Raw genomic sequence first — 65,014 nt, forward strand, 5'->3', positions numbered from 1 at the left:
GTGTTCCTGTGTGTGTGTGTTCAGGCATGTGTGAGTGTCCCTGTGTATATCTGTGTGTGTTCCTGTGTGAGTGTCCCTGTGTGTATGTGTGTGTATATGTATGTGTATGTGTGTGTTCCTGCGTGTGTGTGTTCCTGTGTGTATGTGTGTGTATCCGTGTGTGTGTGTATCCGTGTGTGTGTTCCTGCGTGTGTGTGTATCTGTGTGTGTGTGTATCTGTGTGTGTGTGTATCTGTGTGTGTGTGCTCCTGTGTGTGTGTGTGTATCTGTGTGTGTGTGTGTGTATCTGTGTGTGTGTGTTCCGGTGTGTATGTGTGTGTGTGTATGTGTGTGTGTGTTCCTGTGTGTGTGTATCTGTGTGTGTATCTGTGTGTGTGTGCCCCTGTGTGTATGTGTGTGTGTCTGTGTGTGTGTGTGTTCCGGTGTGTATGTGTGTGTGTGTATCTGTGTGTGTGTGTGTCTATCTGTGTGTGTGTGTTCCGGTGTGTATGTGTGTGTGTGTATCTGTGTGTGTGTGTGGATCTGTGTGTGTGTGTCTATATGTGTGTGTGTGTATGTGTGTGTGTGCCTATCTGTGTGAGCGCGCGAGGCGTGTGACGCGCTGCTGACAACTGAGGCGTGGCGGAATGCGCGATTGTGACACGGAGCGAGAGAGCGAGCGAGAGAGAGAATCACAAACACTGCTAATTGCCTGCGAACAGCAAGGGTCACTGATAACTGGGGCAGGGATAGGGGGGGGCTGCGGGGAGATGAGGGACGGGGCTGGGAGGGGGGCACTGGCAATGGCCCAAGGAGAATTCCACTACACACACGTGTACAGGTGTGTGTACACACACCTGTACAGGTGTGTGTACACACACCTGTACAGGTGTACACACACACATACAGGTGTGTGTAGACACATACAGGTGTGTGTACACACACACGTACAGGTGTGTACACACACACGTACAGATGTACACACACGTACAGGTGTGTGTACACACACGTACAGGTGTGTACACACACACGTACAGGTGTGTACACACACATACAGGTGTGTACACACACATACAGGTGTACACACACATACAGGTGTGTACACACACGTACAGGTGTGTACACACACATACAGGTGTACACACACATACAGGTGTGTACACACACATACAGGTGTGTACACACACATACAGGTGTGTACACACACGTACAGGTGTGTACACACACATACAGGTGTGTGCACACACGTACAGGTGTGTACACACACGTACAGGTGTACACACACGTACAGGTGTACACACACACATACAGGTGTGTACACACACATACAGGTGTGTACACACACATACAGGTGTGTATACACACGTACAGGTGTGTACACACACGTACAGGTGTACACACACATACGGGTATGTACACACATACAGGTGTGTACACACACACATACAGGTGTGTACACATACGTACAGGTGTGCACACACATACAGGTGTGCACACACACGTACAAGTGTGCACACACATACAGGTGTGTACACACACGTATAGGTGTGCACACACATACAGGTGTGCACACACGTACAGGTGTACACACACGTACAGGTGTGTACACACACGTACACGTGTGCACACACGTAACAGGTGTGCACACACGTACAGGTGTGTGCACACACGTACAGGTGTGTACACACACGTATAGGTGTACACACACGTACAGGTGTGTACACACACGTACAGGTGTACACACACATACAGGTGTGTGCACACACGTACAGGTGTACACACACGTACAGGTGTGTACACACACATACAGGTGTACACACACGTACAGGTGTACACACACAATCAGGTGTGTATACACACGTACAGGTGTGTACACACACGTACAGGTGTACACACACGTACAGGTGTGCACACACGTAACAGGTGTGTAAGTTTGTGTACATGCAGGTTTACACCTGGAGGCGATGTGAAGTTACGAACACCCGCTGGCAGGAGGTCACGGGACAGACCCAGGTGCTATATGGGTTGACTGCCTAATATGACTGTCCGATGCACCACCTGTGTCCACTCGATGGAATTTAGCTTCCCGGCGCTCCACTCGTTGTTGTGAGCGTCGCTCATTTGACCTCCACTGTTGCTGGAGGGTGACTGCTTCCCAGTGCCCAGTGGCAGCGTCCTCCACGTACCACGTCCTCCATAGAGGACGAATTTGACACTGCTCAGCAGCAAGTCCTCTCACCTCCACATCATCTTGTACCGCATCAGCTCCATCTCCTCTCCGTGTCGTGCCCGTTTAGCCCCCTCTATCCGGTCAAACAAAAGTTGCTTGAGCATGTGGTGGCTGGGCATGCGAGTTACACGACTCAATCAATGCAGCCTTCCCTGCCGGAGAAGCTCATTGATTGTGGGAACTGCGTTCAGATCTCTGAACGATCTGTGAACTCTTCACATCGTTATCCAGTCTGGTTCAACCCAGGATGGATCGTAGGCAGAGCCAGCCTGAAAGTTTTAGAGGGGTCCATGTTTCATAAGCATATAGAAGGCAGGGCGTTACAGGGGTCGAGAATACCCGGAGCTCTGTGTGGAGCGACAGACCAGGGAGCTTCCGCACAGCGTTACGCAGCTGATGAAAACATAATGCTGCTTAGCAGACTTTTGTGGCAAACATCGCCACTGGGGAGACAAAGGCTGCCTGCCATGGTGCTGGCCATCCAACTTCTCGTGTGTCACAATGCTGACTTTCATAGGTGCTGCGATTCGCTAACAGGACTTTTCCTGACAGTCCGTTACAGGCTATTTGGGGTATCTTTGTATTTGTACAAATGTGTGTACGCATGTGTGTGTGGACGTGGTGACGTCACCGCCACTTAGTGGCGAATGGCGGTTGTTGTTGTGGACGCGTATTAAATTAAATATGTATCTAACTAAGCTTGTGATGGAGGCCCCGGGGGGACAGGCGTCTATGACGTCTCTTGGCCAAACTCCATTTGGCGGAGCCAGGAGACTGAATCCTCACCCTCGGGGTTCCTCCAGAAACAGAAAAAAATCCACTGCGAGTGGCCACGTTGAAATGTTCGAACGCTCACTGCGGAGGAGAGGCTGCCACTCCTCTGTCGGGAGCTGGACCGATACCGCCTGGATCTCTGTGAGATTCTGGAAGTCCGGTGGACTGGCTCTTGATCCAGTCACCATGAGGAGTGGACAGTCTTCCACTCGGTGCAGGAGACTGTCAAACAACAAGGAATCGCTCTTCTTATGACCAAAATAATGAAGGGGGTGTGGGAGCGTGGCGTTGAGGGGTGGGAAGCCCCAGGCTACTGTGGGCTCGCCTCCCCATCAACCGGAGGCGAGGAGTGGTGGTGGTGGTTGCTTATGCCCCCACCGAAGATGAAAATCAGTGGAGGGATGCAGGGAAGGCCAATGAGTCAGATGCCTTCTATAACTTCCAATCAAAGAAGCTCGCTAAAGTGGCCCCTTAGGATAGAGTTATACTGTTGGGTGACTTTAATACCCGAGTGGGTCATGATGCTGGCACCTGGGCTGGAGTGATCAGAAGGCATTGACTATATCAGCTCAATAACAATGGTAGCAGGCTACTATACTTCTGTGCAGCCCATGGGCTTGTAATCACCAACACATTCCATCATCGGTGCATCCACACACCATCATAAATGCACGCTGGGTCAAGCAAGAACATCTGCTGGACAATATATTGACAGAACAGCGAATGTGGGCCCATGTCCCTGACACCAGGAACTACCGTGCAACTAATCTGCCCACTGAGCATCGGCTGGTCATCTAAGAAGCACCTACAATTCTTCCACTCCGGTGGTGGGTGCCCATTTAGGACCCCATTCAAACCCACAGTGGCCTGCTCACAGCTAGTTGATGAAAGTTGCGAGCGAGAATGTAATCACCGCTTGCAGCTGGGGTTGGAATCGTTGCGTGTGCCCCTCTTCCTGCTGCCGTGGGGAAAGGGGCGACGTTTAGGAATGTGGCTCATGCAGCTAATGAATGAGGTGTTTTGGCTGGTTGAGAAAAAAGCGACAGGCCCACTCCTGCCATCTACAGCATCACACATCGCTGAGAATAGGCTTGCGGATTCCGAATGTGGGTTCAGGCCAGGGCGGACCTGCACAGCGGTGTAGGGAATTCCAACGGAACCTACATCTCAGCTTGATTCACCTGGTCAAGGCCTATGATATCATCAATAAGCCTGGGCTCTGGGTAGTTCTTCGTGCTTTCGGAGTCCCTGACCCTCTGCTCACGATCATTAAGGACCTTCATGATGGTGAGCAGGCCCGGGTAAAACTACGTGGCCAGGAGTCGGAGCCTTTCCCTGTACACCTTGGGGTGCGACAGGGATGCCCTCTGCCTCCCACATTATTTAAAATATTTTTCGACCATGTCGTTTGAGAAACCTTACATGGCTGTTCCGAAGGAATCTTCATCTGGTACAGATACGATGGCAGGCTGATGGATGCTCAGGTGCGGCACACATAACATAAGCATGTTATGTATGCTGATTATCTGGTGATTTCTGCTCACTCAAAGGAGGAGTTGGAGGCACTACTGCTAAACCTCGAGCGTGCCACTAAGAGGTGAGGTCTCACCATCAGCCCAACTAAAACTAAGCACATGCCTGAGTATTTTGCGCTAACACACACTCCAGAACCTCAACTCCTTATTGGTGATGGGACAATTGTGGAGAGAGTGGAGAGTTTTCCATACCTGGGCAGTGTGCTTATGACCAAATTCGGTTTGACTACAGAAGTCTAACTCCGAATCAGTCGAGCGGCATTATCTTTTTATCGACTGCGTAATGCTGCGTGGAAGCTTTCTAGCAATAACGGAGGGCACGGGAGCGACGCTCACAACAACGAGCAGAGCGCCGGGCGGCTAAAACCCAGCAAGTTGGCATAGTAGGGGGCACAGGTGGTGCATCGGCCAGTCATGGGGAGCTGTGGTGTAGCGGTTAGCACGCTGCGCTACGAACCTGGCGACCCAGGTTCCATTCTGGATCATGTCCAACACCAGTGACGATTATCTGAACCGGTCCTGGGCCTCCCCTAGGTCGACTCAGCCTCAAATCAATACCTGGTGCGGTGCATAGTAAACATCGCCACTGGGGGAGACAAAGGCGGGCGTGGTTCTGACCACCCACCCCCTCCGTGCGGGCCTTCAAAGGTGCTCGCTAACAGCACTTGCCCCAACAGTCTGTTGCAGGCTGTACGGGGGATTTTTGTCTTTGTGGTCTTGGAGGAGTCTCACGTGACGGAAATTCGCCTCCAATGAAGCCGAGATCCGCTGACGGAGCATTGTCCACGCTCTCCAGGTTTGTGTCCTGTGTGCCAGCAAGAGGGGTGACGTCACCTGCGCAAGGTACGTCAGCTGACTCAGGCAGACAGACACGGTGATCGATGGATGCTGAACGAGGCCAACGTTAAATTTCGATTTAAAGCTTTCGTGACTGCAGGGATTCATCTTCTTGGTTCTTTCGGTAAAGTCACGTAGAAGGGAAATAATAAATATTAACATAAATAAATATTTATATTCAAAGCTTTCGTGACTGCAGGGATTCATCTTCTTGGTTTTTTGGGTAAAGTCACGTAGAAGGGAAATAATAAAATAATAAAAATAAAACATAATAAAATAATTATATTTAAAGCTTTCGTGACTGCAGGGATTCATCTTCTTGGTTCTTTCGGTAAAGTCACGTAGAAGGGAAATAATAAAATAATACAAATTAAACAAAATAAAATCAAATTATCACGACGTTCAGACGCTGTCTCCCCGACAGACCTGTTCTTCACCTGAGGACGGCTGCTTGCGTTGTGGCCGAAACGTCGTGAGAATTATTTTATTATGTTTTATTTGTATTATTTTATTACTTCCCTTCTACGTGACTTTACCGAAAGAACCAAGAAGAGGCCAACGTTTTTGCTGGACACGAGAAGTCATTGCTTGCTGCACGGCTGAAACGATCGACACGACACTGCTTCTTATTTTAACCAGGTATCTGGCTGTCGGTTTCATGAACTGCTATCACACCACTCGTAATCGGAAGTGCGGTGTGAAGGACAACAAACTAAACACAACAACAACAACAACAAGCAGTTCTCAAGAAATGGGTTTCTGTTTGAGTTTGTGGGTCTCGTTGTGAGTCTATGCGTCCCTGTGTGAGTCTATGGGTCTTTATGTGTGAGTCTATGGGTCTCGTTGTGAGTCTCTGTGTCTCTGTTTGAGTTTGTGGGTCTCGTTGTGAGTCTATGAGTCCCTGTGTGAGTCTATGGGTCTTTATGTGAGTCTGTGTCTCTGTGTGAGCCCATGGTTTTCTGTGTGAGTATATGGGTCTCTGTATGAGTCTATGGGTCTCTTTATGTGTATATGGGTCTCTGTGTAAGTTTGTGTCTCTGTGTGAGTATATGGGTCTCTGTGTGAGTATATGGGTCTTTATGTGAGTCTATGTGTCTCTGTGTGAGCCCATGGATCTCTGTGTGAGTCTATGGGTCTCTATATGAGTCTCTATATGAGTCCATGGGTCTCTATGCAAACCTATGGATCGACATGAGGGAGACAAAGGCGGCCGCGCGTGGTGTTGGCCACCCACCCCTTCGTTTGCCGTACCGGCCTTCATAAGTGCTCGCTAACAGCGCTTGCAGCAACGGTCTGTTACAGCCTACATGGGTGATCTTTGTCTATGTGTATTCGCGTGTGTGTACACGTGTTAATGCGTACGTACGTACGTGTGTGTGTGTCAGATTCCAATTCCGTGACTGGTGGGGCACCTTTAAGAAGAGGGCTTTGTGAGTTGCGCAGCGCTTTGTGCGAGACGCACTCCGAGCTCCCTGGGTCTGTCACGCGCACGCTTCCCTTGCATAGAGGGCGGCAGGAGTGAGCGTGCGTTTGTTGTGTGGAAGTGTGTGTGTGTGTTTGTGGGTGTGTGTGCACGTGTGTGTGGGTGTGTGTTTGTGGATATGTGTGTGTGTTTGTGGGTGTGTGTCCACGTGGGTGTGTGTGTGTGGGTGTGTGTTTGTGGATATGTGTGTGTGTGTGTGGGTGTGTGTCCACGTGGGTGTGTGTGTGTGGGTGGGTGTGTGGATGTGTGTGTGTGTGGATGTGTGTGCGGGTGGGTGTGTGTGGGTGTGTGTTTGTGGATATGTGTGTGTGTGTGTTTGTGGGTGTGTGTGCACGTGGGTGTGTGTGTGGGTGGGTGTGTGTGGCTCAGTGTCAGCGGGCGTCGTTGCTACATCATCATCATCTCAGGAGGTGGGGTAATCTGAAACAAAACTAAAGTTTTAATCTTGACTCGAAGCTTTCGTGACTGCAGCAATCCATACTCGTTTTGTTCTTTCGGTAAAGTCACGTGGGTAGAAATAAAATAAAATATTTCTACCGACAGAACCAAATAGTATAACGTTTTCCATTGTACCAGGTAAAGCCCCAATGAGCTATGCAGATATTTTTCAAAGCAACCTGGCTATCACAGATGGTATCCCAAATAATTGGCTTATCATCATCACGTGGGCATTCATAGCAATGACCACATACTCTAAACGCGTGTTTCTCAATGTGGAGGGGGAAAAACCCGGAGGACGCGGAGAAAAAACCACGGAGAGCGAAAGAGACGCAAATTCCAAGTATATAGCAGCAGGCATCGTCTGGGTCGGGATCGAACCCACGACCTCCTGCATACCGGGCGAGGTAGTTAACATCTCCTAGCCACAATCGGTCAGTCGAGTCCCCAATATTGTGATTTGTCTCTACGCACGGTCGCACCCTTAGAGGCTATTGTACTAGTAGGAACCCACTGGTTCCACCAGCCCACAGGGGATTATTGTGTCCGTCCGTCGTGCAGGGAGGGGATGGGTGTCGAGGGAGGGGCCTGGTGGGGAGGAAGGGAGGGGCCTGGTGGGGAGGGGAGGGTGGGGAGGGGCTGGGTGGGGAGGGTGGGGCTGGGTGGGAGGTGGGAGGGGTGAGGCTAGGTGGGGAGGGGCTGGTCACCCCGTAGTGCCCTTATAAAACTCAACGTTTCACCTACTCACGCCGGCTTGTGCCCGCCCTCACAGTCGGCCATATTTGCGGAAAACACCACGCCGCCGTTGACCCTGGCCATTGACCGAGCAACCCAACGTTCCTACCAGCTCCCTCGGCAGGAATGTGTTTGTGATGTAATAGCGGCCTCCTGTCGCAATAATTGACATCGTCCTTACCCGTGACACGGGCTCGCACATGTAACGCTGTAGGGGGGGGGGGGGGGGGGCTGGCGCTCTGCCCGTCTCCTGCAAAATGCAGCCCAGTAACAGCTCCCGTAGTGATCAATGAAAATCCTACGTCTTCTTGGTTCTTTCGGTAAAGTCACGTAGAAGGGAAATAATAAAATGATAAAAATAAAACATTATAAAATAATTCTCACGACGTTTCGGCCACAACGGAAGCAGCCGTCCTCAGGTGAAGAACAGGTCTGTCGGGAAGACTGAATGAAACACCCCAGGCTTGGAGCGTATATTTAAGCTGGGTTGGAGCGGAAAGAGCGCCTTGACAAAAGAATTTGCATATCAAGAGGAGTTTAGCATATTTATGGGAAATGCAGATATGGGATTAGTACTACTTGTGAAATGCGTAGGAGGTGGGCGGGGGGTTTCAAAGTCATATTATGCCCGTGCAAATAAAATGCGTGTCGTGAAACTCGCCATCACCCAACACAGACAATTTTAGTAAAGGGTTTATGTCACGTGAACGGAACGTGCTCTAATTAGTTTAGTTAGTTCAGTACCAAGACCGCTGTGGGGAGAGTGTGCACGTGTGTGTGAAAGTTAAACTGCACAGCGACATTTACAAATCTGGCTATCGCTGTAGTAGCGGGTTTACTCTCCAGCACACTCGTAACGAATTGTACACGTTCTGTTTGCGTGACAAACCCCTTACGAATTGGCATGTGTCGGGTGGTGGTGGCGGAGTTAACGACACGTTCATACTGACGCCACCTTACCCAAAATAACCTTTATCATGAATATTTAATTACTTGAATGCTTGTTATTGTTTGTGTATGCGGGTCTTTTCATTGGATAATATTGGTCGTGAAAGCCGCCGACTGCTGTTGCTACGTGATCAATTCCTTGTCATCTCTTCTTTGGCAAGATCACGTTACCACTCTAATTACAATTTTAAAGAAATTTGTTTTTATTTTAAACTAGATTCGAAGCTTTCGTGACTGCAGGAATGACTCTTTGGTTCTTTCGGCAAAGGTCACGTAGAAAACAAAATCGAATGATAATAATAGAATACGACGTTGCGATTGCAACACAAGCAACCATCATCAGGTAAGAATGAATGAGAGAAAAAAAACAAGCATAGTAAACTTAGAAATAGAATGCAATCAAACACCGAGAGTCGGCTAACACAACAGTCAATACCCCACCTGGTTAATTCACGTTCTTCCAAAGAATGACGAACAGAAAAACACCACCACTGTATCGGAGCCTTAAATAGAGAGAGGTGGGAGGCGTTGGGGCAGAGAGAGAGAGAGGGGGGGATTGTAGCAGATGACAATGGGAGAGTTGCGTGGAATTCCGGAGCATAGTGACCGGAGGAGAGACAATGAACTATAAACAAACCAGGACGGCATATTCACCAGGTGAGACCCCACTGAGACTGCTTTGTCGCTCTTCTTGAACAGCGACCTGGCAATCACGAGCAAAAGCTCAACAATTGAGCTCATCATCATCAAGTGGAAATTGATAGCGGTAGCCAAATATTATGAACGCGTGATATCGATTCTAAATGTGAGGGGTAAAAACTGGAGAACGCGAAGAAATATCCACGCGACCAGGGGGAAGAGAGAGACGCAGATTCCAAATCTACAGCAGCAGGTATCGTCAGGGTCGAGATCGAACCCACGACCTCCTGCACACCAGGCGAGGTAGTTGACATCTCCTAGCCACCGTGGAACGTAAATGGAAGGATTTTCACGTCAAAATAAATAAATTTAAACTCGGATTTTAAATGAGTGTTGATGTGTTTTTTTTACAATGTTGTTGACAACATAACAACCCGTAACTTTGGCTGCGTCAGTTTGTAACGTTAATACTGTACAGTATTAAATAAAATATAATTTTCTAAAGAATTTGTCTCTGTTTACAATGTGATTGGTAAGTTGTCAATTGTGTTTTTAGTGTTAATATCGTCATTTACCCAGGCTGGGAACGCATTCCCATAGTACAAATGTTATAAGTTACTCACTATACGAAGTTTCGATATAAGAAGGGAGTTCCAGCAACGCATCAGCATCGCATTTCGCAGTGTCACTGTTTTGGGAGAACTGATGCAAGCCGCTGTGCCTGGCTGCCTTGTTAATGTTCGGTGGCAGGGAAATGTCAACTACCCTCGCCTGGCCTAAAGGAGGTCGTGGGTTCGATTCCGGACCGTGACGATGCCTGCTTCTGAAAATTTGGAGTCTGCGTCTCTCTCTCATCATCATCACCACGGTGGCTAGGAGATGTTAACTACCTCGCCTGGTACGCAGGAGGGCGTGGGTTCGAACCCGACCCTGACGACGCCTGTTGCTGTATATTTGGAGTCTGCGTCTCTTTCTCTCTCTCTTCCCGTCGTCGCATGGATTTTTCTCCGGGTTCTCCGGGTTTTCCCTCCACAGTTTGGCTGCTATACGTCTCAACAAGTTGATGATGATAATGAGCTGCCGTTTCGTTGATCTATTTTTTTCATGGCCAGGTTGCTTCTGAAGAAAAACGTAGCTCAGTGAAACTTACCTGGAGAAAATAAAAAAAGTTTAGTTTTAGTGTGGGTCTCTGTGGGTTGCTGTGGGTCTATGGCTCTGTGTGGGTTTATGTGTCTCTATGAGTATGGGTCTCTGTGGGTCTCTATGAGTATGGGTCTCTGTGGGTCTCTATGAGTATGGGTCTCTGTGGGTCTCTATGAGTATGGGTCTCTGTGGGTCTCTATGAGTATGGGTCTCTGTGGGTCTCTATGAGTATGGGTCTCTGTGGGTCTCTATGAGTATGGGTCTCTGTGGGTCTCTATGAGTATGGGTCTCTGTGGGTCTCTATGAGTGTGGGTCTCTGTGGGTCTCTATGAGTATGGGTCTCTGTGGGTCTCTATGAGTATGGGTCTCTGTGGGTCTCTATGAGTATGGGTCTCTGTGGGTCTCTATGAGTATGGGTCTCTGTGGGTTTCTATGAGTGTGGGTCTCTGTGGGTCTCTATGAGTATGGGTCTCTGTGGGTCTCTATGAGTATGGGTCTCTGTGGGTCTCTATGAGTATGGGTCTCTGTGGGTCTCTATGAGTATGGGTCTCTGTGGGTCTCTATGAGTATGGGTCTCTGTGGGTCTCTATGAGTATGGGTCTCTGTGGGTCTCTATGAGTACGGGTCTCTGTGGGTCTCTATGAGTATGGGTCTCTGTGGGTCTCTGTGAGTATGGGTCTCTGTGGGTCTCTATGAGTATGGGTCTCTGTGGGTCTATGAGTCTCTATGAATCTTGGTAAAACACATACTGGAGTCGCGTTTTATTTTGCACGACTTTTTCCACGGGGGTGAAAAAAAGTGATTTCCTGCCAAAAATACTAGAAACGAAAATAATCCAAGGAGAGGGAGGAAATCGTTCAAACATTCCATCGCAGGAGCCCAGGCTGAGTCGTGACGGCTCCGCTGGGTGAACGCAGCGTCGCGTGGGACCGCGCTGGTGAGTAGTGGTGAGCAGTGGTGAGCAGTGGTGAGCAGTGGGTCACACACGAATCTCGCCACCCGGAGTTCGACTCACGTCCAACGGTGACACGTGAGTAGCGAACCAGATCTGACCCCCCCCCCACCACCAACCACCAACCACCACCTAGCACTCCGCCTACCTCGACTGATGAGTGTCAGGGTTGGTGTTGGGGGGGGTGGTGACGAAAAGAAGAGGCTGAGTTCGGGTCCCGACGACTCGATGGGGCAGGGGATTGGTGTGTTTTGTCTCTGCAATGCAGCGAGTGGCTGTGTGTGTGTGATCTTTGTCTTTGTGAGTGAGTGTCAGGGAGAGAGTGGGAAAGCGTGTGAGTTAGAGTGTGTGGGTCAGAGTGTGCGTGAGTGAGTGAGTGTGTGAGTGTGCGTGAGTGTGTGTGAGTGTGTGAGTAAGTGTGAGTGAGTGAGTGAGTGTGCGTGAGTGAGTGAGTGAGTGTGTGCGTGAGGGTGTGTGAGTGTGTGTGAGTGTGTGAGTAAGTGTGAGTGAGTGAGTGTGCGTGAGTGAGTGAGTGAGTGTGTGCGTGAGGGTGCGTGAGTGTGTGTGAGTGTGTGAGTAAGTGTGAGTGAGTGAGTGAGTGTGCGTGAGTGAGTGAGTGAGTGTGCGTGAGTGTGTGTGAGTGTGTGCGTGAGGGTGTGTGAGTGTGTGTGAGTGTGTGAGTAAGAGTGAGTGAGTGTGTGCGTGAGTGTGTGAGTGTGTGTGAGTAAGAGTGAGTATGTGTGTGAGTGAGGTGGGGCCTTACCATCAGCCCCACCAAAACTAAACACCTGCCTGGGTATTTTGTACCATCGGGCACTCCACCCCCACAACTCCCAATCGGTGATGGGGCAGTTGTGGAGAGAGTGGAGAGTTTCCCATACCTGGGCAGTGTGCTTATGACCGGCTCCAGTTTATCAGCAGAGGTCTCACTCCGAATCAGTCGAGCGGCAATATCTTTTCATCGGTTGCGTAACGCTGTGTGGAAGCTACCTGGTCTGTCGCTCCGCACGAAGCTTCAGGTCTTCTCGGCCACGGTCATTCCCTCCCTTCTCTACGCTTGCGAAACGTGGACCCCCCTAGTGGAGCATCTTCGCCGGTTGGAAAAATTTAGGCTGGCCTGCCTACGATCCATCCTGGGTTTAACCAGGCTGGATTGTGTGAGGAGCTCACAAGTCCTTGAAAGATCTGGGCAAAGTCCCATCAGTGAGCTCCTCCGGCAGGCAAGGCTGCGTTGGCTGGGTCATGTAGCCCGCATGCCCAGCCACCGCATGCCTAAACAGCTTTTGTTCGGCCGGATCGAGGGGGCTAAACGGGCGCGGCACGGGCTAGAGAAGAGATGGAGTGATGTGGTACAGGAGGATGTGGAGCTGAGTGGACTTGCCGATGACTGGTACCAGCGGTGTCAAGATCGGCCTCAGTGGAGGAGGCTCGTGAAGGACGCTACTGGGCAGTTGGAGGCAGTCGCCCTCCAACAACAACGGAGGGCGGAGGAGCGACGCTCACAACAACGAGCGGAGCGCCGGGTGGCTAAAGCACAGCAAGTTGGCACAGTAGGGGGCACAGGTGGTGCATCAGTCAGTCGTCTCGGTCATCTCGGTCAGTCGACCCGTGGCACCTGGGTCTGCCCCGTGACCTCCTGCCAGCGGGCGTTCGACACTTCACGTGGCCTCAGGGTGCACATGGCCTGGCACAAGCGTCGTGGTGACGTCACCGCCACTTAGTGGCGAATGGCGGTTGTTGTTGTTGTGAGTGAGAGCTCAACTCAGCATCAAACGAGTCCCTGGTGTGATGTGTAAGCATCGCTACGAGGGAGACAAAGGCGGGCAGGCGTGGTGCTGGCCACCCACCCCCTCGTGTGCCGTGCCGGCCTTCATAGGTGCTCGCTAACAGCACTTGCTCCAACGGTCTGTTAAGGCTATACGGGGGATCTTTGTCTTTGTATATGTCTGTGTGTGCTCTCTCTGTGTTCCGCATGAGATTTCTTCAAGGCACCTCCGATTTCTTCTCAGAGCTAGCAAAGCCTCGACCACCACAAAAACCACAACAACAATTAAATGCAACTGGTTATTGGCCCAAAACGTCGTCATTCGCAGTGCTGCAATTATTACCTGCGAACCGCTGAATTGACATGTACGGCTGCCAATCAGAGCAGGCAAGACCCTCCTAAGCAGGACTCCCCGAGACTCCACGGGGCCTTGCTGGGTCACACCTCAACCGTATCAACGGTAACATCAGCCCCTAATCAAATACAACGACACCCTCCTCCCATACAGCTTGTTGGTGCGCAAGTGGTGTTGTTGAGTTTAAATGTGGAGGGGAAAACAGGAGGACCCAGAGAAAAATCCACGCGACAACGGGGGGAAGAGAGAGAGAGACACGCAGACTCCAAATATACAGCAGCAGGCATCGGTCAGGGTCGGGATCGAACCCTCGACCTCCTGCGTACCAGGTGAGGGCGATAACATCTCCTAAGCCACCGCTGTTTGACTGGGATCAAGATGCGGATTCGATGTTCGCTGTGGATTCCTATAACTCACTGCAGCAGTGCGGGGGGGGAGGGGTCCGTACAGAACGCAGGCGGGGTTCATCCGTGTCGTGTTTGCACTCTCTGCTGTGCATTTCTCCGGCCGGGCAATTTGACAATGAATCAGTGACGTGGATCATTCCAAGGGACAAAGAGTACGGCTCCTATCCCCTCCCTTTGACGCTTCTAATCCTGCATAATGCACAGGCATAATATGACTTTGAAACCCCCCGCCCACCTCCTACGCATTTCACAAGTAGTACTAATCACATACCTGCATTTCCCATAAATATGCTAAATTCCTCTTGATATGCAAATTATTTTGTCAAGGCGACCTTCCACCCTTCCAACCCAGCTTAAATAGACGCTCCAAGCGTGGTGGTGTTTCATTCAGACGCTGTCTCCCCGACAGACCTGGTCTTCACCTGAGGACGGCTGCTTGCGTTGTGGCCGAAACGTCGTGAGAATTATTTTATTATGATTTATTTTTTATTATTTTATTACTTTCCTTCTACGTGACTTTACCGAAAGAACCAAGAAGACCCACCCACGTGTTAGAGAGGGGAGCGAGGTGGAACAGATGGAGATTAGTCCACACACACTCTAGCTGGCAGAGCCAATGGTACGGCTCCTCCTGGACACCCACCCACGTGTTAGAGAGGGGAGTGCGATGGAACAGATGGAGATTAGTCCACCCACACACTCTAGCTGGCAGAGCCGAGGGTACAACTTCTCCTGGACACCCACCCACGTGTTAGAGAGGGGAGTGCGATGGAACAGATGGAGATTAGTCCACCCACACACTCTAGCTGGCAGAGCCGAGGGTACAACTTCTCCTGAACACCCACCCACGTGTTAGAGAGGGGAGAGCGATGGAACAGATGGAGATTAGTCCACACACACACTCTAGCTGGCAGAGCCAATGGTACGGCTCCTCCTAGACACCCACCCACGTGTCAGAAGGGAGTTACGCAACTGATCTATGGATGACAGGTCACGTGCGCCAAAGACAAAGCTTCCCCGCATAGCCTCTAACGGAGTGTCGAGGCAAGTGCTGTGAGTAGCGAGTAGCAGCAGCGCCACCACCTGTGAAGGCTACGGGCACCGTGGCACGCGATGGGGGTGGGTGACCAACACCACTCCCGGCCGCCTTAGTCTCCCCCAAGCGACGATGCTTACTATACACACACTGCCATTCAACGCAGCGGGGGGGAGGCCCTGGACCGGTTTAGATCGATCGCTATCACTGGGTTGTTGTTGGTGGTGGTCGTGAGCTGGGAATCGAACTCATTTCCATTGGAACTTCCAGAGTAGTCATCCATACTGGTAGGAACCTCCTGGTTACACCAGCCCACAGGGGATTATTGTGTCCGTCCGTCCGTCGTGCAGGGAGGGGCTGGGTGGAAAGGGGAGGGTGGGGAGGGTGGGGCTGGGTGGGGTGGGGTGGGGAGGGGAGGGTGGGGAGGGGCTGGATGGGGAAGGAGGGGCTGGGTGGGGAGGGTGGGGCTGGGTGGGGGGTGGGAGGGGTGGGGCTGGGTGGGTAGAGAGGGGCTGGTCACCCCGTGGTGCCCTTATAAAACTCAACGTTTAACCTACTCACACCGGCTTGTGCCCGCCCTCACAGTCGGCCATATTTGCGGAATACACCACGCCGCCGTTGACCCTGGCCATTGACCGAGCAACCCAACGTGTTCCTACCAGCTCCCTCCGCAGGACAACGTGTTCATTGATTAGGTGTATAGCCCTGTGAGCCATACGGCTCTTGAGTCGGTTGCAACCGCCACAAACAAAAACATGAACAGAGCAACATCTTAAAGCGACGGCGCGCAACAGAAACATCCTGGGATAAACCAGCAAATCTTTGTGTAAGTGTCTCTTGATGGAGACGATCGAGGTGGTGCTGCGAATGTGCAGGGGGGGGGGGGACGGCGTTCCAGACTGTTGGGGGCAGCCACCGAGAAAGGGGGGCACAGCCGTGTCCGTGAGTCGCGCTTGGAAGGCATCTGCCGTGCGCTGTGCTGAAAGTCGTCAAAAGTGAAGAGAGCTAAGGGGGGAGGTTCTCTCACTTGATACAGCTATCGTGCTGTGACGGTTCCACCTGAAGACGGGAGCTTTAGTTGCCTCCGAAACGTCGTGATTTTTATTTTATTTTTTATTTTACTTTTATTAATTTTAAAATTTTTTACCTACGTGACTTTACCGAAAAAAACTAAGAATATGAATCCTTGCAGTCACGAAAGCTTCAAATCTAGAACTAAGGGGGGAGGTCAGATGTGAAGGCGGCGGTGGCAGAGGCAGGCGATGTTGCATGTGACCCTGATGGCGATGGGGGGAGCCCAGTGGAGGGCACGGACAGAGAGAGGCGAGAGTGAATCGAGACGGGGATGAGTGCGAGGTCGTTTTGATGTCTTAGGGGCCGTCCATAAATGACGTCACGCACCTAGGGGGGGGGGTGGGTCAGACATTTGTGACGATGTGTGACGAGGGGGGGGGGGGTTGAGAAATGTGACGTCACATCAAAATGCGCAACTTTAAATAAATATAGACAACACGTTCTACTTAATTGAATAGACTTTTTAATAAATGTTTTCTCCTACAACATCAGAGTGCAGCGCCACATTAAATACGCACTACAATGACAATAGTTTAAAGCGATTTGAAGCATGTTTTATTTTTTGGTTGGGGGGAAGGGGCAGAGCTTTGTGACGTCATATTTGAGGGGGGAGGGGTCTGACTTTTTGTGACGTCGTGTGACGAAGGGGGGGGGGGGGGTCAAAAATCGTCCAAAATCGCGTGACGTCATTTATGGACGGTCCCTTTGACGTCTGTTGAGGTTTGCCAGAGGAGGAGCTGACTAGGGCAAAGTCGCGATATTCGAGGCGAGACGCAGCGATGCAACATGCCAATGCCTTGGCAGTTTCAGTGGCAACGAGAGGACTTGCGTGTGTGTAGTGTAGTGTGTAGTGTAGTGTGTAGTGTAGTGTGTAGTGTAGCCACAACACGAGCCTGGGCTGGCTCGCTAATCCGTTCCTCGGCAGGCATGAGGTGGATTAACAATTTCGCTGTCAAGGGATGGGCGGTTGCTTTTTGTGTGTGTGTGTGGTGTTTGTGGTTTGTGTTATGTGTGTGCTTGGTATGTGTGTGTGTGGTGGGTGTAGTGTGTGTGGTGTGTGTGGTGTGTGTGTGGTGTGTGTGGTGTGTGTAGTGTGTGTGTGGTGTGTGGGTGTAGTGAGTGTGTGGTGTGTGTGGTTTGTGTAGTTTGTGTTATGTGTGTAGTGTGTGTGTGTGGAGTGTGTGTGTAGTGTGTGTGTGGTGTGTGTGTGGTGTGTGTAGTTTGTGTTATGTGTGTGGTTTGTGTGTGATGTGTGTAGTTTGTGTTATGTGTGTAGTGTGTGTGTGTGTGTAGTGAGTGTGTGGTGTGTGTGGTTTGTGTGTGTGTGGTGTGTGTGGTGTGTGTAGTGTGTGGTGTGTGTGTGGTGTGTGTGGTGTTTGTGGTTTGTATTATGTGTGTGCTTGGTATGTGTGTGTGGTGTGTGTGTGGTGGGTGTAGTGTGTGTGTGGTGTGTGTAGTGTGTGTGTGGTGTGTGTGTGGTGTGTGTAGTTTGTGTTATGTGTGTGGTTTGTGTGTGATGTGTGTGTGTGTGGTGTGTGGGTGGAGCGTGTGTGGTGTGTGTAGTGTGTTATTTGTCTTATGTGCGTGGTGTGTGTGGTGTTTGTGGTTTGTGTTATGTGTGTTCTTGGTATGTGTGTGTGGTGGGTGTAGTGTGTGCGTGTGGTGTGTGTGGTGTGTGTGTAATTTGTGTTATGTGTGTAGTGTGTGTGTGGTGTGTGGTGTATGTGTGGTGTGTGGTGTGTGTGGTGGGTGTAGTGTGAGTGTGTGGGGAGCTTGTGGTGTGTGTGTGTGGTGTTTGTGTTTGTGTTACGTGTGTGGGGAGTGTGTGTGTGGTGTGTAGTGTGTGTGTGGTGTGTGTGTGGTGTGTGTGGTGTGTGTGTGTGGTGTGTGTAGTGTGTGTGTGGTGTGTGGTGTATGTGTGGTGTGTGGTGTGTGTGGTGGGTGTAGTGTGAGTGTGTGGGGAGCTTGTGGTGTGTGTAGTGTGCGTGTGGTGTGTGTGGTGTGTGTGTGTGGTGTGTGGTGGGTGTGTTTGTGTTACGTGTGTGAGGGGGGGGTGTGTGGTGAGTGTAGTGTGTGTTATGTGTGTAGAGTGTGTGGTGTGTGTGTGTGTGGTGTGTGGGTGGAATGTGTGTGGTGGGTGTAGTGTGAGTGTGTGGGGTGCTTGTGGTGTGTGTGTGGTGTGGATGTGTAGTGTGTGTGTGGTGTGTGGGTGGAGTGTGTGTGGTGGGTGTAGTGTGTGTGTGGTGTGTGTGTGGTGTGTGTAGTGGGTGCAGTGTGGTGTGGGTGTGTGTGGGATATTTGTGTGGGGTGTGTGTGTGATTGATGTGCCATTGGTGGCTAGGAGATGTTAACTACCTCGCCTGGTATGCAGGAGGTCGTGCGATTGATCCCGATCCTGACGATGCCTGCTGTATATTTGGAGTTTGCGTGTCTCTCTCTCATCATCACGGTGGCTAGGAGATGTTAACTACCTCGCCTGGTATGCAGGAGGTCGTGCGATTGATCCCGATCCTGACGATGCCTGCTGTATATTTGGAGTTTGCGTGTCTCTCTCTCATCATCACGGTGGCTAGGAGATGTTAACTACCTCGCCTGGTGTGCAGGAGGTCGTGCGATTGATCCCGATCCTGACGCCTGCTGCTGCTGTATATTTGGAGTCTGCGTCTCTCTCTCTCCCCGTGGTCGCGTGGATTTTTCTCCGGGTCGTCCAATTTTTTCCCTCCACATTAAAAATATAATCTCACGCCTTTAGAGTATTTTGCTGCTGCTATACATTGCCACACAATGATGATGAGTCATGTCGTTGAACTGTTCTTTGTTATGGCTGAGTCGCTTCCGAAATTGAGCAACAATTTGGAAAATAAAACTTATTTAGTTTTAGTGTGGGTCTCTGCCGGTCTATGGGTCTCTGTGGGTATGGGTCTCTGTGGGTTGCTATGGGTCTCTGCCGGTCTATGGGGCTCTGTGGGTATGGGTCTCTGTGGGTTGCTGTGGGTCTCTGCCGGTCTATGGGTCTCTGTGGGTATGGGTCTCTGTGGGTTGCTATGGGTCTCTGCCGGTTTATGGGTCTCTGTGGGTATGGGTCTCTGTGGGTTGCTGTGGGTCTCTGCCGGTCTATGGGTCTCTGTGGGTGTGGGTCTCTGTGGGTTGCTGTGGGTCTCTGCCGGTCTATGGGTCTCTGTGGGTATGGGTCTCTGTGGGTTGCTGTGGGTCTCTGCCGGTCTATGGGTCTCTGTGGGTATGGGTCTCTGTGGGTTGCTGTGGGTCCCTGTGCGTCTATGGGTCTCTGTGGGTCTCTAGAAACATGCACTTGTGGCGTTTTAGATCTCACTCGCCACTGATGATTGCCATGTAACTCAGAGTCATCGTCCACAACAAACAGCTCATCAGCGAGCCAACTACCACCACCACCACAACCATCACCACCACCACAACCATCACCACCGCCACCACCGCCACCACGGTTAGCGTGCTGCGCTATGAACCTGGCGGCCCGAGATCGATTTTCGCTCACGGCCAACACCGGTGACGATTATTTAAACCGGTCCCGGGCCTCCCCTAGGTCGACTCAGCCTCAAATGAGTACCTGGTGCGGTGCGTAAACATCGCCACTGGGGAGACAAAGGCTGTCGGGCGTGGTGCTGGCCACCCACCCCCTCGTGTACCGTTCCGGCCTTCATAGGTGCTCGCTAACGGCACTTGCCCCTCCAGTGTGTCGAGGCTACACGGGGGATCTTTGTGGGAGAAAGCTGCCCGCCTGACGCCACGCGCACGTGAGCTGCTCACGCGGAGACCGCGGAAGGGAACACAATGGGCGGATGAGACCCCGTGCTGATGTGGTAGTGGGGAGTGGTGGTGGTGATGGGGAGTGGTGGTGGTAGTGGTGGTGGTGGAGAGTGGTGGTGGTGGTAGTGGGGAGTGGTGGTGGTTGTGGTGATGGGGAGTGGTGGTGGTGGTGGTGGAGAGTGGTGGTGGTGGTGGGGAGTGGTGGTGGTTGTGGTGATGGGGAGTGGTGGTGGTGGTGGTGGAGAGTGGTGGTGGTGGTGGGGAATGGTGGTGGTTGTGGTGATGGAAAGTAGTGGTGATAGGGAGTAGTTGTGGTGATAGGGAGCGGTGGTGGTCGGGAGTGGTGGTGAGGAGTGGTGGTTGTTGTGGTGGTGGTTGTGGTGGTGGTAGGGGTGGTAGGGGTGGTAGGGAGTGGTGGTGGGGAATGGTGGTGGTGGGGAGTGGTGGTGGTTGTGGTGGTGGTGGTGGTGGTAGGGGTGGTAGGGGTGGTAGGGAGTGGTGGTGCGGAATGGTGGTGATAGGGAGTTCTGGTGGGGAATGGTTGTGGTGGTGGAGTGTGGAGTTGGTGGTGGGCGTGATGGGAGTGGTGGTGAGGATGGTGGTGTGGAGTGGTGGTGAGAGTGGTTGTAGTGGTTGTGTCTGTAAGTATCTGTCTGTGTGTGTCTTTGTTGATGTGGGGAGTGGTAGTGCAGCGGTTAGCGCGCTGCGAACCCGGCGACTCGAGTTTGATTCCCGATCAGTGCCGATTCTACAGTGGTCTACAGACAAAATGCTTCCGAAATAAATGTAGTCCAATTTGACTACTTTTGGATCACTGAGAATGGAAATGATGCTTTAAATTGTTGATTGCCTCTAGTTTTTCATGATATATAGTCAATATATTCGACCCTTGACTTGGCCATGACGGAGGATAAGTGAGTTATAGAGGGAAGGGATCTCAATTTAAACCAGAAATGACTAAAATACATCTGGATCTATGAATACATCTATGACTGGGTTTTAACACTACCTGCTTTTTTAGCAAAACAATGAACGATTCAATCTGAACCTGGTATTGCATCGTGTAAATTTCATCATGTTATTTCTATAAGTCGTTGATGAAGCAATCATCACTCGGCTTACATCCCTCTGTTGAACAAATTGTCCGATATCAGCTCTATAAATCATACCGTGTCGTGCTCTCTTATTTGTCAGCGTTTGATTTTGCAACGGGACACATTTCTGTTGAGCCAAAGTGAGCGTAGATGCCTCGTACTTGTGTGAACAAAGCAGACGGCTTCCGCTATGTTTGTGTTGAAGTGACTTTTGCATCACAAAAAGCGCAGTATGGTCAAAATTGGAGATCAGGGCAAGATGTGGACCCCACACATAGGCTGCGACACTTGTGCAACACATCTTCGCCAGTGGATGAACAGGAAAAGGAAATCTATGCCTCTTGCAGTGCCAATGATTTGGAGAGAGCCAACAGATCATGTCAGCGATTGTTACTTTTGCATGGCGCCTCCAGTTGGGAAAGGTGTGCCGAAGAAGAATAAAATATAAAAAAAATACTTTTTTTAAATCCTTTATATTAAGTTCACTTGCTTGCTTGCTTGCGCGCTTACGACCGTGCAAATCTTTCGGTCGTTTTTAACCCACTTCCCGTGATCCAATCGAGCTGACATTTTTGCACACAGACTCGTTGTGCGTGACAATTTATTTTTCGTGAAATTTTTTTTTTCAAAATTTTCAAAATTTTAGAGAATTTTTTTATATTTAATTACCAATTGCTTAATGGTGGCAGGCAATCATCTGACCCATAGGTGGCAGCCATCTCAAGCCAGAGGACGAGAGGACTCTAGCCGCCACGCATATAAAGGATTTATAGTGAAAAACTTTGTTTTTACGGGTTAATTTTTTTTAACTCGCTTTAATGAAATGTACTTTCCGAGCTGCCCCTTCCCCTGCCCCCTTCCCCCTTCGCCCCTCCCCTCCTTCCACATCCCCCTCCCCTCGGCGTGGCTCCCCGAGGCTTGCCGTGACGTCAGGGACCACGTGGTGATTTACAGCCAACGTGAGTTGAGCGTCGACAGTTAAAGCCGTGAAAAATATTGTTTAAAATATATATTTGTAATTTTCAATTATAAAATATAGTATTGTCATCAGTATGACATAGCTATATCAAGTTTGCAGTCGATACGACATTGGGAATACGGTTGAAATTGAGTTACAAGATTTTAGGATACGACAACACAGAGTAAGTTAAATAAAAGCGTGTAAAATGTTACAAAATAAATGTTTTGGATTTTTTTATGATCGAATATAGTGTTGTCATCAGTATGACATAGCTATTTCAAGTTATCAGTCGATAGCACATTGGGAAGTGGGTAAAAATTGAGTTACAAGATTTCTTTTTTGAGGATACAACAGACAAATTAAAGCGTGTTAAAAGTGGACTGTGCATTATCCAAACATTCCATCAGCTATACGCCCAGTACCCTACGGAGACGGACTGCCGGTTCCTGATGCACCAGAATCATTCTCACTTGAATCGGAGGAGGAAGAGGTATGAAACTTCTGGTCCTGAACCATCACGGTCACATGACCCAGATTTTCTCCCATCCTCCTCCTCTGAGCCACACCTCATAGCGCATGGTGAACTGAAAGACCTTGTCAGGGATTTGGAACTACCCAAGAGTTAGGCAGAGCTGTTGGGCTCCAGGCTGCAGCAGTGGAATCTCCTGGCAGGTGATGTTAGGGCTTCCATGTTGTATTTATTACAGGTGTAATGTGAGGATATATCCGGGTTGATGATGAATCACACCTCGTTACGATGATTGGCTCTGCCAGTCCTGGCCCATAGCCAATGGGGGGAAGTCTAGGGGCGTGGCAATGACGTAATGGGAAGGTGACATCTGTAAGTAGAGGATTGGTTCTGCTGGCTTTAGCCACAGCCAATGGGGGGACGAGTCAGGGGCGTGGTCCTGGGAGCGTACGATGGAGTCTAGAAGATTCCATAGAGGGTAACTAGGATTGGCGGAAAGGTACCACGTGACCCGGGTATTTAAAGGGGTGGAGTCGAACAACACGTGGTCAGATCTGGAACGAACGGAGGGTGAGGCCACGCTGGAGCGGGGTCCAGGCTGCCACGTGGTCCAGGCTGCCACGTGGTCCAGGCTGCCACGTGGTCCAGGCTGCCACGTGGTCCAGGCTGCCACGTGGTCCAGGCTGCCACGTGGTCCAGGCTGCCACGTGGTCCAGGCTGCCACGTGGTCCAGGCTGCCACGTGGCCGCGCGTGTCTCTCTCTCCCTCTCACGCTGTCTGTCAGCAGCGCGAAGGAGTAAGATGGGAGTGTTGTGAACGAAAGACAAATAAAGACCGGATTCCAGAAGTCGTTTCCACGACCTTTATTACACATGTTCCGTGACCGTCAAAAGGTTCTTGTCCCATTCTTCTTCATGGAAGGTGATCTGGTAGCCTGCAACAACATCGATGTTATGATGGTAGCCCTCAGCATCGTTCACGATCCAGATGAGTGGACACTGTTCATTGATTCATCGAAGATGAGTCTTAAAGCTGTTTTGCTGCATAATGGAAATGATTCGTCATCAATTCCATTTGGTCATGCAGTCCATATGAAGGAAAGTTATGACCACATAAACTATGACCAACATCAGTGGCAGCTTTGTGGCGATTTGAAGGTTGTTGCTCCCTTGCTTGGTCTGCAGACTGGGTACACAAAGTACCGCTGTTTTGTCTGCGAATGGGATAGTCGCGCGAGAGATTCCCACTACATCAAGATAGATTGGCCACTCCGACAGTCATTGGAGCCTGGGAGGAAAAGTGTTCAGCATCCACCACTTGTTGAATCAAGGAATATTTTGTTACCACCCTTAAACATCAAGCTGGGTCTGATGAAGAAATTTGTCAAAGCCATGGACAAAACACAAGCAGCTTTCAAGTACCTGCGTGGAAGATTTGCAAGGTTAAGTCAAGATAAAGGAAGTTTTCATTGTTGGTCCTCGGATTCGTGAACTTCTTCGAGATGATGCATTTGGCAGCGCAACTGCGTGGCAAGGAAAAGACGGCATGGAAAGCATCTTCCAGTTAGTGGCAACACATTTTCTCGGACAGAAGGCAGACAACTACAGCGAGTTGGTGGATAAACCTCCTCGTGGCAAACAAAAGCCTCGGTTGCAACATGTCACATAGTCACTTTAAGATGTTTTCTTGTTCATGTTTTTGTTTTTTGTTTGTTGCGATTGCACCCAATTCAAGAGCCGAATGGCTCACAGGGCTACACCTAATAAATGAACTTGATGTCACTGAAGATCCATTTTTTTTGCGCTCTCATCTAGATTTTTTTCTTCCCACCGAACTGCGCAGCTGTGAGCGACGATCATGATGAGCGATGTCACCAGGACATTGCGACAATGGAGAAACGCTCTCAGGGCCAATGGGGTCCATCAATGCTTGCAGTCTATTGCTGGACATTGACAAGAGATGTCCCATTTCATGAATGCGAGAGACAAGCACTGAATAAGGACTAAACTACGTACTTGTTTTTCATAATAGTTTTTTGTGTCATAATACATTTTATTTATATAACCCTTTGGCTGATTTTGTTAGTGTTACATGAACAGGATAGGTGATATGTTAACCTGTAAAGCAACCAAAACACATGAAAAGACATAGGTTTACAATTTATGAGTATACATAGACGTAAAATGTTTAAACTTAAATATCTTGGAAACAGTAGCCAATAAGTTGTTTTAATGGTCACATTTGAATTCAGCACATCAAAATCCATAACAAAACAGCACATTTCATCTCTGAAGCAGACGACGTCTAAAACATAGTAGACCAGTGTTATCTGAACCACTCACAGGCTTTCCCTAGGTCGACTCAGCCTCAAACGAGTACCTGGTGCGGTGTATAGTAAACATCGCCACTAGGGAGACAAAGGCGGCCGGGCGTGGTGCTGGCCACCCACCCCCTCGTGTGCGGTTCCGGCCTTCATAGGTGCTCGCTAACAGCACTTGCCCCAACCGTGTGTTAAGGCTACACGGGGCATCTTTGTCTTTGTCTCTGTGTAAGCACCTGTGGGCATGTTTACACTGGGAAGGCGGAGGGAGGGATTGGGTGGATCGGAGTCATCCCAACAGAGATTTGCGGTGGCGGTGTGGATGGCGGCGCTGAGAGAGATTCCCAAGCGGCTCAATAATCTACCAAATTAATACATCACGCGGGGCGATTCGCTCGGTCAGGCACTCCTTGGGTGTGCGTGCGTGTCGCTGTATTAATAGATGCACGCACGCGTGTGTGTGTGTGAGCGTGTGTGTGTCACTGTGTGTGTGAGTGTGTGTGAGCACGTGTGTGTGTGAGCGTGTGTGAGTGTGTGTCACTGTGTGTGTGAGTGTGTGTGTGAGTGTGTGTGAGCGCGTGTGTGTGAGCGCGTGTGTGAGTGTGTGTCACTGTGTGTGTGAGTGTGTGTGAGTGTGTGTGAGCGTGTGTGTGTCACTGGGTGTGTGAGCGTGTGTGTGTGTGAGCGCGTGTGTGAGTGTGTGTGTGTGAGCGTGTGTGTGTCACTGTGTGTCTGAGTGTGTGTGTGTGAGCGTGTGTGTCACTGTGTGTGTGAGTGTGTGTGTGAGCGTGTGTGTGTCACTGTGTGTGTGTGAGCGTGTGTGTGTCACTGTGTGTGTGTGAGCGTGTGTGTGTGTCACTGTGTGTGTCTGTGTGTGTGTGAGCGTGTGTGTGTCACCGTGTGTGTCTGTGTGTGTGTGGATGTATATATATGTGGGGAGCGGTGGTGTAGCGGTTAGCGCTACGCTACGAATCCTGGCGACCCAGGTTCGATTCCCACTCACGGCCAACACCCAGTGACGATTATCTGAACCGGTACCTGGGCCTCCCCTAGGTCGACTCAGCCTCAAACGAGTACCTGGTGCGGTGTGTAGTAAACATCGCCACTGGGGAGACAAAGGCGGCCAGGCGTAGTGTTGGCCACCACCCCCTCGTGTGCCGTGCCGGCCGTCATAGGTGCTCGCTAATAGCACTTGCCCCTACAGTCTGTTAAGGCTATACGGGGGGTCTTTGTCTTTGTTTTGTAATATCTATGTTTTGGGAGTGGTGGTGCAGCGGTTAGCGCGCTACTGCGCTACGGACCCGAGTTCGATTCGCGCTCACGGCCACCACCCCCAGTGATGATTATCTGAACCGGTCTTGGGCCTCCGCTAGGTCGACTCAGCCTCAAAACGAATACCTGGTGCAGTGAAAATCGCCACTAGGGGAGACAAAATCGGCCGGGCGTGGTGCTTGCCGTATCGGCCTTCATAGGCGCTGCTGCTACTCGCGAACAGCACTTGCCCCTACAGCCTGTTGAAGGCTATACGGGGGATTATTGTCTTTGATACACACACACAAAGACACATTGATACATCTTATATATATAACAAAGATACCCCGTATAGCCTTAACAGACTGTTGAGGCAAGTGCTGGTTGCGAGCGGCAGTGTGGCACACGAGGGGGTGGGTGGCCAGCACCACGCCCGGCCGCCTTTGTCTCCCCGAGTGACGATGTTCTTACACGCCGTGCCAGGTACTCATTTGAGGCTGAGTCGACCTAATGGGAAGGTCCAGGACCGGTTCATATGTTCGTCAACCGGTGTTGGTGTTGGCCGTTGGGTTCGTAGGCGCAGTAGCGCGCTAACCGCTGCACCACCGCTCCCTACGCTGCCCACACACAGACACGCGCGCACTTGCACTTTGGGGCCGTCCATAAATGACGTCACGCACCTAGTGAGGGGGGGGGGGTCAGACATTTGTGACGATGTGTGACGAGGGAGAGGGGGGGGGGGTGAGAAATGTGACGTCACATCAAAATGCGCAACTTTAAATAAATATAGACAGCGCGTTCTACTTAATTAAATAGACTTTTTAATAAATGTTTTCTCCTACAACATCAGAGTGCAGCGCCACATTAAACACACACTACAATGACAATAGTTTAAAGCGATTTGAAGCATGTTTTTTTTTTGGGGGGGGGGGGCAGAGCTTTGTGACGTCATATTTGAGGGGGGGGGGGGGTCTGACTTTTTGTGACGCCGTGTGACGAGTGGGGGGGGGGTTCAAAAATCGTCCAAAATCGCGTGACGTCATTTATGGACGGCCCCTTAATCTACGAGGCTCACTTAGCTTAATGGCCTCGACTACAAGCTGGGCCCAATCATTATCGCCCGAGTGTGTAGGGAGCGGTGGCGCAGCGGTTAGCGCGCTACTGCGTTCGATTCCCGCTCTCGGCCACCACCAACGCCGAGTGGCGATTTATCCGAACCGGTCCTGGGCCTCCTTTGTGTCGACTCAGCCTCAAATGAGTACCTGGTGCGGTGTGTAGTAAACATCGCCACTGGGGAGACAAAGGCGGCCGAGCGTGGTGCTGGCCACCCGCCCCCTCGTGTGCCACAGTGCCGGCCTTCATAGGTGCTCGCTAACAGCACTTGCCCCAACAGTCTGTTACAGGCTACACGGGAGATATTTAGCTTTATATTGGGAGCGGTGGTGCTGTGGTTAGCGCACTCACTTCGATCATCATCAGCATCATCACCACCACCATCATGATCAACAGCATCATCACCATCAGCATCATCATCAGCACCATCGTCAGCAGCATCATCAGCATCACAATCATCATCATCAGCACCATCATCAGCATCATCATCAACACCATCAGCATCATCAGCACCATCAACACCATCAGTATCATCAGCACCATCATCAGCATCATCATCAACACCATCAGTATCATCAGCACCATCACCACCACCATCATGATCATCAGGACCATCAGCATCATCATCAACACCATCAGTATCATCATCATCAACATCATCAGTATCATCATCATCAGCATCACAATCATCATCATCAGCACTATCATCATCAGTATCATCAGCACCATCATCAGCATCGTCATCAACACCATCATAGGCATCATCATCAACACCATCAGTAACCATCAGCACCATTATCATCATCATCATCAACACCATCAGTATCATCATTGAAATCAGCTGCTGCTGCTGGGAGGAAGGAGTCGATTAAGAAGGGGCTCAGATAACGCCTCGACAGGAATCCGCCAGCGGCCAATCGATCTTAGCAGCAGCAGGCAGCAGCAGCAGCAGGCAGCAGCAGCAGCAGCAGCAGGCAGCAGCAGCAGCAGGCAGCAGCAGCAGCAGGCAGCAGCAGCAGGCAGCAGCAGCAGCAGGCAGCAGCAGGCAGCAGCAGCAGCAGGCAGCATCAGCAGCTTACTGACTGACGGGGAGACAGGGAGGGAGGGAGGGGGGCGTGCGGTTGAGGTCAGGAGACGGACTCCCCCGATTGATTGACGTGTGGACTATGAGCTAACATTGACAGATTGAGCACCACAGGAATACACACACACACACACGCGTATACAGACAGACAGGCAGATATACAGACAGCCGGATAATTATCATACAGAGAGAGAGAGAGACACACACACACGTGTCCAAATAGATAGACAGACACACAGACACACAGACACACATACAGATTGACAGACATACAGACAACCCGATAATCAGACATAGAGAGAGACACACACACGTATCCAGATAGAGATGCAGACACACACACACACACAAGTGTGCGACACACAGACAGATAGACACACACACACCTGTCCAGACACACACACACACACAGATAAACACACACACACACTTGTCCAGACAGACATACAGACAAACCGATAACCATAAATACAGACACACACACATGTCCAGACACACACACACAGATAGACACACACACACTCACTTGTCCAGACACACACACACAGGTAGACACACACACACCTGTACAGACACACACACACAGGTAGACACACACACACACATGACCAGACACACACACACAGATAGACACACACACGCACCTGTCCAGACAGACAGACAAACCGATAACCAAAAATACAGACACACACACACATGTCCAGACACACACACAGATAGACACACACACACTCACTTGTCCAGACACACACACAGATAGACACACACACACAGATAGACACACACACACACCTGTCCAGACACACACACACACACAGGTAGACACACACACACACATGACCAGACACACACACACAGATAGACACACACACACCTGTCCAGACAGACAGACATACAGACAAACCGATAACCATAAATACAGACACACACACATGTCCAGACACACACACACACAGATAGACACACACACACACACTTGTCCAGACAGACATACAGAAAAACCGATCATCATACACACACACACACGTGTGCAGACACACACACAGATAGACACACACACACACCACACACACAACACACCCACCACCCACACAACACAGACAACACACACACAATACACACCACACACAACACACCACACACAACACACACAACACAGACACAACACACACAACACACACCACACACACAGCACACCACACACAACACACACAACACAGACACAACACACACACAACACACACACTACACACACAACACACACACCACACACCACACACAACACACCACACACCACACACACCACACACACCACACGCTACACCACACACCACACATAACACACACACACACACCACACACACAACACACACCACACACACACGCACACCATACACACATAACACACACACACACACACCACACACCACACACACAACACACACAACACACACCACACACACCACACACACAACATACCACACACACAACACACACCACACACACAACACAATCCACACACACACCACACACCACACACACATAACACACACATAACACACACACACGCACACCACACACACACCACACACACACGACACACAACACACCACACACCACACACACCACACACACCACACGCTACACCACACACCACACATAACACACACACACCACACACACCACACACCACACACCACACACACATAACACACACACGCACAACACCGTCTTTATTTCACGACTGTTCATCGAAGGGTTTACAATGTTAAGACGTTAATTGAAGTCTTTCAGAAGGCGGGGAGCTTACATTGTAATAATTAAATAAGCAGGTCGATATCAACGTTAATGAGTGGGTGTGTGTGTGCGAGTCTTTGTGAAGCGTGCGTGTGGGGAGCGGTGGCGCAGTAGTTAGCGCGCCACGCAACGAACCCGGCGCCCCGAGTTCGATTCCCGCTCATGGCCAACGCTGGTGACAATTATCTGAAGCGGTCCTGGACCTCCCCTGGGTCGACTCAGCCTCAAATGAGTACCTGGTGCGGTGTGTAAACATCGCCACTGGGGAGACAAAGGCGGCTGGGCGTGGTGCAGGCCACCCATCCCCTCGTGTGCCGTGCCGGCCTTTGTAGGTGCTACTCGCTAAAGCACTTGCCCCAACAGTCTGTTCAGTCTCTATGGGGGGTCGTTGGTTTCATATTCTCTGCCAGCCTGTCCTTCAGCAGAGGTGTCGGGAATTCCACTAGCGAGGAGATGTTCACGCAGGAGGTCGTGGGTTCGATTCCAACCCCGACGCCTGCTGCTGCTGTATATTTGGAGTCTGCGTCTCTCTCATCATCATCATCACGGTGGCTAGGAGATGGTAGCTACCGCGTGTGGCATGCAGGAGTTCGTGGGTTCGATTCCAACCCTGACGCCTGCTGCTGCTGTATATTTGGAGTCTGCGTCTCTCTCATCATCATCATCATCACGGTGGCTAGGAGATGGTAGCTACCGCGTGTGGCACGCAGGAGTTCGTGGGTTCGATTCCAACCCCGACGCCTGCTGCTGCTGTTGTATATTTGGAGTCTGCGTCTCTGCGTATCATCTCGCGTTGGTCGCGTGGATTTTTATCCAGGCCCTCCGATTTCCCCTCCGAATTTAGAGTTAACATCACGCGTTTAGAGTATTTTACTGCTGATATACATTTCCACGTGATAACGACGGTGGTGATGATGATGATAGATGTATTTTTTTTAAACTCGTTTAGAGTATCTTTTCTGTTGCTATACATTTCCACGTGATAACGACGGTGGTGATGATGATGATAGATGTATTTTTTTTAAACTCGTTTAGAGTATCTTTTCTGTTGCTATACATTTCCACGTGATAACGACGGTGGTGATGATGATGATGATAGATGTATTTTTTTTAAACTCGTTTAGAGTATCTTTTCTGTTGCTATACATTTCCACGTGATAACGACGGTGGTGATGATGATGATGATGATAGATGCATTTTTATAGTTTGAATCTGGTTTTTTGTCGTGCTCTCTGCTCGCAGTCATCAAGGGACCTTCACGATGGTGTCACGGGCTCTCGGTTAAGCTGCGTCCTCCAACAGGAGTCGGAGCCATTCCCTGTTACCTTTGGCAGGGGTGTATGTCAGGGATGTCCTCTGGCTCTTTTTTTTTGTTTTGCACAATTCTAAAAAAAAAAACATTTCGACCACCTCGTTCGTTGCGCCGGAGGCAATTTCCATCTCGAGCAGATACAATGGGAGGGGCTGGTTGATGATCTGGTAATTACCGCTCGATCTGATAAAGAAAGTTGGGGGCTCTGTTGTTGCTGCTGCTGCTGCTGCACAAAATCTGGAGCGTGCCACTAAGAGGTGGGGCCTTGAAAGCATCAGCCCCAGCGAAACTAAAGTGGCTGGCGAGGGTATTGAGTGGCATTAAACACTCTCCAACGCCCTTAACTCCACGTGAGCAGTTGTGAAGAGAGTGGAGAGGTTGTATTAAGAGTATTTGACCGGTGCAAAACAATTCCACGCGAAGGATGATAAGGGGCCGTCCATAAATGACGTCACGCACCTAGGGGGGGGGGGGTCAGACATTTGTAACGATGTGTGACGAGGGGGGGGGGAGAAATGTGACGTCACATCAAAATGCGCAACTTTAAATGAATATAGACAACACGTTCTACTTAATTAAATATAATTTTTAATAAATGTTTTCTCCTACAACATCAGAGTGCAGCGCCACATTAAATACGCACTACAATGACAATAGTTTAAAGCGATTTGAAGCATGTTTTATTTTTTTTGGAGGGGGGGCAGAGCGTTGTGACGTCATATTTTAGGGGGGGGGTCTGACTTTTTGTGACGCCGTGTGACGAAGGGGGGGGGGGAAGTCAAAAATGGTCCAAAATCGCGTGACGTCATTTATGGACGGCCCCAAAGCCACTTTTATTGAGTTATTATTTGTGATTGCCAGTTCGCTTTTGCAAAAAGCGCTACTACATCGGCTCAGTGGGAACCTTATACGTGGCAAGGTAAACACCATACGTTAGGCATTTCGTTTAGTTTCCCGGAACCTGTAGGCAAGTGTGCTTTTAAAGCAGCTCCGGTTTGGCAGCTTCTCACTCAGAGGAGAAGTTGGAGACGCCGCTGCTGAACCTGGAGCGTGCACACTAAGAGGTGGGGCCTTTAAACCATCAGCCCCAGCGAAACGAAGCACCTCGCTAGGGTATTGAGTGGCATTAAACACTCTGCAACCCCCTTAACGAGTGATGGGGCGATTGTGAGTGAGGAGTGATGGGACAGTTGTGAAGAGTGTGGAAAGGTTTTATTAAGAGAAAGTGGCTGGTGCAATACAATTCCACGCGCTGATGATGATGATTATACGCCACTTTCATTGAGATACTATTCGTGATAGCAAGGTCGCTTCTGAGAACTCAGCGGGAGCCTTACCTGGTAAAATAAAATATAGTTGAACATATTCTCGGTTCTTTCGGTAAAGTCACGTAGAAGGGAAATAATAAAATAAGAAAAAGTAAGCATGTTTTTTTGTTTTATTTAATACAAATAAAACATTATTACGTAACAAAAATAACACATTATCTTCTTGGTTCTTTCGGTAAGGTCGTGAGAATTATTTTATTATGTTTATTTTTATTATTTTATTACTTCCCTTCTACGCGACTTTACCGAAAGAACCAGGAAGATGAATCCCTGCAGTCACGAAAGCTTTAAATCGAAATAAAACATTATGTTTTATTTAAATTTTTATCATTTTATTATTTCCCTTCTACGCGACTTTACCGAAAGAACCAAGAAGATGAATCCACGCAGTCACGAAAGCTTTAAATAAAATATATTTTAACATGCTAAAGCAGCTACGGTGTTGACGCTTCACTCGAAATAGGCCGAGCGGCATTTTCTGGTCATCGCCTGCGCTGACGCTGCTGCTGCTGCCGCTCCAATCTCGCCTTATCGACATTCGCAGTGAATTCATCGATGTCATTGACAACTTCCAGCCACGCATTCATCATCAACACTCGGGGAACATCGGTCGCTCTACCGCTGAATGAAGACGCGCGCCATGGCTATTTTGTGGCGATGGTTCGAGACAGCGCATTTGTCTCTGACTATTCAGAGGATTTGTGATGATATGGGGGCGTCCATAAATGACGTCACGCACCTAAGGTGGTGGGGGGGGGGAAGGTCAGACATTTGTGACGATGTGTGATGATGGGGGAGCGGGGGGTTTGAGAAATGTGACGTCAAATCAAAATGCGCAACTTAAAATAAATAGCGACAACACGTTCTACTTAATTAAATAGACTTTTTAATAAATGTCTTCTCTTTTGATTTGAAGCTTTCGTGACTGCAGGGATTCATATGCTTGGTTCTTTCGGTAAAGTCACGTAGAAGGGAAGTAATAAAATAAAAAAATATATAAAACAATAATTCTCACGACGTTTCGACTGCAACACAAGCAATCGTCATCAGGTGTGAAATCCACAGCCTATTTAATTGTTTTATATTTAAATTATTTTATTATGTTTTATATTTAAATTATTTTATTACTTCCCTTCTACGTGACTTTACCGAAAGAACCAATAAAATAAATGTTTTCTCCTGCAACATCAGAGCGCAGCGCCGCATTAAATACGCACTACAATGACAATACTTTAAATGCGATTTGAAGCATGTTTTTTTTGGTGGGGGGGGGGGCAAAGCTTTGTGACGTCATATTTGATTGGGGGGTGGTCTGACTTTTTGTGACGCCGTGTGACGAAAGGGGGGGGGGGGGTCAAAAATCGTACAAAATCGCGTGACGTCATTTATGGACGGTCCCAAAGTGTCGGCATTAGCGCGCTGCGCTATGGACCTGGCAGCCCGAGTTCGATTCCCGCTCACGACCATCAACAACCGGCGACGATTATCTGAACCGGTCCTGGGCCTCCCCTAGGTCGACTCAGCCTTTATAACGAGTGCATGCTTGTGCGGTGTGTAGTGAAGGTCGTCACTGCGGGGAGACAAAGGTGTGCGGGTGTGCTGCTACTTGATCACAGCGCCTGATAGAGGCTCCGCGGGGGGTCTTTGTTGCTGGTTTCTGCTCCCGTTTGAGGGTTCGTGAAGCCACTCACGGTGGTGGTGGTGGTGGTGGTTCTCGTGGGTGTTGTGGTGAATTTGGTGGTGGCTCAGTCTTGATTTGTTTAAGCTTTCGTGACTGCAGGAATCCATACTCTTTGGTTCTTTCGGTAAAGTCACGTAGATAGAACATAATAAAAAATATATTTTATTATATGTTAAGCTGAATATAGACTATGAGACTAAGTTATGGAATCATGGGCTCCTGCCATGGGAATGTGGAAATGGCATCGCTGTAACAGAACGACCAACTTAAATGTACGAACATGCGAATTATCGACACTACGTGACTTTACCGAAAGAACCAAAGAATGTGAATTCCTGCAGTCACGAAAGCTTTAAATCAAGATTTAAACTTTCTACGGTAAATACCGTATTTATTATGAACGTGTCATTAATGCGATAGCAATATGTTACACATACATTCACATACTCACTCACTCACTCAACCACCCACTCAACTACTCACTCACCCATTCACTTACTCACTCATTCACTCACCTACGCATACACTCACACATGCAGCTACTCACCCACTCACCCATTCACCTACTCACCCACTCATCCATTCACCGACTCACCCATTTACTCACCCATTCACCTACTCACCCACTCACACATGCAGCTACTCACCCACTTACCCATTCACCGACGCACACATTTACTCACCCATTCACCTGCTCACCCACTCACACATTCAGCTACTCACCCACTTACCCATTCACTCTACTCCCGCACTCATCCACCCACTCACGAACCTACTTAGCCACTTACTCACCCATTCACCTACTCATCCATTTAGTCACCCATTCACCCACTCACCCATTCACCGACTCACCCATTTACTCACCCATTAACATACTCACCCACTCACCCATTCACAGACTCACCCATTTACTCACCCATTCACTCGACTACTCCCCCACTCATCCACCCACTCACTCACTCATCCACTCACCAAATCATCCACCCACCCACTCCTCCACTCATCCACCCGTCATGAACAGTGTAGTGGCCTTAGAAAGGAACATACGCAGTGTTGTACAACAATAACATGTCACTGGCGACGTGTCGGGCAATGGCCCTTCACAGCAGAAGACCCATTCTTCGAAATATCGCCTCTTACTATATATCTAATTCTTAGATATTTGATAGATATCGTACAGGAACTCCTCTACTTACGAACGAGTTAGGTTCCAGAGGTCTGTTCGTAAGTCGATTTGGTCGTAAGTCCAACTTTACCCCTGTCGATTCCAAACGTGTTGTACGGCATGTAAACTAAACAGGGGTGAATGGCGTTAAAAGTTGTATAATGTCTTGCAGACGTAGATGCCACTGGTTCTTCACGTTCTGCAGATGTAGATGCCACTGGTTATTCACGTTCTGCAGACGTAGATGCCACTGGTTCTTCACGTTCTGCAGACGTAGATGCCACTGGTTCTTCACGTTCTGTAGATGTAGATGCCACTGGTTCTTCACGTTCTGCAGATGTAGATGCCACTGGTTTTTCACGTTCTGCAGATGTAGATGCCACTGGTTCTTCACGTTCTGCAGATGTAGATGCCACTGGTTCTTCACGTTCTGCAGATGTAGATGCCACTGGTTCTTCACGTTCTGCAGATCTAGATGCCACTGGTTCTTCACGTTCTGCAGATGTAGATGCCACTGGTTCTTCACGTTCTGCAGATGTAGATACCACTGGTTCTTCACGTTCTGTAGATGTAGATGCTACTGGTTCTTCAGGTTCTGCAGATGTAGATGCCACTGGTTCTTCACGTTCTGTAGATGTAGATGCCACTGGTTCTTCGCGTTCTACAGATGTAGATGCCACTGGTTCTTCACGTTCTGTAGATGTAGATGCTACTGGTTCTTCACGTTCTGCAGATGTAGATGCCACTGGTTCTTCACGTTCTGCAGATGTAGATGCCACCACCGCCGTCAATTGCGTGGTGGTTAAACGTACGACTCTCGGTCCAAACAGGCCACTGGACATACGGGAAGGTTTGTTCGTATCTCTGAAAGTTCCTATTTTAAGTGTTCGTAAGTCGAAGAGTAGCTGTCTACTGCTCACACCAAGATATGGACAGAAGGACACGCCCCCTTTACACAAAACTCCGCCCCCTCACATCTCCCCCCCCGCCCCAACAAAACGAACGCAACCCATTGGCTAATCGAGCGTGCGAGGGTGGGGGGTGTGGAGAGAGGGGGGCGTGTTGTATGCAAATGTATTATGGACATTTATCCACCACATAAGCATCTGGGTGCGACGCGGAATTCTTATACATTGAGTGGGCGACGGCTGTGGGTTAGCGCACGCTCTAAGCAGTGCTGTGTGGTGTGTGTGTTGTTGAGTATGTGGGGTGTTGTGAGTGTGTGTGTGTGACGACCTGTCATCACGCAGCTAATCGATGCGATATCTAAGTGGTGATTGGCTCTTCGTCTGCCCTACAATATAACTATTAATATTTAACTTTACTATAAAAAAATCACATCCTGCGTCTGCTGGCATCTGGAAGCTGTGACCGGTGCGTCTGTCGTGACGTGAGTACAATTACTTATTATCGATCGTTAGTTTAGTGATGTCCTTCACTCCGCACCTCCGATGAGCACGGTTGGCTACGTACGGTGCGAAAGAAGTTCACCACACATATAATACATAGTCTCACCAAACAACCACAATTAACACCTTGCGAGTATCTCTTCATTGTTAATAGACTCACACAGAGACCCGTAGACTCACACAGAGACCATTAGACTCACACAGAGACCCATAGACTCACACAGAGATCCGTAGACTCACACAGAGACACATAGACTCACACAGAGACCCGTAGACTCACATAGAGACCCATAGACTCACACAGAGATCCGTAGACTCACACAGAGACCCATATACTCACACAGAAGAGACCCATAGACTCACACAGAGACCCATAGACATAGACTCACATAGAGACCCACATACTCACAGCGACCCATAGACTCACACAGAGACCCATAGACTGATACAGAGACCCATAGACTCACACAGAGACCCATAGACTCACACAGAGACCCATAGACTCACACAGAGACCCGTAGACTCACACAGAGACCCATAGACTCACACAGAGATCCGTAGACTCACACAGAGACACATAGACTCACACAGAGACCCGTAGACTCACATAGAGACCCATAGACTCACACAGAGATCCGTAGACTCACACAGAGACACATAGACTCACACAGAGATCCGTAGACTCACACAGAGACACATAGACTCACACAGAGATCCGTAGACTCACACAGAGACACATAGACTCACACAGAGACCCGTAGACTCACACAGAGACACATAGACTCACACAGAGATCCGTAGACTCACACAGAGACCCATAGACTCACACAGAGAAACAGACTTAAGAGACCCATAGACTCACACAGAAACCCATAGATTCACAAGGAGACCCATAGACTCACACAGAGATCCGTAGACTCACACAGAGACCCATAGACTCACACAGAGACACATAGACTCACACAGAGATCCGTAGACTCACACAGAGACCCATAGACTCACACAGAGGCACATAGACTCACACAGAGATCCGTAGACTCACACAGAGACACATAGACTCACACAGAGATCCGTAGACTCACACAGAGACACATAGACTCACACAGAGACACATAGACTCACACAGAGATCCGTAGACTCACACAGAGACCCATAGACTCACACAGAGATCCGTAGACTCACACAGAGACCCATAGACTCACACAGAGATCCGTAGACTCACACAGAGACCCATAGACTCACACAGAGACACATAGACTCACACAGAGATCCGTAGACTCACACAGAGACACATAGACTCACACAGAGATCCGTAGACTCACACAGAGACACATAGACTCACACAGAGATCCGTAGACTCACACAGAGACACATAGACTCACACAGAGATCCGTAGACTCACACAGAGATCCGTAGACTCACACAGAGACACATAGACTCACACAGAGACCCACAGACTCACACAGAGACCCATAGACTCACACAGAGACCCGTAGACTCACACAGAGATCCGTAGACTCACACAGAGACCCACAGACTCACACAGAGACCCATAGACTCACACAGAGACCCATAGACTCACACAGAGACTCATGGACTCACAAATACCCATAGACTCACACAGAGACCCGTAGATTCACACAGAAACCCATAGACTCACACAGAGACCCATAGACTCACACAGAGACCTATAGACTCGCACAGAGACCCATAGCCTCACACAGAGACCCATAGACTCACACAGAGACACAGACTCACACAGAGACCCGTAGACTCACACAGAGATCCGTAGACTCACACAGAGACCCATAGCCTCACACAGAGACCCATAGACTCACACGGAGACACAGACTCACACGGAGACACAGACTCACACATACTATCGTAAGTACGTGCACGTACTGTCGTAAGTACATTTTTATTTATATATTACCGTAAGTACATCCATGTATATAATTCGTACGTACATGTATATGTATTTACGGAAATAAGGGTATAATAGCTATCATAAGTACGTGTCTAATTAAATTAGCCTTCGTTCATCTTGTTGAAGTACATGTTAGAACTGTCGCAAGTACATTTAAGTTCATAAACTATCGTCGCAGTCACTTAAACGCCACAGATGTTGATGGGAAGTACGGGAAATAAATATTTCCTCTTGAGATAATACAAACTTTTTCTTTTAATAAAATCTCGTTTATAAACAAGATAGGGTTACTATTTCCTTCCCTCTGCTCACATTTCTATAGATACATAACAAAGACAAAGATCGCCCGTGTAGCCTGTAACAGACTGTTGGGGCAAGTGCTGTCAGTAGTAGCGAGCCGCAGCAGCGCCTTTTCACTGCACCAGGTATTAGTTTTGAGGCTGAGTCGACCTAGGGGAGGCCCAGGTCCGGTTCAGATAATCGTCACTGGGTGGTGGCCGTGAGCGGTAATCGAACTCGGATTCGTAGCGCAGTAGCGCGCTAACCGCTGCACCACCACTCCCCAAACATATATACAAGACAAAGACCCCCCGTATAGCCTTAACAGACTGTAGGGACAAGTGCTGTTAGCAAGCAGCACCTATGAAGGCCGGCACGGCACACGAGGGGGTGGGTGGCCAACACTACGCCTGGCCGCTTTTGTCTCCCCAGTGGCGATGTTTACCACACACCGCACCAGGTTCTCATTTGAGGCTGAGTGAACCTAGGGGAAGCCCAGCACCGGTTCAGATAATCGTCACTGGTGTTGCCGGTGAGCGGGAATCGAACCCGGGTCGCCAGGAATCGTAGCGTAGCGCTAACCGCTACACCACCGCTCCCCACATATATATACAAAGACAAAGATCCCCCGTATAGCCTTAACAGACTGTAGGGGCAAGTGCTGTTAGCGAGCACCTATGAAGGCCGGAACGGTACACGAGGGGGTGGGTGGCCAGCACCACGCCCGACCGCCTTTGTCTCCCCAGTGGCGATGTTTACACACCGCACCAGGTACTCATTTAAGGCTGAGTCGACCTAGGGGAGGCCCAGGACCGGTTCAGATAATCGTCACTGGTGTTAGCCGTGAGCGGGAATCGAACCCGGGTCGCCAGGTTCATAGCGCAGCGCGCTAACCACTACACCACCGCTCCCCACATATATATACATCCACACACACACAGACACACACGGTGACACACACACGCACACACACACTCACACACACAGTGACACACACACACACAGTGACACACACACTCACACACACAGTGACACACGCTCACACACGCTCACACACACTTACACACACAGTGACACTCACAGTGACACACACACACACACAGTGACACACACAGTGACACACACACTCACACACACACAGTGACACACACACGCTCACACACACACACAGTGACACACACACAGTGACACACACACACACTCACACACACAGTGACACACACACACACACACGCTCACACACACAGTGACACACACACAGTGACACACACTCACAGTTACACACACACACGCTCACACACACACACACTGATGCACACACAGTGACACACACACACAGTGACACACACACGCTCACACACACAGTGACACACATACACACAGTGACACACACACACACTCACACACACAGTGACACACACACACAGTGACACACACACACACGCTCACACACACAGTGACACACACAAAGTGACACACACACACACGCTCACACACACACTCACACACACAGTGACACACACACACACACAGTGACACTCACACACACACTCACACACACAGTGACACACACACACACTCACACACACAGTGACACACACACACAGTGACACACACACACAGTGACACACACACAGTGACACACACACACACGCTCACACACATACACACGCGCGCGTGGCACACGAGGGGGTGGTGTGTTCAGCCCCACGCCCGGCCGCCTTTGTCTCTCCCCAGCGGCCGATATCAGGCCAAGTCAACCTCGGGGAAGTCCAGAACCGATTCTGAACATCGCTATCATTGGACGTTGATGGCCATGGGCAGGAATCGAACTCGGGTCGCCGGGTTCATAGCGCAGCTTCCTAAATATCTCTCTAGGCGGTCCACCACATCCAGTATTCATCTCCTGCTGCGGCTGTAGCCACTCGAGTTATGTGTTCAGTCTTGTATCTGTAGTGTGCGTATTTAGTTTAAATCTACACGTTGATCTATTTACGGATACCCCATTAAATGGGTCTGGATGAGTATGGGTCTCTGTCAGTCTCTATGGGTCTCTATTAGTGTGGGTATCTGTGGGTCTATGATTCTGGATGAGTATGGGTCTCTGTGGGTCTCTATGAGTGTGGGTCTCTGTGGGTCTCTATTAGTGTGGGTATCTGTGGTCTATGAGTCTGGATGAGTGTGGGTCTCTATGGCTCTCTATGGGTCTCTATGAGTGTGGGTCTCTGTTGGTCTCTATGAGTATGGGTCTCTGTGGGTCTCTGTGGGTCTCTATGAGTGTGGTTATCTGTGGCTCTACGAGTCTGGATGAGTATGGGTCTCTATGGGTCTCTATTGGTGTGGGTCTCTGTGGGTCTATGAGTCTGGATGAGTATGGGTCTCTATGGGTCTCTGTGGGTCTCTATGAGTGTGGTTATCTGTGGGTCTATGAGTCTGGATGAGTATGGGTCTCTATGGGTCTCTATTAGTGTGGTTATCTGTGGGTCTATGAGTCTGGATGAGTATGGGTCTCTGTGGGTCTCTGTGGGTATCTGTGGGTCTATGGGTCTCTGTGGGTCTCTATGGGTCTATGAGTCTGGATGAGTATGGGTCTCTGTGGGTCTCTGTGGGTATCTGTGGGTCTATGGGTCTCTGTGGGTCTCTATGGGTCTATGAGTCTGGATGAGTATGGGTCTCTGTGGGTCTCTGTGGGTATCTGTGGGTCTATGGGTCTCTGTGGGTCTCTATGGGTCTATGAGTCTGGATGAGTATGGGTCTCTGTGGGTCTCTGTGGGTATCTGTGGGTCTATGGGTCTCTGTGGGTCTCTATGGGTCTATGAGTCTGGATGAGTATGGGTCTCTGTGGGTCTCTGTGGGTATCTGTGGGTCTATGGGTCTCTGTGGGTCTCTATGGGTCTATGAGTCTGGATGAGTATGGGTCTCTGTGGGTCTCTGTGGGTATCTGTGGGTCTATGGGTCTCTGTGGGTCTCTATGGGTCTATGAGTCTGGATGAGTATGGGTCTCTATGGGTATCTGTGGGTCTCTGTGGGTCTCTGAAGTGCTCGCTCGTCACCGTGGCGTGCACGATGACCACCACCACCACCACGTGACTTTTATTTCGTGTTGTGCGCGGTGCTTTTAGCGCCACAACGCGTGGATTTGTAGCGTTTATTGTTTTGCTGCTGACTTTGTGTATTTCACATCGGAATCGCATCCAGTGCTGTTGCTGCTGGCGGCAATAAAAGTTGTTTAAAAAGTTAAACGTCTATTCTTACCTATGGGTCTCTACGAGTATGGGTCTCTATGAGTCTTGTGAAACACGCATTTCTACAAACTCATAAGTTTCCACGTGTCGATGACGATGATAAGCCACTTCGTTGAGCTGTCATTTGTGGTGGCCCAGGTCGTTTCTGAAAACAGCTTCATCGCAGCCTCATTTGGGCATCATTTTGTAATATAATAATAGTTTAGTTTTAGAGGCGCATCACACACAGAGCTCCCCGTATACAACCATAGCAAACACCTTCAGTTATTCTTTAACAATACACAAGTTTGTCTGTTGCACATTTTGTCGTGACCACGACATTCATTCCATTTCGATTTAAAACTTTCGTGACTGCAGGGATTCATCTTCTTGGTTCTTTCGGTAAAGTCACGTAGAAGGGAAGTAATAAAATAATAAAAATAAAACATAATAAAATAATTCTCACGACGTTTCGGCCACAACGCAAGCAGCCGACCTCAGGTGAAGAACAGGTCCGTCGAGAAGACAGAGTCTCTGTCTTCGAACTCAGAGACTCTGTCGTCTCGACGGACCTGTTCTTCACCTGAGGACGGCTGCTTGCGTTGTGGCCGAAACGTCGTGAGAATTATTTTATTATGTTTTATTTTTTTTTATTAATTATTTCCCTTCTACGTGACTTTACCGAAAGAACCAAGAAGATTCATTCCATTGTGTGACCCCCCCCCCCCATTCGCTGCCGTATCTTAATCGATTATCTTTGCAATAAATTACGTTTAAGATTATTATATTTTTTAAACGTCTGACCGCAGCTGCCGCTAGGGGGCGAGCTGACTTCGATTCCCGCTCACGGCCGCAACCAACACCCAGTGGCGATTTATGTGAACCGGTCGTGGGCCTCCCCTACGTCGACTCAGCCTCAAATGAGTACCCGGCGCAGTGTGTAATAGGGAGAAACAACGACGGCCTGCGTGGTGCTGGCCACCCCCTCCCCCCCTCGTGTGCCACAGGCCTTCATAGGTACTGCTACTCATTAACAGCACTTGCCCCAATAGTCTGCGAAGGCTATGCGGGGGATCTTTGTCTGTATGTATGTGGCGAGCGGTGGTGCAGTGGTTAGTGCTGCACTGCGCTACAAACCCTGGTGGCCTGAGTTCGATTCCTCGTTCACCACCGAACCTGTTCCCTTGGGCTCGACTCAGCCTTAAGGTCGACTCAGCCTTAAAATCAATTAGAACCTGCTGCGGTGTGTAAAACATCAACATCCGGGGAGACAAAGGCGGCTAGGCGTGGTGTTGGCCACCCACCCTCCTGTGTGCCGTGTCGGCAATCATAGGTGCTCGCTAACAGCACTTGCCCCAATTTCATGTTAAAGGCGATACGAGGGATCTTTGTCTTTTGTATATTTAGTGTAATGTATACGCATACATACACGTGTGTGTGTGTATTGTGTATCATTGTAATGGCCATTGAACAAGGACGGTCACCGCAGCGCGTGCTTTCAGATGAGCACTCATTCATCCACTCACTCACTCACCCACTTACTTAACCACCCACTCAATCACTCACCCACTCACCCACTCACTCACCCACTCATTCACCCACTCACTCACTCACTCATTCATCCACTCACTTAACCACTCACTTAACCACCCATTCACCCACTCACTCACTCACCCACTTACTTAACCACCCACTCAATCACTCACCCACTCACTCACCCACTCATTCACCCACTCACTCACCCACTCACTTAACCACCCACTCAATCACTCACCCACTCAACCACTCACTCACTCACCCACTCACTTAACCACCCACTCACTCACTCACCCACCCACTCACCCACTCATTCACCCACTCACTCACCCACTCACTTAACCACCCACTCACTTAACCACCCACTCACCCACTCATTCACCCACTCACTCACTCACTTAACCACCCACTCAATCACTCACCCACTCAACCACTTACTCACTCACCCACTCACTTAACCACCCATTCACCCACTCACTCACTCACCCACTTACTTAACCACCCACTCAATCACTCACCCACTCACCCACTCACTCACCCAATCATTCACCCACTCACTCACCCACTCACTTAACCACCCACTCAATCACTCACCCACTCAACCACTCACTCACTCACCCACTGACTGAACCACCCACTCACTCACTCACCCACCCACTCATTCACCCACTCACTCACCCACTCACTTAACCACCCACTCAATCACTCACCCACCCACTCACCCACTCATTCACCCACTCACTCACCCACTCACTTAACCACCCACTCACCCACTCATTCACCCACTCACTCACTCACTTAACCACCCACTCAATCACTCACCCACTCAACCACTCACTCACTCACCCACTCACTTAACCACCCACTCACTCACCAACTCACTCACCCACTCATTCACCCACTCATTCATCCACTCACTTAATCACCCACTCACTTAACCACCCACTCACTTAACCACCCACTCACTCACTCACCCACTCACTCACCCACTCATTCACCCACTCACTCACCCACTCACTTAACCACCCACTCAATCACTCAACCACTCAACCACTCACTCACTCACCCACTCACTTAACCACCCACTCACTCACTCACCCACTCACTCACCCACTCATTCACCCACTCATTCATCCACTCACTTAACCACCCACTCACTTAACCACCCACTCACTTAACCACCCACTCACTCACCCACTCATTCACCCACTCACTCACCCACTCACTTAACCACCCACTCAATCACTCACCCACTCAATCACTCACCCACTCAACCACTCACTCACTCACCCACTCACTTAACCACCCACTCACTCACTCATCCACTCACTCACCCACTCATTCACCCACTCACTCACCCACTCACTTAACCACCCACTCAATCATTCACTCACCCACTCATTCACCCACTCACTCACCCACTCACTTAACCACCCACTCAATCACTCAACCACTCAACCACTCACTCACTCACCCACTGACTGAACCACCCACTCACTCACTCACCCACCCACTCATTCACCCACTCACTCACCCACTCACTTAACCACCCACTCAATCACTCACCCACTCACTCACCCACTCATTCACCCACTCACTCACCCACTCACTTAACCACCCACTCAATCACTCACCCACTCAACCACTCACTCACTCACCCACTGACTGAACCACCCACTCACTCACTCACCCACCCACTCACCCACTCATTCACCCACTCACTCACCCACTCACCTAACCACCCACTCACTTAACCACCCACTCACCCACTCATTCACCCACTCACTCACTCACTCACTTAACCACCCACTCAATCACTCACCCACTCAACCACTCACTCACTCACCCACTCACTTAACCACCCACTCACTCACCCACTCACTCACCCACTCATTCACCCACTCATTCATCCACTCACTTAATCACCCACTCACTTAACCACCCACTCACTTAACCACCCACTCACTCACTCACCCACTCACTCACCCACTCATTCACCCACTCACTCACCCACTCACTTAACCATCCACTCACTCACTCACCCACTCATTCACCCACTCACTCACCCACTCACTTAACCACCCACTCAATCACTCACCCACTCAATCACTCACCCACTCAACCACTCACTCACCCACTCACTTAACCACCCACTCACTCACTCATCCACTCACTCACCCACTCATTCACCCACTCACTCACCCACTCACTTAACCACCCACTCAATAATTCACTCACCCACTCATTCACCCACTCACTCACCCACTCACATAACCACCCACTCAATCACTCACTCACTTACCCACTCACTAACTCAACCACTCACTCACCCACTCAATCACCCACTCACTCACCCACTCACTTAACCACCCACTCAATCATTCACTCACCCACTCATTCACCCACTCACTCACCCACTCACTTAACCACCCACTCAATCACTCACCTACTCAACCACTCACTCACTCACCCACTGACTGAACCACCCACTCACTCACTCACCCACCCACTCACCCACTCATTCACCCACTCACTCACCCACTCACCTAACCACCCACTCACTTAACCACCCACTCACCCACTCATTCACCCACTCACTCACTCACTCACTTAACCACCCACTCAATCACTCACCCACTCAACCACTCACTCACTCACCCACTCACTTAACCACCCACTCACTCACCCACTCACTCACCCACTCATTCACCCACTCATTCATCCACTCACTTAATCACCCACTCACTTAACCACCCACTCACTTAACCACCCACTCACTCACTCACCCACTCACTCACCCACTCATTCACCCACTCACTCACCCACTCACTTAACCATCCACTCACTCACTCACCCACTCATTCACCCACTCACTCACCCACTCACTTAACCACCCACTCAATCACTCACCCACTCAATCACTCACCCACTCAACCACTCACTCACCCACTCACTTAACCACCCACTCACTCACTCATCCACTCACTCACCCACTCATTCACCCACTCACTCACCCACTCACTTAACCACCCACTCAATAATTCACTCACCCACTCATTCACCCACTCACTCACCCACTCACATAACCACCCACTCAATCACTCACTCACTTACCCACTCACTCACTCAACCACTCACTCACCCACTCATTCACCCACTCACTCACCCACTCACTTAACCACCCACTCAATCATTCACTCACCCACTCATTCACCCACTCACTCACCCACTCACTTAACCACCCACTCATTCACCCACTCACTCACCCACTCACTTAACCACCCACTCAATCACTCACTCACTTACCCACTCACTCACCCTGTATTCTTGTTCATGTTTTTTGTTTGTTGCGGTTGCACCCGATTCAAGAGCCGAATGGCTCACAGGGCTATACCAAATACATGAAACTGAAACCCATTGACTCAAACACTCACTCGATCACTCACTCACGCACTCACTCACGCACTCACTCACGCACTCACTCACGCATTCACTCACTCACGCACTTACTCACTCACACACGCACTCACTCACTCACGCACTCACTCACGCACTCACTCACGCACTCACGCACTCACTCACTCACTCACGCACTCACTCACTCACGCACTCACTCACTCACGCACTCACTCACTCACGCACTCACGCACTCACGCACTCACTCACTCACGCACTCACTCACTCACTCACTCACGCACTCACGCACTCACTCACTCACGCACTCACTCACTCACGCACTCACTCACTCACTCACGCACTCACGCACTCACGCACTCACTCACTCACGCACTCACTCACTCAATCACGCACTCACTCACGCACTCACTCACGCACTCACTCACTCACTCACGCTCTCACTCACTCACTCACGCACTCACTCACTCGCTCACGCACTCACGCACTCACTCGCTCACGCGCTCACTCGCTCACTCGCTCACGCGCTCACGCGCTCACTCGCTCACTCGCGCACTCGCTCACTCGCTCACGCGCTCACTCGCGCACTCGCGCACTCGCGCACTCACTCACTCACTCACGCACTCACTCACTCACGCACTCACTCACTCACGCACTCACTCGCTCACGCGCTCACTCGCTCACGCGCTAACTCGCTCACGCGCTCACTCGCTCACTCGCTCACGCGCTCACGCGCTCACTCGCTCACTCGCGCACTCGCTCACTCGCTCACGCGCTCACTCGCGCACTCGCGCACTCGCGCACTCACTCACTCACTCACGCACTCACTCACTCACGCACTCACTCACTCACGCACTCACTCACTCACGCACTCACTCACTCACGCACTCACGCACTCACGCACTCACTCACTCACGCACTCACTCACTCACGCACTCACGCACTCACTCACTCACGCACTCACTCACTCACTCACGCACTCACTCACTCACGCACTCACGCACTCACGCACTCACTCACTCACGCACTCACTCACTCAATCACGCACTCACTCAATCACGCACTCACTCAATCACGCACTCACTCACGCACTCACTCACGCACTCGCTCACTCGCTCACGCGCTCACTCGCGCACTCGCGCACTCGCGCACTCGCGCACGCGCTCACTCGCTCACGCGCGCACTCGCGCACTCGCGCACTCGCGCACTCGCGCACTCGCGCACTCGCGCACTCGCGCACTCGCGCACTCGCGCACTCGCGCACTCGCGCACTCGCGCACTCGCGCACTCGCGCACTCGCGCACTCGCGCACTCGCGCACTCGCGCACTCGCGCACTCGCGCACTCGCGCACTCGCGCACTCGCGCACTCGCGCACTCGCGCACTCGCTCGCGCGCTCACTCGCTCGCGCGCTCACTCGCTCGCGCACTCACCCGCTCACTCAAGCACCCACTCACTCAATCACCCACTCAATCACCCACTCAATCACCCACTCAATCACCCACTCAATCACCCACTCAATCAATCACCCACTCACTCAATCACCCACCCACTCACGCACTAACTCAATAACTCACTCGTTCAATCACCCACTTACTCAATCAATCACCCACTCACCCACTGACCCACCACTCAATCACCCACTCACTCAATCACCCACTCACCCACCCACTCACCCACTCACTCACTCACCCACCCACTCACCCACTCACTCACCCACTCACTCAATCACCCACTCAATCACCCACTCAATCAATCACCCACTCACTCAATCACCCACCCACTCACGCACTAACTCAATAACCCACTCGTTCAATCACCCACTTACTCAATCAATCACCCACTCACCCACTGACCCACCACTCAATCACCCACTCACTCAATCACCCACTCACCCACCCACTCACCCACTCACTCACTCACCCACCCACTCACTCACCCACTCACTCACTCACCCACTCACTCACCCACTCACTCACCCACTCACTCACCCACTCACTCACCCACTCACTCACCCACTCACTCAATCACCCCTCACTCTTCCACCCACGCAACTCACATGCTGGTGATGATTTTAATTGGCCATTGAGAATCCCCGGACGAACTGCATGTGCTAAGCACAAAGGACTGACCAAGCAGACCTCTTAGGGCACACTATGAAACTTGCTGATAGTTGTTGTTGTTATTGTCATCATTCGTTACAAAGGGAAACCGGTGGCGAATGCGTTGCATATGAGCAAAAACTGATCCAACACTGTGTCCGTCCAGTGCTTGCCACAAACGAACCACAACACCACGTTGCTGATCTCATCAGCAAGGAGCGATAAAACCACCATCACGCGAACTCCGCTCATCCTCACAGCAGCGGTTTTTGGCCCAACTATCGAGCAAAGATGGTCACCGCATCGCGCAGAACTTTCAAATGCGCTTCTACGACCGTCTGGAACGCTCTTCCTTGCGATGTTAGGAAGCCGCTAGAGCTATGCACTTTCAATTCTCAATTGAAAACTCGTTTTTTTAACTGCTTATTGTTGTGTTTAGTTCGTTGTCCTTACCCCCGCACCTCCAATAACCAAGTTTGCCCACGGACAGTGGTGCCAAAGCAGTTCTACATACACACGTACATTCCGTTCTCCTGTAACGCATGTTTTCAGAACGCGAATTGGAGGTATAACGTGACGGACGTTTCCGGGAACGCATGTCTTTTTTGATGGCACGGGTGCTAATTGGATTGAGTGAACATAACTACGTACTTAATTCTAGATTTGAAGCTTTCGTGACTGCAAGGATTCATCCTCTTAGGTTTTTTCGGTAAAGTCACGTAGGTAAAAATTTAAATTAAAAGTGAATAAAAGTAATAATGGAAATAAAATAATAAATCACGACGTTTCGGAGGCAACACAAGTCTCCGTCATCAGGTGGGACCGTCACACCTGTGATTTATTATTTTATTTTGTTTCCACTATTACTTTTATTAACTTTTAATTTTATTTCTTACCTACGTGACTTTACCGAAAAAACATAAGAGTATAACTACGTACGCAGAGCGAGTAGGAATAAGCAGTGGTTGTAATGGGGCGTAGCATCATCATCATCATCAATGCACGAGGCATTGGGATGCTGCTGGATCCTGCTTCTAGATTGCTAACCCACGCGCCATCAGCCTAGTTGTGTTCAGCCCTGCGTTACGCATCATCTCACGTGTGTGTGTGTATGTGTGTATCGTGGACTTGTGCTTTATTCCCCACCTACATAATTACATTATTTATTATTACGCAATTTTAACTACCACCACCACCAGGGCAATATAGAACAGACTTGCGCTTCCCCCCTATATTATAGACTCGCTTTACTACCCGGCTTCGCCCGGGACTTGGATTCACCACGCCCGGCCGCCTTTGTCTCCCCAGTGGCGATGTTCACACAGCACAGCAGTTACTCGTTTGAGGCTGAGTCGACCTAGGGGAGGGCCCAGGACCGGTTCAAATAATCGTCACCGGTGGTGGCCGTGAGTGGGAATCGAACTCGGCTCGCCGGGTTCGTAGCGCGGCGCACTAACCACTACACTACAACGCGTCACGCTTCCACGTGCGCGGGTCACGTGACAGATGTGACGTCACAGCTCACTTGCCGTGCAAAAAAAGATGCATTATTGAACTCCCCCCCCCCCCCCAAAAAAAATACTAAAATGTATTTTTATAATTTGTGCATGGTGTACTATCTGGAAAGTACCCACATGGCAAATTTCAAGTTTGTTGCATGTCGGGAAGCACGCTGAACATTTTGAACAGACCCACATAATCACAAATTTCCCTTTTATATATAGAGATGATTTGTTATGCCACCACCAGCGTTATAGAACACACGGACTGTGTAATTGACCGTGGCCCATCCGCAATGTGCATGTCTTGTTACGTGTATATATTTGTTCTTGTTGTTGTTATACCAGGACCATGTCTACGATGCAGGCCAGATTCCCACCCACGAACGTAGCCTCCTCCCCACACGTGGTCTGCCCTGGTGCGGTTCAATGCTCCGGCGTTCTGTCAAGGCAATACGGAGCTTACCAACAGCACCAGCAGCACCAGCAACAACATCAACAACATCAACAGCATCCTCAAAGCCTCCTGCTGCATCACCACCACCACCAGCAGCAACACCATCAACAGCAGCAGCAGCAGCAGCAGCAGGAGCTTCATCAGCTTCATCAGCAGCAGCAGCAGCAGCACAAAGATCTGGTGAAGCCCCCGTACAGCTACATAGCCCTGATCGCGATGGCCATCCAGAACTCGGCGGAGGGGCGGGCGACCCTGAGCGCCATCTACCAGTTCATAGCGGGGCGCTTCCCTTTCTACCGCGAGAACAAGCAGGGCTGGCAGAACTCCATCCGACACAACCTCAGCCTCAACGAGTGCTTCGTCAAGGTACGTGCACGTACGTACGTGTCTGTGTGTGTGTGTGTGCACTTGGCCTGGCACAAGCGTCGTGGTGACGTCACCGCCACTTAGTGGCGAATGGCGGTTGTTGTTGTTGTTGTTGTGTACGTGGCGCAGCGGTTAGCGCTCCGCTGCGCTATGAACCCGGCGACACGGGTTCGATTGCCGCTCACTGCCAACATCAGTGACGATTATCTGAACCGGTCCCGGGCCTCCCCTAGGTCGACTCAGCCTCAGATGAGTACCTGGTGCGGTGCGTAAACATTGCCACTAGGGAGACAAAGGCGGTGGGGCGTGGTGCTGGCCACCCACCCCCTCGTGTGCCGTTCCGGCCTTCATAGGTGCTCGCTAACAGCACTTGCCCCTACAGTCTGTTAAGGCTATACAGGGGATCTTTGTCTTTGTCTTTGTATGCACGTAAATGTATGTTGAACTTATTTCGCACCACCCTACGTAGAAGCCAACCGTGTTAATCGGAGGTCTGTGGATCTCTGTGCGAGTCTATGGGTCTCTGTGTGGTGAGTCTATGGGTCTCTGTGTTAGTGTATGGGTACTCTATGTGAGTCTATGGGTCTCTGTGTGGTAAGTCTATGGGTCTCTATGCGTCTGTGGGTCTCTGTGTTAGTGTATGGGTACTCTATGTGAGTCTATGTGTCTCTATGTGAGTCTATGTATGTTGAACTTCTTTCACAATATGTAGCCAATAGTGCTAATCAGAGGTGCGGTGAAAGGACAGCAAACTAAACAAAACAAGCAGTTTTAAAAAATGCGTTTGTCAATCTAGATGATGATCTAAAAGTGCATCATAGCTCCATAGTGGCTTCATAATATCGGAAGGAAGTGTGTTCCAAATGGCCATAGAAGCGCATCTGAAAGCGCCGCGCGATGCGGTGACCATTTTCATTCGATGGTTAGCCAAAATCCGCCGCTGCGTCGATCGCGTGATGATGGTTTATGTTCCTTGACGAGATCAGTGAGGTATTGTGGTTAATTTGGGGCATGCACTTGATGTGTAATGAGCGCGACCGAATCATGTATTTGTCCAGCAACCAGAAGCAACCGACAAGGCTCGATTTTCTTGGTTCTTTCGGTAAAGTCACGTGGAAGGGAAATAATAAAATAATAAGAAATGAAACAGAGACGCCGCGACTCTAAGGTGCTCTTTTCCTCCCACCCAGCTTAAATACAGTACGCTGCCAAGCTTGGCGGTGTTCATTGGAGCGCTGTCTTTCCGACAGCTCTGTTTCTTCACCTGAGGACGGCTGCTTGTATTGTGGCCGAAACGTCGTGAGAATTTTATTTTATTTATTTTTATTATTTTATTATTTCCCTTCTACTTGACTTTACCGAAAGAACCAAGACGATGAATCCCTGCAGTCACGAAAGCTTTAAATCGAAAAAGGCTCGATTATTGAGTTGTAATCATCGCGGTTTGTCGACGATATGCTACACACCACCACAATGTTGGCCATGTCACGACTCAATAGTGGTCAAGTGTGTCGTAGAGCCCTGATATGATCAAATGACATGTTCTGGTCGAGTATGGTGCCGGGGCTCTTTAAATAAGTAGAGAACTGAATCCTGGAGTCCGCGACCACCACACCCGATCCTCCCACAATCTGTTTTTTGCCTGAGCCCGAGTGCCAAAGAGCAGAACCTCCAATGTTTCTGGATTAAGCAGCATTTCTTTTCGTGCAAAGCGCACGTGTGCCACTCGCGTGCAATCTTAGCGGTTACTGAGGCTCTCCATAGCTAACCTTGACTTCACTGCGGAGTACACTTGTGGTATCATCAGTATATTGATGGAACTTGATGTGATGCGATGAGAAGACATCGGCCAAGGGCCCGACTACGGACCCCCGTGGTACGCCGACTAGCTTGACGAACTGTCATCAACCATGTAGGTGCGACTCAATCCACCCCAATGCCATGCCCGATACACCGAACCTTGACCTTAGCCGCCCGATAAGTATCTTGTGGTGAATGGTGTCGAAGGGGCTGGGAGATTGAGGCCAACCAAGATTGCGTCACCCCGGTTATCCGTGATCTTGTGGAGGCCATCAGTGATCTTTAGTAGAGCCCTCTCAGTGTTGTGGAACTTCCGGTACGCTTCTAGATTTGAAGCTTTCGTGACTGCAAGGATTCATATTCTTAGGTTTTTTCGGTAAAGTCACGTAGGTAAAAAAATTTAATTTAAATTAATAAAAGTAAAATAAAATAAAACAATAAAAATCACGACGTTTCGGAGGCAACACAAGCAAGCGGGCTGTGACGGTTCCACCTGAAGACGGAAGCTTGTGTTGCCTCCGAAACGTCGTGATTTTTATTATTTTATTTTTATTTTATTAATTTTAATTGAATTTTTTTACCTACGTGACTTTTCCGGTACGCTGACTACAACGAATTAGATCTGCCTGTCGCAGCGACGTGGGGAAGTGACCGTTTCAGACGCATGCACTCCATGACCTTTGAAATCGCACTCAGGTTTGCGATCGGGCGATCGTTTGCGGGGTCACTGTGGCTCAAGCCAACTTTCTTCAGCAGCGGTGTTGCCTGCGCCATGTTGAACCGGTCTGGGTAACAGCCCCTCGCTGAATAAAAAAATTTCCAGGTGGACAATCAGCAGCGTGAGCACCGTTTGAGCACGGTTTGAGATGCGACGTGTAGATGTAGTCGGGCAGCGATGTCTTACTTGGCAGCCGTGCGATGAACATTGACACTAGATTTGAAGCTTTCGTGTCTGCAAGGATTCATATTCTTAGGTTTTTTCGGTAAAGTCACGTAGGTAAAACATCAAAATTAATAAAAATAAAATAAAAATCACGACGTTTCGGAGGCAACACATGACGGAGACTTGTGTTGCCTCCGAAACGTCGTGATTTTTATTTTATTTTATTTTTATTAATTTTGATGTTTTAACTACGTAACTTTACCGAAAACACCTAAGAATATGAACATTGACACCTCTGCCACCAACATTGGTACCGGGGTCTTGGAGTTTTGCATTGGCTCCAGGTCGGTCAAACTCAGACGGCAGACCGGGAGAATGCATTGTCTTCCAGTTAAACACACTGCCATCTCGATCGTCAACATTTATTGGCGAAGAACGTCACAAGTACTGTGCACAGACCATGTTGACTGGCTAATGGGTGTTTGGTGTGTAGCAGGACCCATCATGACATGCCACAGAGCTACGGGGGTCGCGAACCGACTCATTGACACGCAAAGCACAGAACGAACTGCTCGACTCAATAATGAGTCAGTTGGCACATCTGCAGGCGGCTCTGCAAGCGAGGAGCTGTACAGTCTCGAAGCCAGTTTTCTTCCAAAGACGCGTCCAGCCTCCGCCGTGTCTGCTTCGCAGCGATCGCCCGGGTGACAGCCGGTCACTGCGCACTTTCCCCATTATCTTTGTGCTTGTTGTTCGGATGGGCACTCGCACACACATACCCATAACTCACACACACACACTTCCCACACACACTCACACGGCCTGCCTGTCTGCCTTCTCCAATCTGCCAGGTGGCACGAGACGATCGCCGGCCTGGCAAGGGCAGCTTCTGGACGCTGGACCCGGACTCGCACAGCATGTTCGAGAACGGCAGCTTCCTGCGACGGAGGAGGAGGTTCAAGCGGAAGCGGCGGGCTGGTGGTGATGGTGGTGGTGATGGTGGTGATGGTGGTGGTGATGGCGGTGATGGTGGTGGAGGATTCAACGTGATGGATCATCGTTACACCGATGAGGAGGCCTCAGAATTGAAGCTCGCCCGGGCCTCAGTGGGGACTGCTGGTGGCCCGGATCGTCCGCTGTCATCGTGGTCATCATCATCATCATCCTCCTCCTCCACCTCGTTGTTATTGTCGTCGGCGTCTCCATCATCGTCATCAGCATCGTCAGCGTCATCAGCAGCGTCGTCATCGGCTTCGCTCGCTGTGCGCGAGCTCTCGCCACAGATGGCGACGACGACGATGGTGGCGCTGCTCGTGCCCAAAGTTGAGAGCCCTGACAGCGTCAACCTGAGCAGCGGTAGCAGCAGCAGCAGCAGCAGCAGCCGCGGCGGCGGTGGTGGTGTTTGTGGTGGTGTTTGTGGTGTTGTTTGTGGTAGTGGTGTTTGTGGTAGTGGTGTTTGTGATGGTCGTGGTGGTGGTGGTGGTGACAGCCTGAGACGAGAAGCAAGCCCCAGGAGTGCGGTGTCGACGTTTCCAATGCCGTCCACAAACTCGAAGCTTCACACGGGCGTCCCGTCACGTGGCCCGCATGGACACCACGTGGGTGGTGGTGGAGATGTTGTTGGAGTACGAGGAGGTGCTGGAGGATATGGAGTAGGTTGTGGCGATGGCCGTGACGACCGCATGCCCCTAAGATATCAGCAGGCCCATGGGATGCTGCCTGCCTATGATGGTATGCGGGACCAGCAGAGTGGATTGTACCTGGGCGGAGAGGGGAGTGAACAGCAGCAGCGACATCAACAGCAGCTGCGCGTGGAGGAGCAAGGGGTTGAAAGAGCATCGCTCGAATGCTCGCCGCAGATTCAAGGCGTCATCAATCTGAGCACCGGTCATAACCACCACCAACATCAACAACGTCATCATCACCATCAGCTGCAGTTCCACCACCACCACCATCAGCAAGATCAGCAGCAGGCTGATGGACAGCCTCAAGTCACAGCTGACGAGATGTCAGTTGATGAAGAAACCTGCTCACGATTATCTCTTTGGTATCAACACCACAACCACAACAACCACCACCACCATAACAGTCACCAGCACCATCACCAGCTGCAGCAGCAGCAAGAGTTGTCCACGTATGGCGTGAACATAAATTCTGACCACCATCATCAGCATCAGCTGTTGAGCGTTCGAAGCCATGCTGACAAGACACTTGGATTCCCGTACGCCGCTGCTGATGGCTCTGACAACTATCGCGTGGCGTTCAGATCAACGCCTGCTACATATCGGTCGTTTGCTTGCGACGTGAATAAGTACTGACGGTGGCTGGAGTCGCATCGGGTTTTATGGTTGAGCATGCAAGGACTTGCGTGTGGGTCTCTGTATGAATCGATGGGTCTCTCTGTGAGTGAGTCTATGTGTCTCTGTGTGCGTCTACGGGTCTCTGTGCGAGTCCGGTCTCAGTGTGAGTCTATGGATCTCTGTGTGAGTCTGTGGGTCTCTATGTGAGTATATGGGTCTCTATGTGAGTCTATGGGTCTCTGTGTGAGTCTGCGGGTCTCTGTGTGAGTCTATGCGTCTCTATGCGAGCGTATGAGTCTCTGTGTGGGTCTATGGTCTCTGTATGAGTCTATGGGTCTGGGGTGTGTGGGTAGGTGTTGGTGTTCGAGACAGCAAGCCTGGGGTGTTGGGGTCGACTTGAGGGTTTCTGGGTAACACCGCATTGCATTGTTCAGTGGGGCATCAGGAAGTGGAGTGGTGACTACTCCGGGTCCTCTTGACCTCGGCTGTGACACAGAACGTTCAATGTCTGGCGCATACGTTTTCTATATACAGGGACTCTTCTACTTATGAACACCCGACTTACGAACTTTCAGAGATACGAAAAAAAGCCGCCTGTATATCCAGTTGCCTGTTCGGACCGAGACTCATAAGTTCAAAATCCACGCACTAGATTGCGGTGGTGGCATCTACATCTGCAGAACGTGAAGAATCGGTGGCATCTACAGCTACAGGAGATTATACAACGCTTAAAGCCATTCCCCGTGTTTAGTGTACACGCCGTACAACGCGTTTGGACTGACAAATAAATCGACTTACGACCAAATCGACTTACGAACAGACCCTTTGGAATCTTACTCGTTCGTAAGTAGAGGAGTCTCTGTAAACGCCCTGCGATGCGAGGGCGCAATCGGGGCACCACGGTGGCTAGGAGATGTTAACTACCTCGCCTGGTATACAGGAGGTCGTGGGTTCGATCCCAACCCTGACGATGCCTGCTTGTATATGTTTAGAGTCTGCGTCTCTCTCTCTCGCCCCGTGGTAGCGTAGATTTTTCTCCAGGTCCTCCGGTTTTTCTCCTCCACATTTAGAATCACGTGTTTAGATATTAATTCATTGGGCCATCATTTGTGATAGACAGATTCGCTTATAAAAAAAAGGAGCTACATTGCTCAGTAAGCCTTACCTGGTAAAAGAAATAAAAGTTTAGTTTAGTTTTAGCTTATGTTCTCGAGTTTTATAGTTATACATTGTGGGGTCGAAAATGCCACTGTTCTCGCATTAAAAATCTTCTTACTTTGCTTTACCGAATAGAAAAAAAGTAATACAATGCTGTATCTTTAACTGCACATGTTATCATTCACAAACCTGCAAGGCAAATACAAAGATCCCTGGATAGCCTTTATAAGACTGTTGGGGCAAGTGCTGTTAGTGAGCACCTATGAAGACCGGCACTGTGGCACACCACGCCCGGCCGCCTTTGTATCCACATATCAGGCCGAGTCGATCTAGGGGAGGTCCAGGACCGGTTCAGATATTTGACGTCAGTATTTGTCGGCCGTGAGTGGGTATTGAAGTCGGATCTCTGCCGGGTTTGTAGGGGAGTGAGCTAACCGCTGGCCCACCGCTCCCCACACACACATGCTCATTTGCGATTAGAACGGTTGGCTACGTACGGTGCAAAAGAAGTTCAACATGTTCGCATACACAGACTCACTCAGAGATCCATAGACTCACACAGAGACACATAGACCCATCACACAGACCCATAGACTCACACAGAGACACATAGACTCACTCAGAGATCCATAGACTCACACAGAGACACATAGACCCATCACACAGACCCATAGACTCACACAGAGACACATAGACTCACATAGAGATCCATAGACTCACACAGAGACCCATAGACTGACATATAGACCCATAGACTCATACCGAAACCCACAGACTCACACAGAGACCCATAGACTCCTCACACAGCCGCGTAGACTCACACAGATCCATGGACCCACACAGAGACCCATAGACTCAACACACAGAGACCAATAGACTCACACAAAGATCCATAGACTTGCCATAGAGAGACCCTAGACTCACCAAACATAGAACCATAGACTCACAAAGATATCCATAGACTCATAGAGACCCATGGACTCACAAATACCCATAGACTCACACATACTGTCGTAAGCACGTGTACGTACTTTCGTAAGTACGTTTGCATTTATGTATTACCGTAAGTACATCCATGTATAGATTCACACAGAGATCTATTGACTCCTCACATAGAGACCCATAGACTCACACAGAGACCCATAGACTCACACAGAGACCCACAGACTCACACAGAGACCCACAGACTCACACAGAGACCCATAGACTCACACAGAGACCCATAGACTCACACAGAGACCCATAGACTCACACAGAGACCCATAGACTCACACAGAGACCCATAGACTCACACAGAGACCCATAGACTCACACAGAGACCCATAGACTCAGACAGAGACCCATTTTTTCAGAACTGCTTGTTTGTGTTGTGTTTAGTTTGTTGTCCTTCCCCCGTACCTCAGATGAGCGTTGTTAGCTACGTACGGCCCAGAATAAGTTGAACACACACATACCACAGCCTTAATCTTGCAACTACATTCATGTGTAGAAAGTGCCATTTTTATAAAGTATTACAATAGCACGAACGATATTTTTCTAAAAACATTTTATATTAAGAAACGTTTGCTGTTGACAGTGTTGTTACAGGTATAAAATATGAGCGCCGTCGGTAAATACATTTGCTATTGCTGTACGATATCGAAGGGTGTTGAAAAAAACATTGATTAGAATTGCACAAAATACGTAGAATATATATTCTCCAGGTGTACATAACGAACGCATCCACGATTTAAAATCGCATTGTACAGACAAAATAAACGGCTTCTCTTCAACCCTCTTTGGTTCTTTCTGTTAAAGTCACGTAGATAGAAAATGTATCGATCGCGACGTCTCGATCGCAACACAAGCAGTCGTCATCAGGAGAAAGAGATGCTTGAGGTGGGCAGAGCTAGAGATGGGATTTGCATGTAAATGTAAGAGATTAGGATGTCAATGTGAGACGGCTCCAGCAACCGGGGGCTGTGCCAAAGAGATGATTAGCATGTCAATGTCAGAGAAGAAACGGAAATAGCAACTACGAGGAGAGACACACATGGAGAGAGACACATATGGAGAGAGAGACACACAAAGAGACACCGAACCTCCGAGCAAAGGCTGCGGTAAGCCTCCTCATTCTCCGACGTGGGATGCTGTAGCCGATGAGAGTGGGCCTGTCGCTTTTTCTCAGCCAGCTTGAACACCTCCTCTGTCAGCCAGGTTCTCTGGGGAGGTCTGGACCGTGTACCCAAAGTAGCCATTGCAGCTGCATGAGCCACAGTCCTAAATCTCGCCCATTTCCCCTCGACATCAGGAGTGAGGGACAATGCCAATCCCAGCCGCAAGCGATGATTACATTCTCGCTTGCAACTTTCATCAGCTAGCCGAGACCATGCCACTAAGGGTTTGAATGGGGTCCTGGGTGTAAACCCACCACTGGAGTTGAAGAATGGCAGGCGCATCTTACAGATGACTAGTCGATGGTCAGTTCTGTCACTATGTAGTCCAGCAGATGTTTTTGCTTGGACCCGGCATGCATCCATGATGTTGTGTGGATGGAACAGAGTGTTGGTAATTACAAGCCCATGGCTGCACAAAATCTAGCAGCCTCCTGCCGTTGTTATTGAGCTGATCTGGCCAATGCCTTCCAATCACTCCAGACCAGGTGCCAGCATCATGACCAACTCGGGAATTGAAGTCACCCAACAAGATGACTCTATCCCCCGGGGCCACTTTAGCCAGCACCTATGATAGGAGGTCATAGAAGGCATCTGACTCATCGGCCTTGCCTGCATCCCTCGACAGATGTACGTCTTAAATGGGGGCATAATTAACCATGAGAGACACACAGAGAGACACAGAGAGAGAGACACACACCGATAGAGACAGAGAGAGGCACACACATAGAGAGACCTACACAGAGAGATACATACGGAGACACACACAGAGACACAACACAGAGAGACACACAGAGAGAGAGAGACGCACACAGATATGCAACCCACACACAGAGAGAGACACAGAGAGAGAGACACACACACAGAGACAACAACAGAGAGAGAGACACACATAGAGAGACACACAGAGAGAGAGACGCACACAGATATGCAACCCACACACAGAGAGAGACACAGAGAGAGAGACACACACAGAGACAACAACAGAGAGAGAGACACACATAGAGAGACACATAAAGAGAGAGAGAGAGACACACACAGATGACCACAGAGAGAGACACACATAGAGAGACACATACAGAGAGAGAGACACTCAGAGACACAGAGAGAGACACACACATAGAGAGACACATACAGAGAGAGAGACACACACACAGAGACAACCACAGAGAGAGAGACACACATAGAGAGACACATACAGAGAGAGAGAGACACACACACAAAGAGACATAGAGAGAGAGAGACACACCCAGAGAGACAAACAAACAGAGAGACACACACAGAGAGAGACACACACACAGAAACATCACAGCCAGATATACTGTAGTCTGTTTAAAAACGAGAGCTCCCGACACATCGAGGGACAGCGGCAACGGTAGCAGTGTTAGTGAGACACTTTGCCCGTTAGTGTGAAGACATTTAACCTGCTGATGTACTCATGGAGTCGGAAATAACTGCTGACAGGTAGAATGGAAACATCACAGTCAGTTAAGACTCTATCTTCGCTTCAAACCCAGAATGCTTCCTTGCGGCGTGTTTTGTCCAAAGGCTAAATCAACATCGCGAAAGGCATTACACTGAACATCATCAAAATCATCCCTTCACCATCATCAAAAATAATTCCTCCACCATCATCCCAATCATCCCTCCATTATCATCCAATCAACCCTCCACAATAATCAACTTGTAGACAATGTCCCGCGCGTCCACAATCCCAATGTTTACATGCTGCAGAAAGATTCCGATGAGCTATGAAACTCTCTATCACAGATGTCTCAAATCTCCTCCATCGAGATCACTCCAGCTCACTCCTTCCTTCGATAATCCCTCTCATCACCACCACGCTCTCATTATCAACACCCTCTCATTATCACCTCGATCTCATCACCACCACTCTCTCATCACCACCCTCTCATCATCACCACCAACCACTCATCATCATGATCACTACCCTCTCATCTTCACGACCACCCTCTCACCACCACCACCCTCTCATCATCACCACCACCACCCTCTCATCATCACCACTACCACCACCTCATCACCACCACCGTCTCATCATCATCATCACACCCTCATTATCACGAACCTCTCATCATCACCACCCTCTCATCACCACCACCACCCTACATTCACCACCCTCTCATCACCATCACCACCACCACCCTCTCACCATCATCATCACCACCCTCTCATCACCACCCTCTCGTCACCACTACCCTCTCATCACCACCACCACCCACTCATCACCACTACCCTCTCATCACCACCACCACCACCCTCTCATCAACACCACCACCACCACCACCCACTCATCATCACCACCCTCTCATCATCATCACCACCACCCTCTCATCATCATCACAACCACCCTTTCATAATCACCACCACCATCCTCTCATCACCACCACCACCACCACCACAACCCTCTCATTTTCTTGGTTCTTTCGGTAAAGTCACGTAGAAGGGAAATAATAAAATAAAATAAATAAAACATAATAAAATCAAATTCTCACGACGTTTCGGCCACAACGCAAACAGCCGTCCTCAGGTGAAGAACAGGTCTGTCGGAAAGACAGCGTCCGGACGCTGTCTTTCCGACAAACCTGTTCCAAGAACCAAGAAGATGAATCGAAATGTAACCCTCTCATTATCAAGCCGAGGTTCACACCCGAGACTTTATTGAAACACACAAACCCTTTCACTTGACATAAGGTTCCCAACAAATCGTACCAACTCCACACATTCACCCATCTCTAATAATCCTAAAGAACCCCATATTCACGCTTACAACAATCTTAAGTTAATCTTAGAACGATCCATATTCACGCATTAAAAACAAGATTAACTTCATATTAAGACAGCCAGTCTTTTACGCGTAAAACAATATTAAATTAATATTATGACAGTCCGTCTTTGCGTATAAAACAAACTTAAGTTGACATTAGAGCCATCTCCCTTTTGAGCAATAAACAATCGTAAGTTAATCTTACGACATCCCGTCTTCATGCGTACAACGATCTTAAGTTGATATTTGAACATCCCATCTTTGGCGCATCACACAATCTTAAGTTAAACTTAGAAGTGTCCGTCTTCTAAGCGTCTAAAACGATCTTCAGTTAAATCTTAGAACGGTTCATCTTCTAAGCGCATCAAGCTATCGCTCTTAAGGGCGGCACAGCAAACGAGGATCAATGCGGATCGTATCATCGCGATCGCGATGGTGATCGTTTTACTATCGTCGAGATTGGCTCACCGTTCCATCGCTAAAGGGGCCGTCCATAAATGACGTCACGCGATTTTGGACGATTTTTGACCACCCCCCCCCCTCCTTCGTCACACGGCGTCACAAAAGTCAGACCCCCCCCCCCCTCAAATATGACGTCACAAAGCTCTGCCCCTCCCTCCAAACAACACGCTTCAAATCGCTTTAAACTATTGTCATTGTAGTGCGCGTTTAATGTGGCGCTGCACTCTGATGTTGTAGGAGAAACCATTTATTAAAAAGTATATTTAATCAAGTAGAACGTGTTGTCTATATTCATTTAAAGTTGCGCATTTTGATGTGACGTCACATTTCTCAAACCCCCCACCCCCCTCGTCACACATCGTCACAAATGTCTGACACCCCCCCCCCCCCCGCCTAGGTGGGTGACGTCATTTATGGACCGCCCCAAAGACACACAAACACAGTCTACCGTTGTACAGCCCTGCCGATTCCCTGTGGTGGAAATTCCACATTTCTATGCAGGGGGGGTTGGGTGCAGTGAACGCGTACATCCGTTGGGCACAAACACTGTTGAATTCCACAGCACACAATGTGGGTACTCGTTTTATCGCCCCTCTCCCCGGCGGGAAGGATGATGGGCTGAGTCAACAACCCAACATCCACCCAACTACCAAAACGATTGCGAGCCACCTGGGCAGTGTGTCTTCACCGTTACTGCAGCCCTGCACCCCGATGTTCCACAATCGTTCAACAATGTCGAATGTTAATAAACACGTAGGATTTTGATTTAAAGCTGTTCGTGACTGCAGGGATTCATCTTCTTGGTTCTTTCGGTAAAGTCACGTAGAAGGGAAATAATAAAATAATAAAAATAAAACATAATAAAATGCAATTCTCACGACGTTTCGGCCACAACGCAAGCAGCCGTCCTCAGGTGAAGAACAGGTCTGTCAGACGCTGTCTTTCCGACATCCCTGTTCTTCACCTGAGGACGGCTGCTTGCGTTGTGGCCGAAACGTCGTGAGATAATTTGTTTAATTTTCTACCCACGTGACTTTTACCGGAAGAACCAAAAAGTATGGACCTTACCTAGTTTCGTACAAAAGAGTTTAGATCTCGTCTAACAGGCACTCGCCCCAAACGAAAGCTTGTGTTGCCTCCGAAACGTCGTGATTTTTATTTTACTTTTATTAATTGAAAAATTTTACCTACGTGACTTTACCGAAAAAAACCTAAGAATACGGTGTGTTGTGTTTGTTGAAGAGTAAACCGACAGCAACATTTACAATTCGAGTGGCTGTGACGTTGCGATTACAAAAAGCAGCAGCATCAGGCGACCGCCACAGAAGTGTGGAGAAATCCTCCTCCCCGCGTGGCAGTCTTAAATATAACGGGGAGTAAATGCGATGCCGTCACTTGTGAACCAATCAAGACCAGATGGGGCCGGTGTAATGTATTCATATAAATGACAATAGATATCTCTTCTTGCTTGGGCTGTTCACAGTTAATCAACAAAAGTTGACATTTACGCGATGTATACCCCCCCCAAAAACAACCTCTGTTATGGATAATAATGATCGCGAAAGCG

General features: G+C 49.7%; 1 protein-coding gene across 1 annotated transcript; it reads left to right on the forward strand.

Moving 5' to 3' along the window:
- The first annotated feature begins 37,013 nt into the window (after positions 1–37,013).
- LOC144951744 (uncharacterized) lies at positions 37,014–59,535 on the forward strand. The gene is made up of 3 exons (XM_078882080.1): positions 37,014–37,081; positions 51,429–51,903; positions 55,438–59,535. The coding sequence occupies exons 2-3, from the start codon at positions 51,433–51,435 to the stop codon at positions 56,902–56,904; spliced, it is 1,938 nt and encodes a 645-aa protein (XP_078738206.1). The 5' UTR covers positions 37,014–37,081; positions 51,429–51,432; the 3' UTR covers positions 56,905–59,535.
- Positions 59,536–65,014: the final 5,479 nt, after the last annotated feature.

The sequence above is a fragment of the Lampetra fluviatilis genome, chromosome 63 (assembly GCF_964198595.1).
Source record: "Lampetra fluviatilis chromosome 63, kcLamFluv1.1, whole genome shotgun sequence".
NCBI lineage: Eukaryota > Metazoa > Chordata > Hyperoartia > Petromyzontiformes > Petromyzontidae > Lampetra > Lampetra fluviatilis.

Coding starts and splice junctions, on each gene's coding strand:
- LOC144951744 (XM_078882080.1), top strand. CDS start 51,433: ATGTCTACGATGCAGGCCAGATTCCCACCCACGAACGTAGCCTCCTCC. Junction 51,904..55,437: donor TCAACGAGTGCTTCGTCAAG/GTACGTGCACGT, acceptor CCAATCTGCCAG/GTGGCACGAGACGATCGCCG.